Below are 72089 nucleotides of genomic sequence, written 5' to 3'. Positions count from 1 at the left end.
CCCTTCCCTTTGAGTTAATGTGTGATGCCAGTGATCTGGCTGTAGGAGCTTGTCTTGGGCAGAGGGTGGATAAACTTTTTCGCCCAATCTTCTATGCTAGCAAAACCTTGAATGATGCACAGCAAAATTATTCGATAACTGAAAAGGAATTGCTAGCCGTAGTCTTTGCCTTTGACAAATTTAGATCTTATTTGGTGCTATCTAAGGTAATTGTTTTTACTGACCATGCAGCTCTAAGATATTTGATGAGCAAGCAAGATGCAAAACCTAGGCTGATTCGGTGGATCTTACTACTCCAAGAGTTTGACATCGAGATCAGAGACAAGAAAGGGGTGGAAAACGTAATAGCAGACCACCTATCCAGCTTAGAGTCAGATCAACAAGCCTTAGAACATGAGGCAATCAAGGAGGTATTCCCGGACGAAACATTGTATTCGGTACGATCTCTCCCCTGGTTTGCAGACATCGCAAACTACAAAGTCGGTAACATTCTTCCCCCTGATTTAGATGCAAGCAAAAAACGTAAGTTTATGTTTGAAAACAAATAATATTTTTGGGAAGAACCATATCTGTTTCGATTCTGTACTGATGGCATGATTAGGAGATGTATACCCGAAGAGGAGGTAGATTCGGTGATTAATATGTGTCATTCTAGGGAACCAGGTGGCCACTTCGGGCCAGATAGGACAGTGGCAAAAATCCTCCAAAGTGGGTTTTGGTGGCCACAAATGCATAAGGATGTTAATAACTATGTTAAATATTGTGATGCATGTCAAAGAGTAGGGAATATCTCTAGGAGAAATGAGATGCCTCAACAGGGCATACTTGTGTGTGAGCTATTTGATGTTTGGGGCATAGATTTCATGGGACCCTTCCCCATGTCCCACAACAACCAATACATTCTTGTGGCGGTTGACTATGTTTCCAAATGGGTAGAAGCAGAAGCTCTACCCACAAATGACGCTCGAATGGTGATAAGATTTTTGAAAAAGAATATTTTTACCAGATTCGGCACCCCCCGGACCATTATCAGTGATGGGGGGGTCCCACTTCTGCAATAGACAATTTGACACGTTGCTTCAAAAGTATGGCGTAGCTCATAGGGTTGCAACGCCCTACCACCCTCAGACGAGCGGTCAGGTAGAAGTGTCAAATAGAGAGCTAAAACGTATTCTTGAGAAAACAGTAGGGAATGCTAGGAAAGACTGGAGCCTAAAGCTGGATGATGCCCTTTGGGCATATCGGACAGCTTTTAAGACTCCCATAGGAATGTCCCCTATCGTTTAGTTTTCGGTAAATCTTGTCACCTACCTGTTGAATTAGAACATAAGGCATACTGGGCATTGAAATATCTAAATTTTGACCCTAATCTTTCAGGTGAACTACGGTTAACCCAGCTGCACAAACTGGATGAGCTCCGGTACAATTCCTACGAGAATGCCAAACTGTACAAAGAACGGGCCAAAAGGGTGCATGATAGGAAAGTACAAAAGAAAACTTTTCAAATAGGCGATCAAGTACTTTTATACAACTCCCGATTGAGATTCTTCCCTGGCAAACTCAAGAGTAGATGGTACGGGCCATTCTCAGTCATCAACGCGCATCCCTCCGGAATGGTCGAAATCGAGGGGAAGAATGGGATCATCCAGAAAGTAAACGGGCACCGTCTGAAGATCTATCTTGGCAAAGATGATTCGGACGTACAAGTTCTGCGCCTACAGACAATCACATATCCCCCGGCCGATCAGTAAGTTGTCTTCTCCACCTAACTCTTTACACTCGTACTTTATGATTTGTGATGCAATGTTGGAACTTATTGCATATTTTTAGTGTGAGGAGGAAGGGTAGACAAACTTACAAAAATTGTATAATTTTTAAATTTTTATTGCGTCGTGTCTAATTTAGTTTTGCGTTTTCCGAGTTTTATTTATGTTTTGCATGTTTAGGACCTAAAACCGTGAACCTCCTTCGAATCTAAACTTCGTTATTTATCCTTGAGGACTGAGAACCGAATCTAATATTGCATGACAACTAGTTTAGGTGTAGGACACAATCCTTATATCTGTAAGAGCATGAGCTAAAGTTTGCATTTAGACCCTACTTTTGAAGAAATGCTAAAATCATTACTTAAGTAGATAACTTAAGAATTGAAGGCATGTGATGTTAAACTTGAGTTTGGGGAGAACTAGTAAACACAAAATTGAAACCCAAAGAATTGTGAGTTGAATTTGAGCCTAAGTGAGTTGCGCCTTTTGATCAGGAGTTAATTTTGATGATATGATGACCGGACTTCCGCTGGGTGGTTCAAGGAATGCATACTCGAGGTGTGCAGGCAATGGTTTCAATTCCGGTTTAGTCACCAGCACAGTTGGTATCTCTGGTGGTTCTTGATGAGTAGCAACAGTAGGATCGAAAGGAGGTGCCGGTAAGCTGGATTCAATGGAACAGCCTATTTCTTTGCATATGTTCACCTCTTCTCCCAACAAAGTTTCTAAAGTGTTCTGTTCCTGCAAAGTAGAAAGACTTTGAAAATCATCCAAGAAACAGCATGTGTCATCATTATTATTTGCACGTCTCATTGCCTCGTTCATCTTAAAGATGACTTCTTCCCCATTAATTCTTAAAAATAATTGTCCCTCACCTACGTCTATCAATGCCTTTCCTGTGGCTAAGAATGGTCTACCTAGGATGATAGGAACATGCAAGTCTTCATCTATGTCCATTATAATGAAATCAATGGGCAAAATAAATTTCCCTACTTTGACTAGCACATCTTCCACAACCCCCCTAGGATAGCATACTGAACGATCAACTAATTGAATAGACATTCGAGTAGGTTAGGGTTCTCATAGTCCAAGTTTTGCATATACAGAATATGGCATGAGATTTATGCTTGCCCCTAAATCATACAGTGCATTTTCAATATTTAGTTTTCCAATAGAACAAGGAATCGAAAAACTCCCTGGATCTTTTAGCTTCTTGGGCAGCTGCTGTTTGTTTTGGAGTATTGACGAACAGTCTCTGTTGAGTTGAATCATGGAAATGTTCTCCAGTTTCTTTTTGTTCGATAGGATGTCTTTGAGGAATTTGGCGTATGTCGGCATCTGTGCCAGTGCTTCCACAAAAGGAATGTTGATGTGTAACTTCCTTAAGGTATCCAACACCTTCGAATTCTGCTCTTCCAACTTCTTGTTGATTAGACGCGTAGGATACGGCACAGGTGGAACATACGGCGGTGGTTTATACGCTCTTTCCTCCTCCTCTTGACCTGGCTTACTTGCTTGGTTAGCCTTCCTTGTTTCTTCATTACTAGGAACAACCTGTTCCTGTTCCCCTTCAGCTTCTTTGGACGTTCCTGCACGCTCAGCATTCTTATCAGACAAAATAACTGGTTGAGTTTCCTTACCAGACCTTAGGGTGATTGCCATGACGTCGCCTTTAGGATTTGGCTCTGTGTTGCTTGGCATTATTCCCTTTCCTTTTGATGTGGATGTGGCTATCTGGTGAACTTGTGTCTCCAGATTCTTGATCGACGCATGCGTCTGTTTCATGAACTGCATCATCATTGTTTTCATATCTGGTTCGACATCTTCCTTTTGTGGCACATGTTGCTTGTATTGCTGCTGAGGTTATCTTTGGTAATGTCCTCCTTGCTATTGTTGATACCTCGGCTGATCTTGATACCGTGGTTGTCCCAGCTGATCCGGTTGGCCTGTCCATCCAAAATTTGGATGGTTCCTGGTTTCAGAGTTGTACGTGTTAGAATAACGGTTAGGCTGGTTCCTTTGATTATACCCTGCGTAGTCACATTCATCCTGTTTGCCCTTTCCTGACTTATCTCCGGGACAATTTATGTTGAAATGGGCTCCTCCGCAAAAATCACAAATGTCATTGAATGGTGGTTCATTGTGAATGGACGAGACATTTATCTTTCCCAGCTGTCGAGTAAGCTGTTCTACTTGGCTAGTCAATTTTGCCACAACATCTTCGTTTCCTGTCCTTTTCCCTTCACTTCTGTCGGAGTGCCAGTTGTAGCTTATGCTTACCACTTTCTCTATGAGGTCATATAAAGCCTGTGGCTCTAGATCTTCTGGATTACCATTCGCGATAGATTCAATCTGGATTTTGTAAATGTTGGTTGCGCCATTGTAAAAGTTCTGCATCTGCATCCACATAGGGATACCATGATTTGGCACTCTTCTGAGCAGCTCCTTGTACCTTTCCCATGCTTCTGCCAGCGACTCGTCTTCGTCTTGTATGAAGCGTGACACTTCATTTCTCAGTTTGATTGCTTGTCGAGGTGGGAAGTATTTCATAAGGAAAGCTCGTGCCATCTCTTCCCAACTCGTGATTGTTCCTGGCTGTAAATTTCGCAGCCAAGTTTTTGCTTTATCTCTCAGGGAAAAAGGAAACAGCTTCAGTCTGATTACGTGGTCAGAGACACCTCTGTTTGATCTAAATGTGTTGCACAACGTGATGAATTCTTCAATATGCCCATTTGGATCTTCAGATTGAAACCCATTAAATTGCACTGAGGCCTGGATCATCTAAATCATGGACCCCTTCACCTCGAACATGTTGTTCCCCTCGTTGGGTAACATGATACATGATGAATGTCCCTCGGTGGTTGGCCTCGAGTAGTCTCTGATTCTCATAACAGGAGGGTTATTATTTTCTCCTTCTTCTTCTTGGTTTGGTGGAACTGGCTGTTCTGGGCCTTCCCTTCCAGCCATTCTTCTCTCTCTTTGCCTTTCTCTCTGTCTAGCACGTCGAGCTCCCGCTCTATTTCGTCTACACGTCCTCTCTAATTCGAGATCGATAGGAAAAACAGGAGGTCCAACTCTGCTCATAAACAGGTTAATAGCTTCTTTGTTTCCTGCACGCCTAAGCAAACGGATTAAAAACAGCCTGTTTCACAGAAATTTCAGATAGATTTGTTGTTTTCAATCCCTGGCAACGGCGCCAAAAACTTGTTGTCCTCAAATTAGACTCTAGCAAGTGCACTAGATACAAGTAATAAAGTGATAAGTTAAGTATCGTCTCCATAGGGATTGAGATTCAAATGTATATCAGAAATTGTTGGTAAACAACGTGTGTGTGTCAAATAAGCTTTCTTCTTTTTAAGTTGATTGTGTGATGTTGGTTTAGTGAGATGTAAGAGGTCTGATGCAGTAAGAAATTTGATAGCTTTGTAATGATTTAGATAATAGAACAGGCTCGACACGGCCGAACAGGTAGTGCTTCGTCTTACAATATTCACATGAAATAGAAGATAATGCCAATGAAGCCAAAGTATCAGTTTTGAAGTAAGTTTGAGTCAACTTTCGTGTGTTCTCAAACTCCTAAGACTTACTAGCACCTCTAGCGTCCTAAAGATACGTTCTTTCTAGCATTAAGAACAAAACTGCATTTCTTGGTTAAGAAAACCCTTGACACAACCATCTAACTGGTCAGCTTCAAGGTTGTGTGATTAATAGAGATATCAGTGAAGATGAAAGCAGTGTCCTATCATCCATCTAACACATAAATAAATGCCTAGGCATGAAAGTTAAAGCCTCATTAATCACAACATTGGCGAAATACTAACTATTCATTAAGAACGATTGTAAAACTTACATAACCGGGTCGGCCTGGCCGTGCCCATTCAAAATGGACTACTCACTCATATCGAGCAGTGAGCAGTCGGTAGTTCTTGATACAGCTTGAGACTCCATGGGAGCTCTTCCTTCTTTCTTTCTACAACTAGTCTACTTGTCTAAAAACTACTGAAAATCCCCACCTCCCTATCTTTCCTTTGCTTAACCTACTTAAAGAGAAAGACAGGGGCAAAATCGGTACAACTTTCATACCCTTCCAGCAAAATAAGTCAACTAAACACTACAACCGAAATAAAATGAAATGATTAAAAATCCATTGACCCTTGAACACTCAAGGGGTTGATACTTCATGTCATCTTGCTACTTTAAGAAATCCCATCGCAACACACTTTCACCTGCCGCTCTGCCTCTGCCACTGCCACCACTGACCTGTCCCTGTCCGTCATTGGATAATCCGGCGTTTGACCGCTGGATACAAGAAAGGCTCCACTCCTGTTTGGCATTAGCAAAACAAGCTGTTTCCAGCGAGTTTAGCATTTATCTTTGCTTATCTGCATAAAGACAATAATCAGCCCTCATTCTTCACCAAATGATATAAAAATACCCAAACTCCCTTATAAATACTATGTTAAACTTAGTAAATTTCATGCCTAACACGCGTATTAGTACAAGTCGGTTTGGTATTAAGGATAGTTATATCTCAATTCAAAAAACTATATTAATGGTAGCCATTATTCACATTCTTTAAATACGGTGGGATAAAACGAGATTATGACAAAATGAAAACGAAGAACATTTCTGTTTTGAACAACCCCATTGTAACGTAAATAGTTTCATGAACGTGGCTCGTCCCTTCCGAATAAAGAAACGAGCTCTTACCTTACACCTTGCGTTGTTCTAAGGAGAAATGGACGTGTCCGCAAAAGTGACTAAGAAATAGAAGAAAATAAAAATGACCAAAGTCATTCCGTATCTATGATATACGTCAATCCCGAGAGTAGTTAAAGAAAATGAACCAATGTCGTTAAATACGTGCCTCGAACTGGTATATACGCCGCTCAAAATCATAAAGCCAAATTAAGCTAAACCGCATAATTGCACCATATGGACGAGACTGTGGGTTTGACTAATGGCTCGATCATTTCGACCATTACCAAAGCTACAAGAAATATGGCCTGATTTGCGTGTTTGCTTGATTCGTGTCTAAATGAAGAGAACTGTAATAGCCCTGCTTCGAATAAGCATGGGATTAAACGAAACGTTGATTTTCTATAACCACACTGAGATGATATATCCCGTAAACTGGAGTTGTTACTATCTAAAGATTATCGTGCGCTCGTAAAGAGTCACCGTCTTTTCACGTAGCCAAAATGAGCAAGCGGATTTTGACGCTAGAAACGAACACGTTACGTGATGATTCCGTTCCTTAAAATAAAATCCAAAAGTGATACCGTCACTAGATAAACACGTGGTTACGTCTCTCGATAGATCCAAAAGATCCCATTGTAATCCAAAAATCGAGACACGAACCCACGTGAATAAAAGGGGACGAATCATTGTCAATAACAAACGATTGAACCGAAAGAATAACTCGTACCACGCCTAAATCCGAGATACGCTCAAAGGGAGTCAAAACCCGAACTAATGCGTCTCGCGAAATTCCTCAGTTCTGCAAAGTTTGCTCTTCTATTGATCATTCGACGTATGACTGCAAAAAAAAATAAAAAACCACCGGAGAGTCGATCTTTTCAAAAACCGTCGACTAAGAAACCTTCTCCTCCTGAGGAGAATCGTGCAACTGTCCCGGTGGCAATCGCAGAATTGTAGCTGACCGTGCTGAGAAAATTGATGTTGAGAAGGTCAACCCTAACAAAGAACTTGTGTTTGTTGGGAGCCCCATGGGACAAATGGAGCAGGTTGATGATGTGGAGAGGCCTAACTCTCCTGGCAACAACAACATTTCTTCCACTCTTTCCTGGGTAGATCAGGCAGAGCAATAAGATGAAATGTGGCACACTGTGATGTCAATTAAAGCACGCAGAGGCGGAAAGCATGAGGCAGAGAAATCCCAGGCGAAACGGGCCATCAAACCCCCTATTCGTTTTGAATGACAGTTCTGTTTTGGAACTGTAGGGGGCTCCTCAACCCTAACACTCAGAGGTACCTTTCTGATTTATGTAGGCAACATAAACCTGATCTTCTTTGTTTAGCAGAACCAATGGTTGACTTTAAGGCAATTCATCCTTCGTTTTGGTCCAGCATTGGCATGAGACTGATTTCTGTTAATCTGCGTGATAAACCAACTCTTTGGATTCTTCAAAGGATTGCTATGACTGATGCAATCTCTATAACTCTTCAGCATGAACAGTTTGTGGTATTGCATCAGGATGTGGAGGGCATTAGACATTATTATGGAATTGTGTATGGCAGTATTTGGGCAAACAGACGTGTTGACCTCTTTTTGACTCTAAATGCTCTCAAATTGAATTTACAAGGTAGATGGTTGTTAATTGGAGACTTCAATGCAATCCTTGGGGCTCATGAGAAAACGGGACGACCTCCGGCTACGAGACCTTGTCGTGACTTCAGGAATTTTATGGATGATGGGGATTGGCTAGATATTCCCTCTACTGGTTGTAATGGGAGAACTAGTGAGGCGCGTGTCAATTCTCGGCTTGATAAGGCTTTAGTTTCGGCTGATTTTGCGGATGTTTGGAATTCGTGCTGTGTGGGACAAACGCGTCATCACTCGGACCACCACCCCATTCTGTTCAAATTTTTGACTACTTCTGGTAGGATTTCTCGGTTCAGATTTCAAAAAATGTGGGTTAGTAATCCTGAGCTTTATGGTATAATAAAAAATCTTTGGGATGGCCCCGCCCTTGCTCTTCTGCCGGCTCCCTTATTGTGTCATAAGTTGCGTGGTCTGAGGAATATTTTGAGAAATTGAAATGTTAATATTTTTGGTAACTTCAATGCTAACATTGATGAGGCGCGCAGTTCCCTTGCAGATATTCAGCAGACTATTCAATCTGTTGGATGGTCATTTAACCTTCAGGAACGTGAAATGGCCGCTCATGAGAAGTTGGATCTTCACTTGCTTCAGCATGAAATGTATTTGAAAGAAAAAAGTCGGGTGCGGTGGCTTGCTGAAGGAGACCGTAATACAAGCTACTTTCACCGTGTCTCTGCGATGCGCAAATCGCATATGGGAATTTATGCATTAACAATCGATGGGGTTTCTCACACTGACTCAAATATTATTTCTGATCATATTATCTCTTACTATTCTAACCTGTTCACTAGCACGAGTGGGAATCCGATGGATTTGTCTTTGGTTTCTGATATGGTTCCTCGGCTTGTAATGGATTTTGAGAACATTTCTCTAACCGCCTGCCTTGATGAGGATTGCATCAGACATACGGTTTTTTCCATGGATCCTTCTAGCTCTCCTAGTCCTGACGGCTACACCGGTCAATTCTTTTAGTCCTATTGGAGCATTGTGGGTAGTGATGTGTGTAAAATGGTTCAATGGTTCTTTCAGCATGGGGAAATCTCTGGTGGGCTGAACTCAAGCTTGATGGCACTTATCCCCAAAGTCCCTGGTGCCTCGACAATTGAGCAGTATAGGCCGATTGTTATGAGCAATTTCACATTCAAAATTATCTCAAAGATCTTAGCTGATAGGCTTGCCACTATTGCTAGTCAAATTGTTACAGAGAATCAATTTGGATTCATAAAAGGGCGCCAAATCCATCAGTGCATTGCAATCGCTTCTGAAGGTGTCAATCTCTTGAATAAAAAATGTTTTGGAGGTAACATGTGCCTGAAGGTGGACATTAGAAAAGCCTTTGATACGTTAAACTGGCAATTTCTGCTTGAAGTTCTAAAGTCGTTTGGTTTTTCCTCTCAATTCATTGGTTGGATTTATGTGATTCTCTCCTCGGCTCATATCTCGATTCTCACTGCTAATGGATCTGTTGGGTATTTCTCTTGTTCTTGAGGGGTAAGACAGGGAGATTCGCTTTCTCCTCTTCTATTTGGTTTAGCGGAGGATTTCCTTAGTCGTCTTATCAATGCTCATGCCTTCCGTGGATCGCTGTCTCCGATGGGTTATTCTACTTCTTCTGTAATGCCTTCTCACTTGTTATATGCAGATGATATTTTAGTTTTTTTGCAGGGCGAGCATTTCGAACATCCATGCTCTCATGGGTATTTTTTATTTATATGGCTCTTTATCTGGACAATTGGTGAATTGGCAAAAGTCTGAGATTTTCTTCGGAGACTCGGTCTTACTCAGACGTCGAGGCAGATTAGGGGGTCTAATTGGAATCAAAATTGGATCTCTCCCGTTTAATTACTTGGGCGTTCCTCTTTTTCAAGGGATCCCTAGAGCTAAATACCTTGCGGCAGTTGTGGATAGAATTATTCTCTCTTTCTCGCGTTGGGCGGGGACGTCTCTCTCTATGGCTGGTAGGCTGACACATGTTAATTCAATCATCACTAGCTCTCTGATCCACACCTTTATGGTCTACAAATGGCCTGTGAGTTTGCTAAATAGACTTAATAGACACATGAGGAATTTCATTTGGACGGGTTCAGTTTTGTCCAAAAAGCCGGTTACTGTTCCCTGGAAGGTTTGTTTGAAGTCCTTAAAGGAAGGAGGGTTGGGTATTAAACACCTCTCGACCCTTAACTTGGCTATGAGTGGTAAATTGGCGCGGGGCTTTCTTTCATCTAACTCCTTATGCTTTAATTTGTTGAAGACACGCTTTCTAAACAGGGCTGGTTTGCCAAGGATTCGGTTGCAGCGATCGTCTGTTTGGTGGTCTGTCAAGGCCGCCTATCTTAAGTTATGGGAGAATTGTTTTTGGTCTTTTGGATCATCTTCTGAGTTGTCATTCTGGAATTCGGAATGGATTTTGCCGCCCCTGGCTGAACAACTTGGGATTTCTATGTCTGACCGTTTGAAGCTCACTGATAGAATCTCAGATTTGTATGAAAATGGCAACTGGCGGGATCTTCCAATGCTGGCTAGTCCGTTGCACCAGCGCATCCGGAATATGCATGGAAATGGCTCTGAATATGATTTATGTTTTTGGAGACCTGCGAGCAATGGCCTCTTCACGATAAAGTTATTCTATCACTGGCTACGTGCTCCTTCGGCTTTGCATTTGGTTTTTCAGTCAATTTGGAAGCCTTTTATTCAGCCATCACACTCCATGATTTGCTGGCGTGCGTACTGGGATTCTTTACCAACTCATGCCACGCTCCGTGCTAGAGGTCTGCCTCTAATTTCTCGTTGTCCGATCTGTTTAATGGCTTATGAGACGAGTGACCATTTGCTTGTTCATTGCCCATTTTCTTCCCAAATCTGGTTCAGCATTTCGGCTTTATTTGGTAGAAGACTTGAACTTGATTCTTCTCTACAGACCCTCTTGCAACACGCCTTCTCACACAAGTTCAGTTCGCAAGTCCTTTCCCTCTGGCAGGTCGTGCTTGTCAACGCTGTTTGGATGATCTGGTTTGTAAGAAATGTTGCTATTTTTGAGAGCAAGTCTCCAAACATTCATGAGGCATTACGCTTTCTTTGGTCTGCTATTCGTAGCTCTGATAGATTCAGCAAAGGATATGTATGGAATTCTGTTGTGGAGTTATCAATTCTCCATAATCTTGGGTTAAATGCTCGTCGTCATAGGGCCCCTCGAATCATTAAAGTTAGATGGCAGTCCCCCCCCCCCATCTGATTGGATTAAAGCAAACACTGATGCCTCTGTGATATCGGGTAGAGCTGGTTGCGGTGTGGTTTTTCGAAATAGTCAGGGACGTCCTCTTGGGTCTTTTGCTTTTCCCCTTGATTGTACTTTAGTGCACATGGCGGAATTGCAAGCTGCTATTTTTGCAGTTTCGATTGCGAGGTCACGTGGATGGGCTCGTCTCTGGATTGAAAGTGACTCGACTTACGTTATTCAAATTTTTCGTACCCGTATGCAGATCATTCCTTGGACAATGCGAGTGGATTGGTTAAATTGTTTAGATTCAATGATGCATATACAGGTGGTTGTCTCCCATGTGTTCCGTGAAGGAAATCAAGTGGCGGACGCTCTTGCTAATTACGGACGCCTGGCCTCAGATTTACAAATGTGGAATACCCTTCCGAACTTCTGCTCCCTTTTAGCTAGAGATAATGCTCTTGGTAGGGATATGTTTAGATTTTCTTAAAGCATTCTTTGTACTGGATTCATGTTTTTTCTTCTCTTCTTTTATACATCTTGGGTCTTTGCCTTTTTGGGGGTGCTAACCTGGTTGGGATTTCCTTTAGGCTAAGTTCGTATTTCAATAAAAAATACATTTGAGAATGTAAAGAGATTCAGATAATAATATTTTTTTAATTAATGTTTTCCAACAACTTGTCCTATGATCATGTTTCATTTTCATCGGTTAAAAACTCTTGAAATACTAACAATTTTGTACAAACCATAATATAATAGTTAAAAACTATATAAGCCAATGTTACAAAAGCAATTATCTGAATATCTCATAATTAATGTACATTTTTAAGATTTTGAGCATCAATATTATTTATCTTCATTTTGAATTCATATTTAGCGTAATCCAAATTCTTCAAGAATAAACATCTTATCAAGTGTATTAGACGCTTACAATATCTTTATCTAGAGAACTGGAAAAAAAATAACTTCTTGATAATAATAATAATAAAACATAATTTATAATTGAAATAAACTTCATTGTAAGTTTAATATTTCAATACCTCTTTAATATTTTATTTAATATGCCTCAAACTTCAATGAACAACTATTGTGTAAAACTTTATATCTATTTGTACCAAAATGCATAAAAATAAAAAATACAATCCATATTAGTTATATAAACTCAAACTAAAAAAAAATGAGTGGATTTCAACAGGTTCCGAATTAGAAAAATTAATCTAACTTCAATTAAAGCTAAAAATTGAGTTAATATAAAGCCGAAAATCTAAATTTTATTTAGAGTTAACAATCAAAACGATAATACCTAACAACATATGCTAAAAAAGAATGCAAAAATACAAAATCTTTATTTTAGTCCTTAAAAAAAACAAATAAAAAAAGAAAACATAGATAAGGTAGCGAGAGGTATGAAACCTGGGTAACGACAGAAATGGAATTTCATCTCTAAAAGATGGAACTATAACAACTATTGTTTAATAAAAATAAAACAACAACACAATTGAGAACAAAAATAACTACAACATATGAAAAAAAAATCGAATAATTACTTTGAGAAACATAAGAATTTCTTGTAATTTTTGACACTTTTGTGTTTCCCGATTTTAGTTGTCCATGCATCTTCTATTTCTATCGGATTTCTTCAATTGAAGATATCAGTTTGAAAAAAAAGACAAATAAAAAAGAAAATATGGATAAGGTAGCGAGATGTATAGAACCAGATAAAACTATAACAACTATTGTTTAAAAAAACAACAACACAATTGAGAATAAAATAACTACAACATGTGAAAAAAATCGAATAAGTACCTTCAGAAATATAATATTATCTATCATGGGCAATGCATATAATAGTGGAATACTATCTATCATGTTTTATATACAAGTTTATTTGCAACTTTTGGATTTCCTTTGTTTCATGTTTTTTCATCTTCCTGTAACTCTTGCTTTCTTTTATTATTTTAATTAATGGGCAAGTAATTGTTTAATGTATTATAAATATAAATTTGTTATTTTTAATTAATTAAATCTTTTTAATTTTGATTTTTTACTACGTTGACAACTCATCAAAAAGGCCTTTAGAACACGTCTCCTCATTTCTCTCTGCTTCCGCTATTATATATAGTATAGATTGGTATATTATATGTTGTTCATGATAATGTTAAGTAAGAGCCAGTTTGTGTTCTGGATAATCAATTGTTGTGGTGAACAATTATTGTTTAGTGGTATGGTTTTGCCTAATTAAATTTTAGAAGGTGCATATTATTTTATCACATATTGAATCATTACCTTACAAGGAAATTGTATGTGGTTGAATGGAAATGCGTCTCATTTTAGAATTTCACTTAATTAGCTAGCTTAAGTGGATAGGTACAATAGTCTGGAGGTTTGTTGATACGGTGAACACATACACCTATCTTGAAAGAGGAGACGATATGGTGTTATTAAATTTCGGGTGGGTTTGGTACTGTGTCTTGCAAGATTAGACGATAGCAGTACCGTTATAAAAGTACTTATATCATGAAGTCTCAAGGTTGTGTGTCTTGCAAGAGTAGACGATAACACATATCTATTTTGATGCTAAAACATCATAAGACCATTAGACATATTTCACTTAGGTTTAGCTAGGGCCCTTAAAATAAATATAATAACTTTAGGATATTAGGTGTAGTAAAGAGTCTGGTTTATGATGTCACCTATTTAATTTTAATGATTTACTTGATTGATCAAATATAATATATATGAACTGTATGTGTATATGTATATATAAATATTTTCCATTATGCTTATTGAGTAGGCAACTCACCCCTTGCCATGTTGAAATTTTTAGGCTAGGTTCAGAAGTTATCCTATTTGCTAGATTTTCAGGTTTACCCTGCATTCAGGCTGGCCAGCACAACGGTCTCATTCCCATTAGCAATTTCATAGATATTCATTATATTTATTATATTATTGGATTTGATTGTTTGTTTAAATTTAAAAGAATATTATTGACGGGTTAAATTGGTTTGTTGGTTATTTAATTCTTTGGTTATAAGATTTTGATAGACGGTAATAAATGAGGAGCCTTTATGTAGTTATGTTGGTTTTTGTGCATAAATTATGATAATTGCTTGGTTTTCTATGTGACCCAGAACGGGGTTACAGTATACACCTAACTAAACTCAATTAAACCTCATACGATTTTTATAAGGGATAAGGTGCAAAAATATCTCTAACGTTTACAGCTAGAAGCAATTTTACCCCTAACATCTAAAATGGTGCAATTTTACTCCTAATGTTGGCAGCCAAGAGCAATTTTACCCCTAACGTTGAGCCAACTTGACAACGTTAGAGGTAAAATTGCCATTGGTTGTTAGTGTTAGGGGTAAACTTGCACCACTTTAGATATTAGGAGTAAAATTGCTTCTAGTTGTAAACGTTAGGGGTGTTTTTGCACCCTATTGCTTTTTATAATTATAATTAAGCTATACACCTGATTAATGACCTATCTAGACTCAATTGAATCTTATTAGAAATTTACTTATAACATTTGATGCATACATCGAACATTACCAATAAAGCGATCAGGTTCAAATCAGTAACAATTTCACCCATGAAGCTAATTAAGAAAAACCTCAGACCAACACTTAAAATGTCCAAATTTCTATAAATATAGAGTGCTCCCATACAAACCAATATAACACAACCACCTGATAAGGTGCAAAAATATATCTAATGTTTACAGCCAGAAGTAATTTTACCTCTAACGTCTAAAATTGTGCAATTTTACCCTTAACTTTGGCAGCCAAAAGCAATTTTACTCCTAACGTTGAGCCAAATTGACAACGTTAGGCGTAAAATTGCTCTTGGTTGTCAGTGTTAGTGGTAAAATTGTACCACTTTAGACGTTAATGGTAAAATTACTTCTAATTATAAACGTCTAAAATGGTGCAATTTTACTCCTAACGTCTAAAATTGTGCAATTTTACCCCTAACTTTGGCAGCCAAGAGCAATTTTACTTCTAACGTTGAGCCAACTTGACAACGTTAGGGGTAAACTTGCTCTTGGTTGTCAGTGATAGTGGTAAAATTGTACCACTTTAGACGTTAATGGTAAAATTACTTCTAATTGTAAATGTTAGGAGTGTTTTTGCACCTTATAGCTTTTTATAATTATAATTAAGCTATACACCTGATTAATGACCTATCTAGACTCAATTGAATCTCATTAGAAATTTACTTATAACATTTTTTGCATACATCAAACATTACCAATAAAGCAATCAGGTTCAAATCAGTAACAATTTCACCCATGAAGCTAATTAAAAAAACCCTCAGACCAACAAAAAAAACCCTCAGACCAACACTTAAACTGTCCAAATTTCTATAAATATAGAGTGCTCCCATACAAACCAATATAACACCATCACCTACTGTTAGGGTGTTTATTTTTTAAATTATTTAGTTTTTAATTTCTATAAATATAGAGTGCTCCCATACCGAACCGATCGTTGAACACCCGTGCATGCCGTTGAAATTGAATCTGATTCATTTTACTATAGGAAAAGGTTTAAGTTGATGGCATGGATTTTTTGGTGAGTCTCTTATATCAGTCTGGGTATAAGGATTCAATGTAAGTAAATTCCAAATCAGTGACATTTTCATTACAAAATAAAATTTATGGCTTATATATATATTTGTTAAATACTAAAAGTTAAAGGACAGTTCGGACATTAACTGTACCTTAACAACTATTATTTCACAAGGTAGTGGATTCTTTAATTTTAGATTTTAGTGTCACCATCTACACCTAACAAACTATAATTAAGGAATTAAAGAGAAAGGGTTGTTGAGAGATGCATATATCCTTGAAAACCAAACCTATGATTAGGCTTTCATAACCCATTCATGTCATAGTCTAACTTCACATGGATCAATAGTCAAGATCACTAGTCTACCAATTATCACAAAAACTACATCCATGTCATGGTTTGACTTCACATGGATGAATATGATTTTGTTAGAACTGTGTATGCTTACAAAATAAATCAGCAACCAACATTTTAGTTGAACATTCTGTCATTGAGGTTACTTCAACTCCATATTTCCTATCAATTTCGAAAAGGAAACAAAATAGTGCTAATTGGAAGACTTTTGATTCCATAGGTTTGAGCCTGGCCTCCCTAATCCTTGCCATCTCTTTTCTTTATCACCATGTTATACTAATCTTTTTCAGTTTATGTATATTGTCCCCACAAAAAAAGCCCTCTAATATTATTTAATCACTCCAAATGAAAATGAAATGATAATGTTGTGTTTCTTTTTCATATGCTATTATTAATTTTTCACAACTAAATCTAGGAAAATGTAAAAAATTTCATATTTGACTACTTGTAGGCACTCTCAAATTTATGTTATTCAACAGATGATACGGTTCACACTCTCTATGTGCCCATTCAATGGCTAAAGGTCTATTTTGTATATATTACTTTGACAGGACCCGACCCGAATAACATAAAATAGACCAACTGATAAAACTAAATTAGATGCTCATGGACATTGAAAAGAAATCATTCAAAACTCCTAGATTTATTCATTTATCTATTCTGTGCACTTGATAATAAAGGGTAAGCCTTCGACAGAACAATACTAATTTCTTAATCCACCACCAAAATCTCATAATTCTAAGAACTAAAGCCAACAAATTCAAGATAAAACAAAAACTCATTATCTCAATTACACTAACAGAAGAAAAAATCATGGTAGAGTAATTTTCAATCAGTTCAAAAATAACATTACACATAAAAAAAAGGTATGAGCTAATACCAACCATAAACAGGCATTTCACTTATAACCCACCATCAAAATCCAAATACGAAGATAACATGAATTTAGAAACCAAAAACTTGAACTATGATGTACTAAATAACCAAGATAACATGGTAATTGAAATAAAAATGGTAACTGCAATCTAAGGAATCAGTTTTTGATCAGTAATTCTTAGAATTTGAAAGAGTTAGGTTTTGGTTGAGAATTTCATTTAAGAATCCAGAGGATTTGGGAACTAGAATTAGAGATTTAGGGTTTGTGAGCTTACTTTAAAGCAAATCGGCCACACACAAAGTTGATTCTGAGCAGAAGAACAATGGTGATAGGACTAGGACTGCAATTTTCTAACTCAGACGGTGGCCTGTAGTCTAGAACCAAATGCCCAAAATATTTGCAAAAACAAAATGATATCAGATACCTAATTATAAAACGTGAAGCAATTAGTTAGCATAAGTTAACTAGAATCAATTTAGGGGAAACATAACCCAAATCGAAACATAATAGAGGAGAACCAAAATTGGTATTTTGTTCAAACTAACCTTGTATTCCCTGTAATGGTGAACGATGACAGAGTACCAGATGGCCAAAAGAGGAGATTAGAGAGAGAAAAATAGGAGAGAGGGGAGAAAGAAAAAAGGGCTAGAAGTCAAGCTAGAAGAGAGGGCCGACCATCATGGCTAGAAGAAAGAGCCGACCATCTGAGTAATTTCTAGGTAAAAGGTGCAAAAGGTGATGTTGGTTTTGATTTGTCGAAGTCGGATGAAGGAGAGGGAAGTTCTCACTATGGTGGAGGAGTACTCTCTGCAAATCCAGGGATATGAAAGGTTAGTGTTATTTTTTTTTCTTTTTTTATTGAAAAAAGTGTATAATTTTAAATTAATATATATTTTTAATGTTTGGCAATGACAACCAGTTGTAGCACAAAATTAAAATTTAAACGCAACAACAGGTCGTTGTTGCTATAAATATATTATTTTAGTGCAATAATATAGTTGTTGCAAAACTTCATTCCTTAATTCTACTTTCCCATCATGCAAAAAAATATGGAGGGAAAGTGTTTAGACTAATTATATTTGGTAACGATGCAAAAACTTTAGTTACTAAAAATATTATTTCCCAACGGCAAAACATATGTTGTTATATATATTAATAAATTTATTTTTAATTAATTTAATAAAAGTTTGCTACAACAACATAAGCTCGTTGGTGTAAATTCTTCCATTTACCACAACAACATTTAGTCGTTGCAGTAAATTTTTTATTTACTGCAACAGCCAACTTTCGTTGCAGTAAATATTCATGTTTATGACAATGGCAATTATTCACTGTTCTAAATGAAAAACATTATTACAACGAGCTGCTTTGGTGCAAAACATGTTATCTATTTTAGGAAATTTTTTCCCTCGTTAAATTTTTGGAGGGAGAATGTGGAAAAATTTACCGCAACAACCTTTGGTTACGACCAGCTTATTTTCGTTACCAAAGCTACTTCTCCGCAACGATTTTTTTTATCGTTGCCAAAACTTGTTGCCAAAAAACGATTTTCTTGTAGTGATAACAAAAGACGAGTTATTCAAAAGGGCAATCCAATTTGGTCGATATTTTAGTCACTGAACGTCGATACGTCAGAACGAATTGTATTGTTTGATGAATGATTTATTTTTCCGCAATAATCGACGGCATCATGCGTCCTATGGACCGCAATGTGATCCCATGCCAAAATCCTAGGGAAGAGACTTGGACCATCGAGTGTGTGGAGGAATAAGGATGGAAGAGAGATGTTGTGATACGTGTACTTAGACTAACGTTTGTTCTTCTTATCTTATATATCCGTAAATAATAAACGCACACACCATGACTCATGCATATAAAATCATGCATACATATTAATGGGTACCGCTCGCACATACGTCATCATTAAGAGGTCATGGTTCCGTGAGAGTAGTCGGCTAGTCAGACAGTTCGACCAGTTACAGATTGTCAGTTCCGAACCATCACAGTCGGCAGTTGTGGCTTCTGAATTATCTTCGTCCGAGTTTGCTCAGTCTTCGGTCAGTATGTCTGCGACCAATGAAAAGGTTGCCGAGTTGGAGAATTCTATGAACAATATTAACGATCAGTTGGCCGTAATTCTGGTCCAGCTAGCTGAGCTGGCATTGAAAGATAACAATAGTGGTAGTAAACGTGCTGAGAACGAGGTGAATGACGGTCCCCGCTTTGGGAATGAGGATGACTACCAGGATTACATTAGAAAACAGCTTGAGAAGGGGAAAGTTAGGGAAGAGGAATGGAAGCAGCACATCACTCAGGAAGTGCAGGATCTGTGTGGGGCAGGCTCCAGAGGTCAGGACTTTTATAATCTGAAGAACTGTTTGTCGGCAACGGCTTTGCCTTTGAAATTCCGACTCCCTGACATGAAGAAGTTTGATGGAACCGGGGATCCTACTGATCACATGAACCAATATGTAGCGGTGATAAAAACACACGATCTTGACTGAGGAGCAAGTCTTGGGGATGTTTAATACTTATCTGGAGGGGGCTGCCCTCGTGTGGTTTCATGCGTTGCCTCTGGTGACGAAGAGAGATTGGAAGGAGTTGGCGAAGTCATTCATCGCTCAATATAGCTTCAACACTATGCTTGAGGTTACTTTGAAGGAGCTAGAGAGCACTAAGCAACAGACCAGGGAGTCCTTGTCCGACTTTGTGCGTAGATGGAGAGGCAAAGCGACAGTTATGAAACAGAAACCGCTTGAGCAGGATCAGATCCGAATGGTAATCGGCAACATCTTGCCGTATATTAAGAATGAGCTGTGGTATATGCCTTTTACCGATTTTAATCAGATGTATAGCTGCGCCTTGACAGTCGAGGGGGATGGAGAGCCAAAGAAAGCTTATACCAAGTGGACAAAGTCTGGATATAGTGTCGGAGGGCCAAGTGCAAGTGCAGAACCTGCCGCAGTAAAAGTGCTTGAACTCAATGCTATCGAGAAGAGGCAGTTCGCCAAGTTCGATCAAACCTATGCAAAAGTTTTCGAACGATTGCAGAAAAAAGGATTGTTGAAAGCCCTCCCTCCTTATAGTAAAGCACCGCCTACTCCTCAGATGCAAGCCAGGGGGTACTGCGAGTTCCACAGCAATTACGGGCACACTATTAAGAACTGTGAGAGGTTGAAGCATGAGATTTCGGATTTGATTAAGGAGAAGAAGATAGCCGATCCATCGTCAGTGAACCCTTCCACTAGGCGCAATCCATTGCCTAACCATAGGGTAAGCATGATCGAATCGGGGCTAGAAGGAAGCTTGGTAGTAGAACTCTGCGAGGAGGATGAAGAGGAGTTATTGGACTCCGATGAGAAAATGATAATGGGAAGCGGAGTGTATGTGTCTTTTCTGGGAGAAGAACCAGTGGACGAGATGATGGATGAGGAATTAGGCGATGGAGCACCGTATGATGAAGACGACACCGAAGAGACCGAGCAGGGGTCATCTCGGAGGATTATTCCTGAGTTAAAGATATTCAGCAGGGTGGAAGACCTTGAGGTCCATCTGTATGAATATATGTGTGCTATGTTTGTTGAACTGTTTGGGATTAACGAGATCGCCCAGTGGTTCCACCACTCGTTGGTAGGCGAGCCTTTGAGGTGGTTCCAATCCTTGCTCGATTCCATCGAGGGTGATTGGTCGCAATTGGCAAGTTCATTCTTAGAGAAGTATAAGAAGGCTAAGGAGAGAGCGGCAGAAAGTAGCGCAATGCAAATTGGGCCCATCAAGCACCCGTTGCCAGTAGTTAGTAAGTATAACGGCAACAAAGACCCTATGGAGCATTTGCACTTCTACTTGTCGGTAATGGGGCCTTTGGGCTTTAACGAAGAAGAGATCACCATTTGTTTTGTAATTCACTAATGGGTGAACCGCTGATGTGGTATATGTCACTCCCGATGTACATCAAGGGCAATTGGGCCGCAATGAGGAAGAGGTTTATCAAAGAATACACGGTATGGATGCTTTCGGAGCAAACACCGGATACACCCTCCTATGAGACCCTTGAGGCGGTATTGGCTATGCCCCAGTATGATGGATATCGGAATCCCATTGAACATGCCAACTTATTCCGCACTCACATGTATAATGTCGTGTTTCCTCAAAATGAGTTACACGAGCATTTCCCGGAAACTTTTACGGGGCAAGCTCTGTTGTGGAACCAAGGGTTGTCAGAGGAGGAAATGGGTTATTGGATACCTCTTCGGGATGCATTCATGTTGAGATTTGAGATGTATATTCCATGGACCGGGTCCCTAGAAGATCTGGATAAGATTCGGCAATTCCCCGAGGAACCATTCATGGATTACGCTAGAAGGTGGAGGCACCACTACGAATCGTGCCAAGAGACTTTAAGAGATAAGGTGCAGCTTATGTACATACAAATGAAGGAAAATAGACAAGCCTAGGCGTAGCGGAATAATAAAATTTTATCTATTTTATCTATTTCCCTTTTCCAAGATCTGTTAATTGTTATTTCATATAAAGAATGATAGAAAGTAATATCTTTAGTGAAGAACTATCTACGGTTGCAAACGAAGTGCCCATAACTTCTTATTATCAACTCGTGAGCAACGAACGTTTTTGTTCAACACAGAAAAAAAAAACTAATCAGTAATCAACCTTTAAAGTATAGCAATCGCAATGATTGCCTCTAACAGAAATTGATACGAGATCAAAGAGGGAGTAAGAAATAAAGTAAATTAGCCGAGACGAAAGCCGGAACAATTCCTCTCCTCCTCTTCTTTAGTTGGCCGAAATTCCTAGGTTAGGGAGTCTATTTATAGACTTCTCGAAACCCTAGTCCTAGTTGTGTTAGGTAATTAATTAATTAGAATCTTATTCGGAATAGGATTACTAATTAGATAATTAAATAAACACTTTAATATTATCTAAATAATAACTAATTATATTTAGATAATTATTATTAATCAAGTTAATAATTCAATTATTGTTAGGGATAATTAATTAGAGTTTCAATCACATAAAAACTTCTAATTAATATTATCAGATAATCCTTTAGTTTAATTTATAACCATAATCTAATTATAATTATTAAATCAAACTAATATCCCTATTAATATACAAATTTCGGCCCATGCACTATGTTTCACTAATTTACATTTTTGTCCTCCGATTCCAAGTCCCATATGCGACCCATTAGGTTCTTTATTGCCACTAGTCGTATATATCCTTTGAAATTATTCATCATGATTAATTCCAACATATATATAACGGAATACCGTCGCGAGCTGTTACTAGCAGAACCTATGATATTCACCCAGAGCAATTAAGAAGTCAGGTTGATAACTGACGTTAACCTTTCTGCATTAGGTACAATATAATACGATCCTTCATCAACTATATCATGTTGGTCAATTCCTTGTAACCATGGAGCGTGTCAAGGTTACATATAACGAAGAGTCCGTTTTACTTGTATAGGTTGAATTCACTCTGAAAGATAAGTTAAGTGAAATGTCCATTTCTACTCTTAACTCTATCACCTTGCAAGGATTTCAGTTAATTCACCACAAACGGCCATTTGGATATATCTCCCATTTATCGGGAGTGACGAATGCTCAATCTGACATTAACTATTCTGCAATTACTTTGTGTGATACCCAACCCTGCTCTCACACACCCCAGGCTCTCACCTGTTGGATCGTGCTCGCACAGAATCAAAGTACCAGACTCCATAGTCCAGAATCACTAATTAACGAATGTTTGAGTCTGAGGATTAGTTATACCTACTAATACTAATGAGATGAACAGTTGACACTTTTAGATAAATTAATCCATAATGTTATCTCAAGTCGGGTCCCAATCCTAATGAACTCCTTCACCGGATCCATGTAACTGTCTAGATATCTGGATATCTAAAGCTTTCGAGATCAGCTTTCTGTCTCGACAGAAAACACTGTTACGTGCAAGTCTCAATAGCAATATGCCAACCCTTATAACATATTACTTGACTTGGGTCTACTTTAAGTCTATTGGTCTATTATAAAGTACAGTCTCACTTCATGCTTGTATGAACACTTTATAACTACTCAAATAAACTTAGGGTTACTTTCTTTTATGAAAGATTTGTGCCTTTATATATATAGTTACATTTCAATGCTATATATCTGATTAAACAAATGATCAAATAAACAATTTATTCATTAATATTAGTATCCTAAAAAAATTGTCTTTAGGACACTAAACTCCAACATTCTCCCACTTGGACTAAAGCCAATTGTTCCTGAAACTAATACCAGAAGAACTAAGATGTTTATCGTGAGCTCTTTGTGGTAATGGCTTGGTCAACGGATCTGCAACGTTGTCCTCAGTAGGCACTTTTTCGATTCTCACATCTCCCCTGGCTACAATCTCCCTAATGAGATGATATCGCTTGAGATAATGTTTGGATGCATTATGAGACCGTGGTTCTTTTGCTTTTGCAATGGCTCCATTGTTATCACAGTACAGAGTAATGGGATTCACAATGTCAGGCACCACTCCTAGTTCTGTTATGAACTTCCTAATCCAAACAGCCTCATTTGCCGCTTCTGCACCTGCGATGTACTCTGATTCAGTCGACAAGAAAGCAACACTTCCTTGCTTGGAACTCTTCCAACTAACTGAACCACCATTTAGGATAAACTGGTATCCTGATTGGGATCTATAATCATTTTCATCAGTCATATGACTAGCATCTGAATATCCTTCAATTTTCAATTCTCCGTGTCCATATACGAGGAACATGTCTTTGGTCCTTCTAAGGTACTTAAGAATGTTCTTGATAGCAATCCAGTGATCAAATCCTGGATTCCCTTGATAGAGGCTCATCATACTTAATGTGAACGCCACATCAGGTCTAGTGCAAAGCATGGCATACATGATCGAACCAACCGCACTGGAGTAAGGAATTACAGCCATGCGATCCTTATCACTGTCCGTTTTAGGACACTGATCATTTGATAACTTGACACCATGGACCATTGGTAAGTTACCCCTTTTCGATTCATGCATGTCAAAACTTTTTAGGACTTTGTCAATATATGTAGACTGGGATAGTCCAAGCAGCCTTTTCGATCTCTCCCCAAGATATAAGCTGCTTCTCCCAAGTCTTTCATGGAGAAATTACCTGATAACCAAACTTTTACTGTTTGCAACATTGCAACATAGTTTCCCATAAGTAGTATATCATCAACATATAGTACTAAGAAAACGACTGAGCTCACACTTATCTTCTTGTAAACACAAGCCTCTTCAGAGTTTTGTTCGAAACCAAATTGTTTTATGGTTTCATCAAAACGCTTGTTCCAGCTTCTAGATGCTTGCTTAAGTCCATAAATGGACCTTTGAAGTTTGCAAACCTTGGTTGCATCCTTCGACGTGAAACCTTCAGGTTGCATCATGTATACATCCTCAAGCAGGTTTCCATTTAGGAAAGCTGTTTTCACATCCATTTGCCAAATCTCATAGTCAAAATGAGCGGCAATTGCAAGCAATATTCTGATGGATTTGAACATGGCTACTGGAGAGAAAGTCTCATCATAGTCAACTCCTTGCTTTTGACGATATCCTTTCGCTACTAACCTAGCTTTGTAAGTACTAACCTTTCCATCTATGTCCGTCTTCTTCTTGAAGATCCACCTGCACCCAATGGGTTTTATCCCTTTGGGTGGATCAACCAAAGTCCACACTTGGTTAGTATACATGGAGTCCATTTCAGAATTCATGGCTTCAAGCCATGCTTTAGATTCTGGACTAGCAAGAGCTTCTTCGTAGGTTTCGGGTTCATCGTCTAACACAGGAACCAGTTCGTTATCTCCCACTAGAAAACCATATCTAATTGGGAGTTCACGAACTCTTTGAGATCTACGAGTGGGATAACACTTGTGTTTCATCTAGTGAAACAGGTTCGGGCTCGACTTCCTCTTCCGCGGTTTCAGCATGTGATTCCTCTTGAACTTCCTCAAGCTCAACTACGCTTCCATTTTGTGTTTCCTCTAGAAACTCTTTCTCTAGAAACACTGCGTGTTTGGATACAATTACTTTCTGTTCATCTGGATGATAAAAGTAATATCCCATGGTTTCTTTTGGGTATCCAATGAAGAAACACTTGTCAGATTTGGGATTTAATTTATCTGACACAATACACTTGATGTATGCTGAACATCCCCATATTCCCATGAAGGAGAAGATGGGTTTTCTACCAATGAACAGTTCGAATGGTGTGGAACTGGCGGATTTGGTTGGAACTCGGTTTAAGGTAAATAGGGCAGTTTCTAAGGCATAGCCCCAGAATGATTTTGGAAGAGAAGCGGTGCTCATTATGGATCGTACCATATCTAGTAAGGTCTGATTTATCCTTTCTGATACACCATTGTGTTGTGGTGTATACGGAGGCGTCCATTGTGAGCATATTCCACATTCATTTAGATAATTCATAAATTCTTCAGAAAGATATTCCCCGCCTCGATCAGATCGAAGTATCTTAATAGTCTTTCCTGTTTGATTTTCAACTTCATTCTTAAAGCATTTGAATTTCTCAAAGGCTTCTGATTTGTGCTTCATCAAATAGACATAGCCATATTTCGTATGGTCATCTATGAAGCTAATGAAGTATCTGAATCCTCCTCTTGCTTGGACTGACATAGGACCACATACATCCGAATGTATTAATCCTAGAGTTTCTGATACACGCTCACCTTTATTTCTAAAGGGTGTCTTTGTCATCTTTCCTTTTAAACATGACTCACATGTTCCCATTGATTCACAGTCAATCGAGTCTATAAGCCCATCTTGATTTAGCTTAAACATGCGTCTCTGGTTTATATGGCCTAAACGACAATGTCACATGTTGAATTATCTAGTCTAAGTCTTTTGGTATCAATTGTGAAAGCAGAAATCTTATCATTCAAAATATAAATCCCATTCAATGATATTCCTGAAAAATAGAAAATGTTGTTTCTATAAAATTCACAACTATTGTTCTTAATTGAAACATGAAAGCCATCATTAATTAGACAGTTAATAGAAATAATGTTACGAGACATCTCTGGAACATACAAACAGTTCCTTAATTCTATTACAAGTCTTGATGGTAGATGTAGATCATAATCTCCAATCGCGAGTGCGGCAACCCTTGCACCATTTCCAACTCGCAGATTCACGTCTCCTTTCTTCAATTCCCTAGTCTGCTTTAGTTCATGCATATTCATACAAATATGAGATCCACATCCGGTATCCAATACCCAAGATTCAGACTGCGAAATTGAGTTAATTTCAATATAGAACATACCAGAAGTTGAAGCACCGTTGTTTCCCTTCTTGAGAGAAGCTAGGTACTCTTTGCAATTTCTGCTCCAATGCCCATCTTTACCACAGAAGTGGCATTCCCCTTTGGGCTTCTTGACTTGCTTTCCTTTGGCCTGGGCTGGCTTGCCTCCCTTGTTCTTCTTGGGATGTTTCGGATTGGGAAAATTGCCTTTCCTCTTCTTTGATCCCTCAATCACCTGCCGCTTTAAGGGCCGCATATAAATATTTAATGTAATAAAAATGATAGTTTTAAAAGTTCTCAATCTATATACATATTATTCATTGAATTTTTAAATATAATAAAATTTATTAATATAAATGTATGAAATATTTAATAAGTATGCATTGAATTTCTACGTATCAAATAAATACACCTAATAAAATATATATTTAGGACTTCTAAAACAATCATCTTTATTGCATTAAATGTTTATATGCATGCACCCTTGTCTATATCAAAAGCCTACAAATTAAAGGGATAAAATATCAAAACAGGTCTATAGATTATAGGGAAATATCAATTTACGCTCCACGTACAAAATAACACCAATATGAGCCAAACGTTTTAAAAAAGGTACCGATTTAGATCTTGATAACGTAACGTGATACACTATTCATATTACTCTATTACGTTCTGCCAATTGTATGTGCAGAGAGAAATCACAACTTAACAAAGTGACATGAATGACATGTCATGTTTTGTTATCGAAGCCTAAATTGATACATTTTTTTAAACGTTGCGTCCATATTAGTGCTATTTTTTTTTATGTGAACCCTAAATTGATATACTTTCCTAAAAATTATAAACCTATTTTGTAACCTTATCCCAAAACTAAATCGATACGTCTGTGCTAAATTTATTTTAACCATCAAATTTTGATTTTTAATTCAATAAATAAATACATGTATGAGAAACGGATGAGCTGCTTCTTAAATGTTTTTTTTGAAGTAAGTTTTGTTTAGACAGTTAATCCCAGCCGTTAGATCTAATACAAAATTTTACACACACAAAAGCTTGTCTGGTTTACAGAACAAGAACTGAATAAAACCCTCTCTCTCTCTCTCTCTACTTTATACTAGTACTTTACAATTACAAACAGAAGCGCCAACCTAATTAGTAGTATTTGGTTGTTTACATCACTTGTTTCTGTCTGGTTTCACTTCCCACCAGGACTTCAAAAGGAGCTCCCTCTCCTCTCTCTCTCTACTTTCTCTCTCATCTCCATATGAGAGTTTTATGATTTTTGTAGATTGAGTAGCTGCAAAACGGAGATTCTATGGCTGTTATCCTCTACCTTTTCTTATTGGTAATATCTGCGGTTTCTGCTGATGAAGGTAAGCTTTTATGAATATATATTTCTAGTTGCTCTCTTCTTTTCTGGGTTTGGTCTGATTTCTAACTCAACTCAACTCACTTACTTTATCTTTATTATATCCAATCTGAAATTAGGATTCCTGTTTATGCAATTTATGGAATTTCTTGTTTGCTCTTCATTCCATTTTAACTCAATCCCTCTCCTCTGTCGTCTGCATCATATGGTTTTTTTTTTTTTTTTTAAGATTTTTTAGCTGTGTTTTCATCAATGCCGTTCATTTAATGGGCCATATTACCAATATAAAGTGTGTCTATATTTTGTCTTGCTAGTTTGTTTTAGTATCTTCTTTCCCCAATTTTTTAATATGGTTCGACACTGGCCTAATGAAGTAATGATTGAATAGGGTTTTTGGTAACACAGGAAGACCATTTATTTTGTTATTAATACTATTAGACCATTTTAATTACCTTATAATAAAAAGAAGTTTTGAGTTTAAAGTCACATTCTTGTTTGACGCTATTGCCTATTTTTCAGTACAAGGATGGAGATAGATTGAAAATTCTTTGTTCCATTGATTTATTCTACTTTTTCCTGCCACCAAAGTTGAAGCCCGTCCATAAAAACCTCTCCTTTTTGCTGAAAATTCCCCTTTTTAATGAGGAATCTCAATTATATTGCGTCCCAGCTCATTTACCTGCTTCTGCATTTCCATACTATATGTTGAAGGACCATAATACCCTAAGCTTCAGGATGTCAAAATGTCTTTTGTTACACAGAATTGGAATCCTGAAGGGTATTATTGTCAGTTTGTTGGATTGGATAATTTATATGATACAACCCCCATTACCTTACTCAGCTTTGTCATGTGGAGCTGTCTTTATATTCATATGCCTGATCACAGATCTGACTCAGGACATTCTACAGTGGAATCAGGATTGCTACTTATTTTCTCACATATTATATTTGATAATGGTGTCTGAATATATTAAATTAGGAGCCATTTGATACATTGATTACATACATTTGTTTATGTTATTAAGTGTGTAAATATTTGTTGGTTATTGGCATCTACCTCACTGCATTGTCTTCAACTTGCCTACTGAGGTTTTATTACTAAGTGCAACTTTATAGGGATCAATTGTATGTGAATTATGAACTGAAGTCATTGACATTTTTTTCTTTACCACCAAGATGACAATCCTTGAACTTTAATCACTTTTTGGTAGATGCTTTCATTGGTATAAATATTGGAACTGCCCTTTCGGACATGCCAAACCCGACTCAAGTGGTGGCCCTTCTTAAGGCTCAGAATATCCGACATGTTAGGATTTATGATGCAGACCGAGCCATGCTCCTTGCACTTGCTAATACAGGCATACGGGTGACAGTTTCTGTTCCCAATGAGCAGCTTCTTGGGATCGGTCAATCAAATGCCACTGCAGCGAACTGGGTTGCTCGTAATATAATAGCACATGTTCCTGCTACCAACATCACAACCATAGCAGTCGGATCAGAAATTTTTACAGCCCTCCCAAATGCTGCTCCAGTTCTGGTCTCTGCCTTGAAGTTCATTCACTCTGCCCTTGTTGCATCAAATCTTGACAGCCACATAAAAGTATCAACTCCACATTCTTCTTCCATCATCCTTGATTCCTTCCCCCCTTCCCAAGCTTTCTTTAACCGCTCGTGGGATCCCGTGATGGTTCCCTTGCTCAAGTTTTTGCAGTCAACCGGATCACACTTTATGCTAAATGTATATCCATATTATGATTACATCCAATCAAATGGTGTAATCCCTTTAGACTATGCACTTTTCCGTCCTCTCCCTCCGAATAAGGAGGCTGTGGATGCTAATACGCTTCTTCATTACACAAATGTCTTTGATGCTCTAGTTGATGCAGCATATTTTGCAATGTCCTATCTTAACTTCACTAATGTCCCAATTGTTGTGACTGAGTCGGGGTGGCCATCAAAAGGTGATTCAACTGAGCCATATGCTACAGTTGAAAATGCAAACACTTATAACAGTAACTTAATTAGGCATGTTCTTAATAACACTGGCACTCCCAAACATCCTGGCATTGCAGTTAGTACTTATATTTATGAGCTTTACAATGAGGATTTAAGACCCGGACTTATTTCTGAGAAGAACTGGGGACTTTTTGATGCTAATGGGATTCCGGTTTATACCTTGCACTTGACGGGTGCTGGTACTGTGTTGGCAAATGACACTACGAACCAGACCTTTTGTGTTGCGAAGGAAGGTTCTGACCCAAAGATGTTACAAGCGGCTCTAGATTGGGCTTGTGGGCCGGGAAAAGTTGATTGCACTGCTTTGTTGCAAGGTCAACCATGTTATCAGCCAGACAACGTGGTTTCACATTCAACATATGCTTTCAATGCATATTTCCAGCTTATGGGCAAGTCTCCCGGGACCTGTGATTTCAAAGGGGTGGCTAGCATAACTACCACTGACCCAAGTAAGAATCTATATTCCAAGCAACAAAAATATTGTCTTTTTTCGAGAAAAATCTGTATACATCTAAATGAAAGAAAGTGGGCAGAATGAAAATGATCTATACAGTTAGTGGTTTGTTGGCAATTGCCAGCCAAGCATTTAAAATTGTAGCTTTTTTTTCATTCTTGTTCCTAAACAGTTTGGTTTTTGATATTTACTTGCTGCCTCTAGACTCACTTGTAATGTCTCACTGGTGCAGGTCATGGTTCATGTATATATCCTGGAAGGTACGAATCAAAGCTTTTTAACAAGAACCTTTTCAAATTATTCCGTAAAAGGATTTTGTTGTCATCTTCTATTTTGTTATCTTTGTATTCCAGCGTTTCAAGCTATACTATACTTGAGAATAGTGATATCCAAGAATTCTTGCTAAAGTTTCTTCTCTGTTTAATATTTTGTCTGCAGTGCTGGAAGAAATGGCACCCTGACAAATACCACATCGCTTGCTCCATCTTCCAGCACGACAAGTTCTGACAGCATTCCGCTCAATCATTATAATGTTGTTTTGTTACAAACCTCTGTGATTATAGGTGCTCTGCTAATGACTGCAGTTTTCTTATAAAACTGTGAATTTACATTTTGTTCAATTCTTGGCTTTTAGTCAATCAGAAAATATGGTTTCAGTCCTCTTTGATGGACATTTAGAGGTTACCCATTTTTGGTCCTCCTGGAGAGGGAGTTGAGGGGTAGCAAGGTCAGTTGAGCATAGCTCTGAAGTAGTTCTGTGTTCTAACATGAGTCTTGGTCTTGGAAGTTTGATTCTGTACAAACTTTAGAAATCATTGGTTGGGATGGGAGCATTATTGTAACTATCTCATTAGGTTTATCTGATTGTATTCTTTGAGCTGTATTCTAGACATGTACATTCAGAAATATGATTGTTGTTAGGTTGCCCAAATTTTGATGAGTTATGTTATCTCTTCTGCAAGATTGCTACTTATTACTGTGCATAATTAAGATCTCTATAAATACAAAGGTGCTACTCCAGTTTGAGATTTGTAATAAAGATGGAAACATGACATATCCTCACTAATGATAACAGTGACAAAAAAATAATACCATTTTTTTCTATGTACACTGTGAATGTAGATGCATTACATTATTCAGCAGCATCAGAGCTAAAACTTGAGTTTGTGGTGGCTTGAAAATGACACGTTTCGCAAACGAAACCAGCACAATCCAATGAACTGTACTGCAGATTGGTATGATGCTTACAATATGGCTTGTTGCAGTGATTGCATTTGGGAAGAGAAAGCCAACAATCTCGACACAAAATGTCTGAACATACTGCCTCCTCTAGTTCTTCTTCACTGTCGATACATCCACCACACTCTTCACACCTAGGAATGCACAAATTGCATCCCCTGCAATCTGCAAGCACCTGGTCCTGGGCTCTCTTCTTCTGCCTGCATCCTTCTCTTGAGCATTCGAAAACCATTTTAATTTCCTGGCATCTTGGACACACATCAACATCAATCAAGCCATCACTTTCTGATGGAAAAGTTCTACGAAGATGATATAGGATAGGCTGTGACTTTTCTGGTGGTGTACTCGTCTGAAGATAGGAGGAAAGTGTTTGAAGGTGGTGTTTGTTTAAGTTGGGGATGCCATTTATTCGCAGGCTGTTTAAGCTAGTTTTGTTTTGGGACAGTGTCTCCACAGCTCTGATAATTCCTTCAGGAGTTAAGCTGGTGCATCCTGGTAGGTGGAGCTGAATGAATTTAAATGGAAAAAAGTTAGGAATTTTGTAGCACTAAACCATTTTGAACAACTCCAACATGAAAACCCCTTTTCCCTAATGAATTAATCCTGACCAAGCATATCTTATCTTAAAAAAACCATCCACGGATTAGTTATTCAAAGAAAGTGTTTACACTAGAAGATGCAGGAAAATGTTAACATAAAAATTAGAAGTCCAGAAGCATATATATTACCTTAGTGATAAGTGGATTATTGTGAATGACCCTGAGAAGACCATCATCTGAAATCCTTGCACAGTTTCTGAGAACCAAAGTCGTTAATCTAGAATTTGCTTTTGAAGTGAGTTTGATCAAAATTTGATCAGACAAGCGAGGGCTGAGAGGAATGTCGATAATGAGATGGAGCCATGGTAATATATCCTGGTTGAGTGCTTCCCTAAATGACTTGCAAACTTGACCAATGGTAAGAAGATGATAGAGAGGAAGATAAGGCAAGACAAGGAAGAAAGCATCGTGGGGTGCTCCTGACACCGATTCAATAACAGTCTCCATTCGCAAAATGGAATGGAGTATGATTTCTAGTTTAAGATAAGTTACAAAGCAAATATGACTTGATAAGGAATCAAAATGCAGAGATTGTGTTTATTAAGAGATTGTGTGTGTGAGAGAATGAATTACAAAATTGCAAGTCGGTTTAACCATAAAAGTCAAAGCTTTTACATTTCTTTTCAACAAATAGATTCTGGGGAACTTGGAGCTATCTGAGATCTTCCAACAAAATTTGGGACAAAAATAAATAAATAAATTATTTCAGGTTTTCTTTTTATCATTCATCGTTTGCTGGTGGCAGAAACAGAGCCGGAAATTTGAAGCAGCTCCACCATATAGAATATATGATTATAACACAAAATATATATATATATTCCAGTGCGACAAGGGGTCTAGGTGTGGCAATGATCTTATTGTGTGACTAGGTAGTTTTGATGATAATTGAAAAGGACAAGGTGACAAATTTGTAATTAAAAGAAAATAGAGGATAAAGAAAATTGTTTTATTTCTTTTCTTTAAAATACATTTTCTCGACATTTCTAACTTCATTTTTCGAAATTTTTTATACTATTAGACTTGTCTAAATTAGACGGTCATTTTAAGATCCCTGGAGCTCAAGTAAAAAAAATCCGGTGAATGGAATCCGGGTGGGCGTTTTCTGACGAGAAACAAAGTACCCAGAAAATTCTAAAAAAATGTAAAACATTATTATGAGAAACTTTAATTCTTGGGTCGAAGCGGGATTTCTTACGGTTTAGTCTCAATAAAACTTGTTCCTTAATTTTATCCATTTTACATGCTTCAACAAATTGTTGGGTCAAAACCGTAAGGAATCTCATTTTGAGCCAATAATTAAAGTTTCTTAAAATGATGTTTTACATGTTTTAAAATTTTTTGATAATTTTCTGGGCACGTTTTTTGTCCTACTTACATTGTTCCGACGGTGTACGAAATTGTTCCAAATCAGTGTACCATTTGTTCCAACATAATACTTATATTGTTCCAACAGAATAAATCAACGTACCAATTTTTCCAACAAAATAGTTATATTATTCCAGCATAATACTTATATTGTTCCAACATAATAAATCGGTTTACCAATTGTTCCAAATCAATTTTATTATCTGTCTTCAATTTCATTTTTGTTTTTTAGTATTTAATATAGTATTTTCAAATTTATATCAGTTATATTATTTAAAAAATAATTCTAATTCTTATATTCTTCTAACAGAATAAATCTATGTACTAATTGTTTCAAATCAGTCTACCAATTTTTCCAACAGAATTATATTGTTCCAACAGAATAGTTATATTGTTCCAACAAAATATTGCAACATTTACCGTTGCACCAAGACTCGCTCTCTCATATATATATATATATATAATCTTATAGTGAGACAATGACTAATTTTGTAATTTAGTAGGGGAAGGTGGTAAATTTGTAAATTAAAGGAAAGAGAAAATTGTATTATTTCTTTTCTTTAAAATGCATTTTTCCGACTTTTCCAACCTTGTTTTTCAAAAACTTTTATACCGTTGGACTCATCTTAATGAGACAGTCATTTTAAGATCCCAGAATCTCAAGTAAAAAAAATTTCGGTGAACAAAATCCGACGATTTATTTTTCTGTGAGAAAACAAATGCCCAAAAAATTTTCAAAAAATTTCACAAAATGTAAAACATCATTCTGAAAACTTTAATTCTTGACTCAAAGTAAGATTCTTTACGGTTTAGTCCCAAATCAACGGAATCCGTCGATTAGGTGAGCGTTTTTCGGCGGAAAAAAAAATGCCCAAAAAATTCTCAAAACATTTTAGAAGATGTAAAATATTATTCTGAGAAACCTTAATTCTTGGGTTGAAATGAGATTCCTTACGGTTTAATCCCAATAAATTATTGAAATATGTAAAATTGATAAAATTAAGGAAAAAGATTTATTGATTTTTAAGGATAATTTTTTATTTTCAATAATTTTTAGGGATTAAAATTATTTTCTAAATAATATAACTAATATAAATTTGAAGATACTATATTAAATACTAAAAAACAAAAATGAAATTGAAGACGATAGATAATAAAATTGATTTGAAACAATTGGTAAACTGATTTATTATGTTGAAATAATATAAGTATTATAATGGAACAACATAACTATTTTGTTGGAAAAATTGATACACTGATTTATTGTGTTGGAACAATATAGGTATTATTCTGGAACAAATGGTACACTAATTTGGAACAATTTCGTACACCGTCGGAACAATATAAGTATTCTGTTGGAACAATATAATTATTTTATTGGAACAATTAATACACTGATTTGAAACAATTTGTACATTGATTTAGAACAACGTGCTAACGTCCAACGGTATGTGCTGGTTTTTCCAACACATAGTGTTGAAAGGTAGAACAAAAAAATATATTCAGAATATTATTAAAAAATTTCAAAACATGTAAAATATTATTTTAAGAAACTTTAATTCTTGGCTCAAAGCGAGATTCCTTACGGTTTTGACCCAATAAATTATTGAAGCATGTAAAATGGATAAAATTAAGGAAAATTTTTTATTGGGACTAAACTTTAAGAAATCCCGCTTTGACCCAAAAATGAAAGTTTCTCAGAATAATGTTTTATATTTTTTGAAATTTTTTTGAGAATTTTCTGGGCACTTTTTTTTATCGCCGGAAAATGCCCACCTAATCGCCGGATTCCATTCACCGGAATTTTTTTTACCTGAGCTTCAGGGATCTCAAAATGACCGTCTAATTTATATGAGTCTAACAGTATAAAAATTTTCGAAAAACGAGTTTAAGAAGGTTGGAAAAATGTATTTTAAGGAAATAAAACAATTTTCCATTTCCTGTGTTTTCTTTTATTTACAAATTTGCCACATTGCCTTTTTCAATTACCATCAAAACTACGTAGTTTTATTCCGTCACACCATAAGCTCATTGCCACATCACGACACCCAGGAATGTTCACATGCATCTTAATGACTAAATGAATTTGGTCTTTCACCGTTGGATCTAGGCTTATTAAATCTAAGCTCTAGAATGCTTTGAATCTTCACATTAGGATTCTAATAAGCCTAGATCTAACGATGAATGACCAAATACTACATGGTCATTAAGGTCATTGTGATCAAAACCGACACAACACCTTGTCTTACTGGATCTCACCTATATATATATATATATATATAGGAGAGATCAGGTGTGACACATTGCTTATGGTGTGACAAAGCTTATTGTGTGACAACAGTGGCTTTTTAGTAATTGTGTAAAAAACGGAGGGGTATATTTGTAATTTTTCGCGCTTAGTATAAATAGTTATTATGTTAGGGGCAACTTTGTAATCTCATATATTTCTCTCGTTCTTTCTTCTCCGGTGATTCTCTGATATTTCTCTGGTTTTTGCGGTTGCGCCGTTACATTTCCGATCGTGTTTTGTTGAATTTTTGTTTGGATTTCTTTGTTCCGTCTCGCATTTTTGTGTTTGTTGGAATATATCGGTGAGTTCCTGTATATTTTTTTGTTTGTTTTGATCGTTTTTATGTTTTTATGTTTGTTCATTTCCCTTCGTTTTTTTAAATTGAATATTTATGGCTCTGATTTCCTATATTTTTTTCTTTATCGCTAGGTTCGGCTCTCTGTTTGTGTATTTTTGAAGTTATCGGTGAGTTCCTCTATGTTTTCTTTGTTCATTTTAGATTTTGTGTTATGCATGTACATTATGTTTTTTTGTTTATATGTTTTATTTCGGTTTTGTATTTTGTTTTTGTTTTGTTTGTTGTTTTTAGGTTTTCAACGGCATTTTATTGTGTTTTTTCATTTTTTGTGTCTATCATTTCTTAGTTTTGTGACATGTATATGTGTTTTTTTTTGTTGTTTTTCAGTATATATCAGAATGTCGAAAGCTTCTTCTTGTAGGGAAGATATTTTGCCTGATCATGTTATTGATCCTGCGTTACTTCGTGCTATAAACTCTAATTATATGGAGGTTGATGACGACATGTACTATTTTATGTTTTTATGGAACAATATATGCATTCTTAATGAACAATATATGTATTCGTCTGGAACAATTTATGTTTTTGTATGGAACTATTTATGTATTCGTTTTGAACAATATATGTATTCGTTTTGAACAATATATGTATTCGTTTGGAACATTTTTTAAGTTCGTTTGTAACTATATATGTATTTTGTTTATTTAGTATTGTTGTTAATTTTGTTATTTTTTATGTTTCAAGGGTCTCTGAAAAGAATAATGAAGGAGCAAGTAAACAGAAATTTGTCAAGAAATCTCATTCTTTAAAGAAGAAGTCATCAAATAGTTGTGTTCGTGTTGATGAAAGTTCTTCAGATGCTCTCAAGGATGTTGAAAGTTGTTCTGATGCTGATGAGTCTTCTTCTGATGATCGAGATAATATTAATGATCCTGATTTTGTTATCAGTGCAAGTACACCATCAGAACAAGCAAATGATGAATATACTGTTTCTGGTTCTGTTGCAAAGAGAAGAAGAGTTGGAGTTAGTTTGAAGGGTGATGTTTCTTCTAAGTTGAAGATGAAGAATGTTGAGTTTGTGAATGTATCTGGTGCTTCTAAATTGAGAAGGAATAAATTTGAGGTTGTGAAAGGAGTTGGTTCTCCTAGATATGTGAACAATGATTGTGGAAGAACGATAGAGCAAGGTTTATCTAGTGTAGTATTGAATCAAAGGGTTCATCCAACAGCCTTTATTAAATTTGTGAAAACTATACCAGAGACACATAAAGCTGCCATTAGGAGGATAGGTTTTGGTGCTTTTTTGTGTTTGGATATTGGGAAGCTTAATGTAATTTTTTGTGGGAAGGTTGTGGATTCTGTTGATCCTGATAGATGTTGTTTCATTCTTTCTGGTAATGACCGGATTGATTTGAGTGCAGAGGATTTTAATTGTGTTTATGGTCTGCCTTGTGGAGGAAAGGAAATTTTGGAAGCTGATAGTAAGAGTGGGGATGTTTGGTGTAATTTTTTAAACACTTGGAGGAAGTCTTATGGTTTAAGTACTGGCAGTCCGAAGGATAAGGATGTGCTTTGTAAGCTGAAAAGTCTGTTGGAAGTTGATGTATGTGATGAGTTCATCTGGAACTTTATCGTTATTGTGGTTAATTCTTGCATTCGTTCAAACAAGAACAGGGCATTGTACCATAAGTTTTTATTTAGTTGTATGAATGTCAATGAAATTTCAAAGTTAGATTGGTGTCGTTTCAGTTTTAAGCATCTTATTGATTCAGTTCGTTCTTTCAAGAACGATTCCAATCCGTATTTCTTCACAGGCCCTCTTCCATTTATTCTGGTAATTCTTTTAATATGTTTGAATTTATTTTGAATAATTTATGTATTAGCTTATAATTTGTTTTTCTCATTTTTTTTTATTGTAGATATGTTATTTTGATCGGTTGCAACGTGGGGTTGATTTGAGGCCACGTTCCTTTCCGCTAACTTCTGTTTGGAATAATGTTCTTATTTCTGAAAGAATTAAGTTGGAAAATGCCAGTGGTTTTGGCAAGGGCATTGTATTAAAGAGATTATCTACATCTGAAGCAGATGTAGAATGTGAAGTCCCGAATGTTGAAGGTAAGAAGAAGAAGAGGAGAGAAGAAGAGAAGAAGAAGAGAGAAGAAAAGAAGAAAAAGAAGCATGTAGAAGAAGGAGAAGAAGAAGATACTCAAGAAGGAGTTTCTGGCTGTCCCAGTCCCTTCATGGTATGCAACTGTGTTTTTCTTTTATATAGAAGTTTGTGTTTCGTTTTAATAGATTAGTAACTAGTGTTTTTATAAATGCAGGATTTCTCTGTCAGGTTTAAATCAGTGGCTAGAAAGTTAGCTAATACTGTAACTGAGATGTTTATGCTGGTGGATGAAGCTGAAAATATGTTTGATGAGGATGAGTTACCTGTACGGATGAATAGATTTGTTGAAAACATTTTTACGAAGTACAGAGTTAGTAAGGAAGAGAGGATGAGCCAGCGTTCTGAGCGAATGCCAGCAAGTGAGCATTCGGGAAGATTATCTAATGAATGTGATGAGGATAATGAATTTTTTAATCTGCCTGGCTTTTGGGAAGAATATGATGCTGTTAATGAAGAATATAACAAGCAGGTTCAGAGAAAGGTAGTTGAAGGTTTAGAAAAAGAGAGAGGAGGAGCAGAGAAGGAGAATGATAAGAAAAAGAAGAGAGGAGTAGTGAAGAAAGTTAGAGTGAAAGTAGGGTCATCTGAAAGTCTGAGGTTCAGAATAAAGATGAATTCTGCTCCTCAATTTGAGTTGTTAAGCCAGAGTGTGGCTGATCAATCTGTTTCATCTGAAATGTAATTTATTTATGCTTGAATAATTCCTGTTTTTTGTTTTGGATCATGTCATTTAATATTTTCGGCTTAATTGTTTTTTTATTTTTTTTGTTTGTAGGGCTGTTGATATAGTTTCTGGGGCTGGTCCTTTAGTTTGTGTAAATCAAGATGAAGGGGATGAGTTTGTTGATCCTGCTGATGAAATTGTGTAAGTTATTATTTTGTTGAACAAATGGTTCAGTTTTTTGGAACCTTTCTTGTATATGTATGGAACATTTTTATTTTTTTATTTTTTTATTTTTTTTATTTTTTTTGTTATATATTTAAGTTGTTTTATATTTTTGCCAGTGATATCGATGATGCGATTGAGTCAGAGAATTCTGATTCTGATTCTGATGATGATATAGACTTGGAGTGTTTGCCTGGAGATGTTCCAGATGAATTTGCTGACATGTGTAGATGGGCTAACAATTATTTATGTAATGGGAGGACAGTTTTTACTACATTTGAAGATTACATTTTTGGTCATTCTGTTAAAGCAGTTATATTGAGGAAGAATATTCGTGAATTGGCTGATCTAGATCCAATAGGCTGTGGCCCAATTTTGTATTACATGAGGTATTTTTTTGTTTATAATTGTATGTTTGTATTAGTGGTTATATTGTTTTATTTTTTTGAATGGCATGTTTAGTGTATATGTTTCGTGTGTGTTTTCTACAGGCACCTTTATGATGTGATTGTGGATAATGATAGATTGGATACCACCTTCTCTCTTGTTGATCCAAACATAACTAATAATTTTGAAAGAGTTGATAAGATTGGGGAGAAGATCAAGTTTTTGACCGAGAGATTTGAACAGTCTGACAACAAATGTTTGTATTTGATACCACGAAACAAAGGGTATGCATTATTTGTCTATATTGATGATTATTTTATTTGTTTAATAATGTATTATTATGTGTTTGTTTTCTTTAGTTATCATTGGACTTTGACTGTTGTTGATCTTGAGCGGAAACGTGTTTTTCTTTTGAATCCATTGAAAAGTCGTTTGGGCGTGGAAAATGATGAATGGAGAAATGTTGTTGATGAGTATGTTAATAATCAAATGCTCTTTTATAATGTATTTTATTTATTGAATGCAATAGCTTGATATATATATGATATTGTTTTGCAGATCTATTCTTTCTTTTTATCATGAGAAGTTTTTGGTAAATTGGATTATCCCTGTGGTACGTGTTTAATTTGTATGTATATTTGTGTAATTTTTTTTATTGTTTTTAAGTTGTTTGTATTTTATTTTGCAGAATATTCCAACTCAGAAAGATACAAAAAGCTGTGGGTATTATGTAATGAAGTATATGTATGATATAGTGTCTGAGAAAGTGTTGACAATTGACAAAATTGTAAGTGTTTATTTTTGGAACAATTGGTGTTTATTTTTGGAACAATTGGTTTTTATTTTTGGAACAATTGGTTTTTATTTTTGGAACAATTGGTTTTTATTTTTTGGAACAATTAGTTTTGATGGATTATGTTAATTGTGATTTGTTTTTTAGTGGGATAAGTATGCTAGGAGGTCATCTTACAATGTAGATGTGATGAATGAATTACGTCGAGATTTGGCAAATATTATTTTGAGATATGGTGTTGATAATGAAAGTTGTGGAGGAGATCGTTTAAGGAGGATTGTTAAGGAATCGAAGTACCTCCGTTCTCCTTTTATTTCTCGGCATCCAAAGTTGGTTGATAACATGGATAGTCGTAAAAGGAGGATTGTTGAATATGCTCCGAGTCCTGTTTTAAGCAAGTAAGAAGTTGAAGTTATGTTTGTTATATGAATTTATATGTTATTTTGGCATATACTGATAGTTTTTTTCCTTGTTTTGAAGTGATGTATTTTTCAATGATGGACAAACCTTTATTGATAAACATGAGATTTTATCAATGTCTTGTCATGATCATATTGTCAATAATATTGTGGATGCTTGGAGTTCAATTTTGAACACTGAAGAACTGAAAAAATATAGTGGAAAGCCGAAAAGATTTTTTTTCAGTACATATGCTTTTGTATGTTTCCTAATTGTAAGTTTGTTTTTTGTTTTCATTCTGTAAATAATTGTTTTGCTAAATGTTGTTTTGATTATTTTGTAGAATCTTCTGTTTTCTGGAGCTAGTAGAACAAGAGAACATAATTTTAATGAAAGGCTTCAGAATGAACTTAATTTTTTCAAATTTAAAAACTTGGCTAATGTTGAATTGGTAGGTTTTATGGTGGAACAGCAGTTGTTGAATACTGTTAAATGTATTGAGATACTAATGTTTTTTGCTGTTTATTAGGTGTTTTTCCCTGTTATTTCTCATGGACATTTTTATCTGATTGTTGTGAACAATCTTTCAAAGAGTGTTCAAATATTGGATAATATGACACTTCCTCAAAAAATCAGTCGTGCTGATAAGTATGATGATTGTCCAGAACAATTGGTATGTTGTAAATTGATTTACTTCATTCTTTGTTTTTCTTGTATATGTGATAACATATTTTCTGATTTGTTTGTTGTAGTTAAAATCCTATGCTCATTTTGTTTTAAAAAATGATGCTTCTTCATTAAAACAAATGTGTGCATACAAAGTGCAAATTCTGAGGATGAAGTGGAGAAGCAATAATAACCACAATGATTGTGGTGTTTTTCTTTTAAAGCATATGGAAACATACATTGGTCAGAGTGTGAAGGAGTGGAATATTGGATTGACAAAGAATTCTAAGGTATATGTTGTAAATTCTTTATGTAACAATTTGTATTACTATTATTCTATTTTATTATATCATTTTTTTTGCAGGGAAAAGAGTTTAGAAAGCTTAGAATTTTTTATTGCTGGAGCATTCTTTTGAATCCAATAAATCAACTTATTGAAGAAATTGATGAGAAGTCAAAAGAATGGGTTGTTGGTGCTGGATTAAATTTCGAATAGCATATTTTGTATGTTAAATTTGTAAATATATTTTAGAATATGTAAATATACTTTAGAATTTGTATATAAAATTTTACATTTATAAAGGTTTTTGAAATTATGTTTGTTTATTCCTAACAGATGTCAATATGTTTAATATTTAGGAGATATAATTCATTTGGAACAGATGTTACATTTTATTTGAACAAATGGTATATTAATTCGGAACAAACTATATAATTACATTGAACAAGTCGTACAATTTTGTAGAATTCATCCACAGCCTTTTTCAATTCTCCCAACCTCTTAATGGTACATTAAGTTTGAACAAATGTTACAGTTATATTAAACAATTTGTACAATTTATGTATAGTTTTGGCTCAATATAAGAGCATTTCCAATGGTTCATACTCACAATCACTTTATATATTTGTATGGGAAATGATTTTAGATCATATTAAAGTAAATAAATAGAATGTAACTATTTTTTATTGATCAATGTAATATTTATTCCGGAAAAACATATGTATTCCGATTGAACTATTCAGTTTAGGGAATGGAACAAATTGTTAATTATTTCGGAACAAATGATATAGTTACATTGAACAAGTGGTACAATTTTGTAGAATTCAGTATAGATCATTTTTCAATACTCATCATAAATGATATAGTTATATTGAAGAATTTGTACAATTTATGTACAAATTTATGTATAATTTGGATCAATATAAGAGCATATTCAATGGTTTGGACTCACAACCACCTTATATACATTAGCCATTTAAACAAATTGTGTTGGATCATAGTATTAATTATTTTGGAATGTTAAATGAGTTTAGATCTCATTAAAGTAAATAAAAAGAATGTAACTATTTCTGATGGAACAATGTAATATTTATTCCGGAACAACATATGTATTCAAACTGAACAATACAGCTCATGGAATGGAACATAGTATGTATACCGTTGGAAGAATGTAATATTAATACATAATATATGTTTCATTAAACTTTTAATTGTTAATAAAATGAATAAAGATTTATTTTAATCTGATTTTAATTCATACCCTTTTGCAATAATAAATAAATGAGTAAATAATTATTGATTCTGATACTAATAGTTTAAGAGACTGATTCACATATTTATATAGGAATAAATAGCAATAGCTTAAGAGACTGATTTACAGTTTTAATTTAGTTTGCATTTAATAAATATTTTCATATACGTAATAATCTTAATACTGTTGAGATTCTCAATAGATAATTATTTGAAGGAAAGAAAGCTGTCTTTAATTGCAATAACAGTAGAATTTGAAGAGTCTAAATTAATAAAAGCTTGCGAGTTTCCCAATAGATAATCATTTGAATGAAAGAAAGCGTGTTTGATAGTATGAAGTTGAAGAGACTAAATAAAATTCTATAAATAGTACTGTTCTATTTATTGATCGTATTTTTTTTAGTAGAAGTTGAATTTTAGCAAAGATGTCAGACAGCAGTTCGAGTTCGTCTAAAAGAAGCAGGTCCTCTTCTCCTGTTGAACCTTCACTACGTAATGAACGTAGTGACATTCCTGATGAGCTTTTTAAAGTTATTAAAGATATGGAAGAAACTTTCATGGAAGGGGATATTGACGATATCCTAAAGAAGCTGAAGGGCATGAAAGCTTTTATGTCTTTATTTTGTGACTCAATGATGTCTTTTATTGAGAAAGGAGTGGAGGAGAAGGAGGAGTTGAAGGAGGAGCTGCAGGAAGTGAAGATGAATCTGGAGAACCAGATTAAGAAATATAACAATGATGTTATGAGCCCTGATAATCATTATTTGTAATGTTTTATTTTTAATTGTGAGCATTTTGTTTTTATTTTTATGTTCATATGTTTTTTATTTTTATGTCTGTATTTTTTTTTTATTTAATGATATATTTTGTTTTTATGTTTTTTATAGTTCTATATATTGTTGATATTGCTGATGAACTTTTTAAGGTCATTGTTGATATGGAGATAGTGATATCAACAGGTAGTGAGAAAAGGAACTGGATTTCAGTTTACACTAAATTAACATACAGGTAGTGACATTGCTGATGAACTTTTTAAGATGTTGATTGAATCATGGTGAAGCTGAAGGGGTATAAACGTTTTTATATGGAACAAATCATATATTAATTATGAACAAATGATATATTTATATGGAACATGTTGTTCTACAGCATTCAGTAATTATTCTAAGTAATTATCAAGACTTATAATAACAAGTTGTTTCAAAAAAAATCACAGCTTTACAAGTCTGGTAATAACAAAAATATACTGTTAGAGGAAACAGAGTTTAGACATAGGATTTTTACCTTATCTCTTTGTTTTTTCAGGGCAGTTTCTAATGTCGTGGTTGCACAATTGGTGACATCTTTTGCACATCCTTTGTTTTTTCTGTGATTGTTCAATTGCTTTCTCTTTTTCTCCCTTCAATCTTTTCTCACTGTTTGTAAGCTGAATTCCAGTTCCTTTATTTTTAGAAATTTTCGGTTCTTTGATTAGAACTTCAGAGGGCCGACTTGTTCCAACCAACATCTCCATGTCTTGAATTTTAGTTGAATTGTTCATGTTCTTTCTTTTCTTTGCTTCCAGCTCTGTCCTCAATGATTGAATGTTTCTTGTGAGATTATTGAGTTCCTCTTCATCCCCTTCAGCCAAACACACAGTCATGTGAATCTCACTCCATAAGTTATTCAACATTATTTTCTTTCCCATTGTTCGGGCACATTCTTCTATAACATTATTTTGCAATGTTATCTCTTGTAATATTTTCCATCTGTTTAGCACATACTGGTCAGGAATTTTTTCCAGCATTTTATCCTTCCATACGAGAACCATATGTCTACAGGGAATTCCTGCTCTATTGAACATCTTGCATAAACATGTTGTGTCACTGTTTTCTGTATTATAAACAACCTGATATGTTGTTTTTTTACCTTTTTCCCTTACAGTGATTATGCATTTGTCAGGCTGTTTCTGTATATCATCAACGCCACATTTAAATGAAGCATCTATGACTTCTTTTTGAAATTCGTAGAATATTGTTTTTGTAAATACTTCTGATGCATGTTTTTCAATAGGAATTGGTGTTTGAGTCATAGGTATTGAGTGTTTAGAATAATTGTCATTTTTTCCTTGTGCATGTCTTTGTGCTTCCATTGCACCCTCAAACCGGAGGAGGAATTCAATTAGAGTTAAATGACTTTTTGTGAAAGAAGTGAAGAAGTGATTTTCACTTTCTAACCTTGATGTTGTTCTCATTAAGCCCGCTAGGAATGAGTCTCTGAAATAAGCAGGAATCCATGTTGATCTTATATCATACATGTGTTTCAGCCATCCATGTTCTTGTAAATTGAATTCCGAAATGATTTCCATCCATTTTTGTTCAAACTCTTCTGGTTCCAACTCTACACTCCATACGCAAGAATTTATCTTTGTGATAAAATCTATTTCTTGCATTATTTGTCTTCCTGTATTTGTCAGAAAATAGGGTAGAATAAAATTAATTTATGCGTATTGAACAACACATATAAAATTGTGGAACATTTTATGTATTCGTATGGAACAACACATGTATTATTTTGGAACATTGTATTTATTGAATTGGACAATTGAACATAAATAGCATAGAATTATTTTTCATACCTATTTTGTCTGACATCTTCTTCATAATGTGCCACATGCAAAATCTGTGTTCTGTTTTTTTGAAAACATTTTTTATTGCAACTATCATTGCTGGATCTTGGTCTGTTATCAAGCAAGTCGGCTCATTGTTGTCCATTGCTTTCAGAAATGTTTTAAAAACCCACTCAAATGATGCAATATCTTCGTTAGCCACGAAACAAGATGCAAATGTAATACATTTTTTGTGGTTGTCAACCCCAGTAAATGGTCCAAATATCATATTATACATGTACATTGTAACATAAAAATAAGTTTTCTGTTTGAAAAACATGACAGAATTTTTGTGTTTCATAATCAGTATATGAATGGCAGAAAGCAATAATTTTATGCCAAAGATTATTATGTAGTACCTGTTTGTGCTATATGTGGTGTCAAATGAGACCATATCACCATAAAGAGCGTAGTTTTTGATACATACAGGGTCTGCCCATAAAGCTCTACATAGTCTGCCTTCTTGATCTACTTCAAATTCAAAAAATAATGCACTCCATAACTCCTTTTTTTTTTGAAAATTATCTACAAACATTTGTGCATCTGAATCCTTAATATATGCTTTCAAGTCTCTCTGGAAGTTCTTAAAATCTATCTTCGATGCACCAATATTTTCATATCCTCCATAAAGTTCCTTTGCTTGTCTATAAGTTCTGAGAGGACCAACGTTCATCTGTTTAACCAAATCAGAATTTATTTATTTTAAGATGAAATGAGTAAAATTCTATAAATAAACAGAATACATTATTTATAATGCATAAGTATTATGAAGAAGATTTTTTACCTTTGCATTATTAACTACCATCTTTTTGTGTAGAAGGTTCATGTTCCTGCCCTCTTTTTGATATTGTACACATCCTGGAGTGTATAGAAGATGATTATGTTCTTCTTTAAACTGTGTCACTTCATAGTTTGCATTGTCGGAAAGTTTGATAATCATTTTAGCACTGCATCCTACGCGACTGAGTGTCATTTTTCTGGTTTTTATATCACTGGATGTTGCTTTTCTTTTGTGATATTTGTAACCTTCTTTATTGCATACAAAAAATTGTTCTTTTATAACACCTTGTTTCTTTCTTGAAGTTGATATCCTACTATTAAATCCACCAGCACATGCATATGATTTGTAGAATTCTTGTGCTTCATTATAATTCTCAAATATCATTCCAAGAGCAGGTTTTAACTCATTTGAACAATTAGGAATCCATATTTTTGTTCCATTAGGGCTGAGTCTTGTGATTACTTCTGGTGTGTAAGGTACAATTGCAGTAGAAGAGTAAGTAGGCGAAAGCAAATCTACAAAACAGGTAAGAGAGTTGAGATTAGGACAAATATGTACTTTGAACAAATGGTACATTAGTTCGGAACAATTAGCATATCTATTTTGAACAACTAATATATTATTATGGAACCAATAATATATTCACATGGAATAACAATTTCAATTTATTAGAATTTACAGTACAGTTTTTGTTAATAATTAGTATAAGAAATCTATTATCAAGTCTGAGAATAAGTTTAGATCAATTATTATCAAGAAATTATAAGGTACAATTGCAGTAGAAGAGTAAGTAGGCGAAAGCAAATCTACAAAACAGGTAAGAGAGTTGAGATTAGGACAAATATGTACTTTGAACAAATGGTACATTAGTTCGGAACAATTAGTATATCTATTTTGAACAACTAATATATTATTATGGAACCAATAATATATTTACATGGAGTAACAATTACAATTTGTTAGAATTTACAGTATAGTTTTTGTTAATAATTAGTATAAGAAATATATTATCAATTCTGAGAATAAGTTTAGATCAATTATTATCAAGAAATCCATATATATCGTCTAAATTTAATATAAATCTATTATAAAAAAAATGTAAAGTGTCAGATATTAGCAAAATACCTGGAGATGATGTTGTGTTGTCTTCCATATTGCACTGATTGTTGTCTTCAGATTCCATATTTTGGTGTTCGTATTCCATATTCAGATTGAATTATATGAATGCAGTTGAGAAATCGATCGATAATGTTGATGTGAAGAGAATCGATCAGTAATGTTCAGAGTGGAAAATCGAACGATAATTCATCGGAGAAGAAACTCAGAGTTTAATCTGAATACAGATTTGAAATCGATCGATGATTGTGAGAATAAAATCGCATTTTTCCTGTGAGGAACAGAGTAGAATTGAGATATTTGATTCGCGCGTTTTTCCTGTGAGGAACAGAGGAGAATTGACGCGTGTTTTTTTTTTGAATTTTATTGCCAAAACGACGTAGTTTTGTTATGTCACACAATAAGCTCATTGTCACAACTTAAGACCTTGTCACGCTTGATCTCACCCCTATATATATATATATATATATATATATATACAATACAATAAAGAATTTAGATGAAGAGAAAATCTAATATTTTAATATTGATATACGCTTTACGGATGAGAAAGATAAATTTTATTTATACTAGCAAGTTTATAAAAGGAATGATTTTGTAATTGCATACATCTTTAAACATAGTATGTGGCAACATTAATATATGTTTAGTTGTTAGTATATATTCATTTAATACGGTGGATATTCATTAAATAATTGGTTAAATAATTACATTTCTTAACACTCTTTTTTGATGTCTATCTTAAAAAACTTTTTCAAGTAAAATTCAATATGACAAAACCATTGGTTAAGAGAAAAAGAGTATAATATTTATTGAATATTTTGAAACGCTTCATTTTAATACCATAAACCAACTTCTTAAAAGTTGTAGAAGGTAATGCTTTTGTTAACAAATCTCCCAAATTGTCCCTTGCTCGAAATTGCTGAATATTGATTCCACCATTCTTTTGAAGACCACGAGTAAAGAATTTTTTTTGGTGAAATGTGCTTTATTCTGTTTCCTTTAATACAGTCTTCATTCAATTGAGCAATGCGAGATGCGTTATCTTCATATATTATTGTTGGGGTTCCTTGATTTGATGATTTACCGCATGATTCTCGTACATGCTTGGTTAATGATCGTAGCTAAACACATTATGATTTGCTTCCTGAATAACTACTAATTTAGCATGATTTGAAGAAGTAGTTATAATAGCTTGCTTCATAGAGTGCAAGATATATTTGTACTTTCATATGTAAACTAATAGTTCATTTATGATCGAGCTTTATGTGGATCAGATAAGTAACTTGCATCCGTATAGCTAATTGATTTAGGTTTAGATTCATATGCATAAAATAAACCCAAATTAACGGTTCCTTGAAGATGACGGAATATATGTTTAATTCATTTTCAATGCCTCCATGTAGGTGGAGAGCTACTTCAGGATAACAAACTGACAGAAAATGTAATATTGAGCTTTGTATTGCTAGCAAGATGCTTAGTGCACCTATTGAACACACACATAATACTTTAGGACCAATAATATCTTCACTATCTTTTCAAGGCGGAAGTGATCTTTATTTAAATCAAGTCATCGAAAAACCTTTGAACTACTCAATTGATGTGCTTTCTCAATGTAAAGTCTTCTAAGGATATTTTTTTTGTGTAAATCGATTGATGTGCAAAAATTCCATTTTCTAGGTGAACAATTTGCAAGCCAACAATTTTCTTATTGTCTTTTCACGATTTTTCATCTCAAATTCATTTTTTTAAAGAATTTACTGTTTTTGGAATCCCTCCAGGAATTCCAATAACATTCAAATCATCAATACAGATAGAATTGATGGAAATTTTTTCTTTATGAAAACACATTGACAAATTTTATCATTATTATAGCCCTCTTCAACAAATATTCACTAAAATGATTATACCACATGCGCCTATACTGTATCAATCGATACAAGGTAACTTTATCGAATAACGTTCTTGTTTCTGATATTTTTCTAGCAATTTGAATCCTCTAAGGGATTTCCATATAAATATCATTATCAAGTGAGCCATATAGATAAGTTATGACTACATCCATTAGGCGCATATTCAATCTTTCTTGTACTTCCGAAAACTAATGAGTTATCAGAAAATTATTTTGTCCTCTATAAGAGAATATGTCTCCTCATAATCAATCCAAGATCTTTAGGAAAAATCTTGTACAACAAATCTTGTTTTATATCTAATGACTTCATTTTTCTAGTTTCTCATTCTCACAAACACCCTTTTGTATCCGAGTGGTCCAAAAACATCACGTTTGTTGAGAGAATTCAATTCTGCTTGGATTACATCTTTCCATTTTTTCCAATCATCTATATTTTTGACATTCTTGAACAAATTATGGCTCATGATCCATATTTTCATCCATAATGTTCATTTCCACATCATATGCAAAAAAATGATCCGTAAATTATTTCCTCTCGATTATGTTGAGAGTAGTACCCGAGTTAATTCTCGAGTACACTAAACTAAGGGATAAGTGTAACCCATTGTTAATCAAGTAATAAATCTGGTTAAGTACAAGTATCGAATCTATGAGATTTGTACACACAAGTATCAAACTACTCGGTTTTACAATGTTATCCAGACGATGAATACTTTGGTTTGGCGTGTGTAACAATTATGAATTACTTCTAAGCTACATGTGAGACAAATTTTAGTGTACAAGCCCTTATGGGATGATAAATATTGCGTTAGGTTACAATACATAATAAACAATATTTCAGATTATACACAAGTACTAATTTACTCTTGCAAATACGATTATATGTAAACCGACCAATTCCGTTAAGTACTTAGATTGTGATTCCCTCTTAAGGTTATGCCAATTCTAATAGATTGAGAAACTAGGGCCCATAAGTATCATAGCTTGTCAATTCCTATAGTTTCCGGGTTGTCAATCTCGGTGAGGCAATACCTATATGAATCCTAATGGATTTCAGAGTTTGTAATCAACCTACACAATAATCAATTATGAGAATAAAAAGGAATAAATATCAACAAGTATAGTGAAACTGAAAATCGTAAATCATATATTGCAACTGTGGAAAGCATTAAAGTGAAATACAATCGAATCTAGCACATAGAAAGAGTACAAACTAGTTAAAAAGATAAAAGGGAAGAAGAATAAATCCTTAGAACTAGCTAATCAGATTCGAAGTCGTCGCTTCGGATTCAGAGGTGGAACTTTCGATCTTGAGGAAAGAGAATGGAAGCGTAACTTCATCGGGATTATGGAGGAAGTTTGCTACAACAAGCTCTGAAGGTGTAAGGTGCTTTTATTGCATAAAAACTGAATTCCTAATTGGGTGCCAAACACCCCTATTTATACAAAAATAAAGCTCGAGGCATAACGGTAAATTATGGGATCAGTTCAATAGTTCACATTTGGCTGAAGACTTTAGTCCACACGACGTGTGGCGGTATGACACACCATGTGGATTGATTTTTTTCGTGGGAGAAGCTTTCACACACATGATTTGAGTTGACTGTTTCATCTATTTTGGTCCACACGATGTGTGGACCAGTAACGTGCCGTGTGGGTCTGCTCCTAGCCAGAGGTATTGTCTTATGCGCATGATTGGCCTTTTGTGAATGCATTTCACGTGGCATGTGGAACATGTCAAACACAGTGTGACTTGTCTTTGATTGGGGGAAAATCCGCCGATTTCAGAGTCAATGGTCTTCGTTTGTCAAATCTAGGCCCCACGTCGCGTGGACTATGTCACATGCCATGTGGCATGAATTATTGCCTTTGGATTTGTTCTTTCATTGCCTCTTGCGTGCCTTCAGTTGGCCTGTAAAACACGAACATAAAATCTGAGATTACTTGATTTATTTTATTTATGACGAAAGGAATTAAAAATGACAAAAATTAACTAAAAGTGCATAATTTATTATTTTTGTTGTTTTTATTGAAATATGCATAAAATTAAGTATTAAACATAATTATTTTCTCAAGAATGCACCGTAAACTATCCCAATAAACGTCCTGATCAGATTACATATCTTTTCAGAACGAACATAATTTATGAAAATCTCTTCATTTTTAACAACTCCAGGTGCTTGCACTTCTTCAGGAAGTGTATTTATGTTAGTATCTATATTCTCAATAGAATAATTCTTATTATTGACCAATTTTTTTCTAGAATTTTTATCCTTAAAACTAATAGTTCTTCTACGCTTCAAATGTGATTCAGAATAATCGTCATGTTTTTTTTTTCAAGAATTTAAGTGTGGATGAATGTTTATTCAATGATTAGATGGTAAACATGAGCAATTTTAATTTTTAAATGGAGTATGAATTTTTTTTAATGCTTTAATGTATTTTATAGTACTCATGTTTCTATGAAAAATGCAGACATTCGCCACAAAGTTAAAGAAAAATGCATTACATTAATATGAAATGTTACAATATTAATCAAAATAAAAACTCCTAACAATACTCTAAAGGATTCAAATTCTCATCATTCTCTATCTTTTTGTTGTCCATTAAGAAAAGCTCTCGCCACATTAAATATTTTCAAATCGCACGTAATGTTAATCTCCAATTTTCCATTTCTAATCAACTTGTCTTTGTTCATATGAGGAATTTTATAGTCGATTCCACCAAAATTTTGCATCACTTTAACCATACATGATTGTAATGTCAAAAATACATTATTTAAACTTTGAACTGGAAATATGTTGTAAGCATCTTCCACAACCGAAACAAATTCATCAATGGTGTTTGAGCTTCTTGATGTTGAAGTGAATCAATGGCTTTAAAAAAACCAAGATCTAATACATTCATATAAGGACTGTTTGGAGGCTGACAATATAAGAAAATATCCAATCCATCTTTTCTTGCAGCTTCCATAAATTCAAGATCATCAACATTCAAATGTGGTATTGCATTATCTTGTTGAATAAATATAGTTTAACTTCTAGAATATGGCCATTTTTCTTGAATTGCAGGCAATAACTGTTGAAACACCTTTCCAGGTAATTTTGATTTGACAAAATTGTTTAAGTGTAATTAAAAAATATTCTAAACACACTAAGTTTAAATGCTTTGATTTATTCTACTAATGTGTTTGTTCAATGTTGAGTTAAAATTGTTTATAAGACACAAAGATTAAAAGGCCCAAAGCCCAATACGGAAGTCAAAGCCCAAGTCAAACAGTTTAAGGCAACTCGGCCCGCGTATGTCAAAACGCTGTCGTTATGTACAAAACGCAGTTCAGCGGAAGAAGGATCTAGAAGACCTTCGTGGAACAACTTCGGGACGAAGCTGCTGAGTTGATTCGACAAAGAGTACAGGACAACAGCTGAGCAAAAACAACTTCCAGACAAAGTGTTTCCACTTTGGGTAAAGTTCAGAAGACACAGAATGCTGTCTAGTTGACCTTACCATAAATGGAGAGACATTCTGCCGAACTGACCAAAAGCTGACCGAGGATAGAAGATACTCAAATCTGATTGGCCGAGAGCTCTGAGCAAGACTGGGTGACAACGACAGGAAGCCGTTTCCCTCCAACGGTTATTTCAAAATTCGAAATGACCGATGCCTCAGACGTCTCTATAAATAGAGCCCTTCAGTTGCTTCATTCGACACAGAACTTGATCAAGCCATTACGCTGACCAAAATTCTACTCAAAGTTCTGCAAGAAAAAGCAAAGCAATCTTACACTAAATTTCATATCTTTTGTGTAAAAGTCTAGAGTGATTATTCAATCATCTAAGGTGTCTTAGCAATCGTTGTTTAGGACAAACACTTATCATTTCTAGAGATTAGAAAGGAGAGGCTGAGTACTCGGTTATAGTACTCAGCGAGAGATTAGGATTGAGTAGAGGTATAGAGGAAGGTACTCTTGTTATACTCAGTTTTTAAGATTGTAAAAGGTTTGATGCTCTACTGTTAAAGAGCTCAGTAGAGAATTCGAAATCTCGGAACGTGTTCCGGGGACAGGACGTAGGCTTGGAGGCCGAACCTGGATAAATCTGCTGAGTAATATCTTTCTAACCTTAAACTCCTTTATTTATATATTGCTTGCTTAAACAAAACTGACCAAGTAAAGAGGTCACGCTGAGTTGTATACATTGAGTATCTAAGTTCAGGAATAGACTCAAGTGATATCTCCTGACTTAACGAAAGAAGCTGACTTAGTCACCAGTTGACTAAGCTGTGTCTTAATATACTCAGCGCGCTGTGTAATCCTTTTTCAAAGAAAAAGAAGTAAGCCTTAACGTACTAAAATTTTAAATAGTTCCTATCCCCCCCTTGGAACTAACTTGTTACGTTATAAGGGACCAACAAGTGGTATCAGAGCTCTAAAAGCTCACTGTTAAAGGTTTAACTACCTTGAGCTGATCCCCACTATGGCTGAAAATAGCACTCGGTTTCTCCCAGGAAACCAAACAACTCAGATCTTACCTAAGGGGCTGTCCATTACTCGGCCTCCCCTATTCTTCGGGTCTAACTATACCTTTTGGAAGAATAGGATGAAAAACTTTATTCAGGCAACAAACATGAGTGCATGGCTTTCAATAGTCCAAGGCCCGTTTGTTCCTGTTGAAGTTGTGGCTGGCCAAACAGTTGTCAAAGCTGAGGCCAAATGGACAGAGGATGATCTCAAGAAGCTACAAAATCACGCTTCGGCTATAAATATGCTTCACTGTGCACTTGATGCTGCAGAATATAATAAGATATCAGGTTGTGAGTCGGCGCAAGAGATCTGGAAGAAGCTGGAAGTCACCTACGAAGGAACTAACAAAGTGAAGGAGTCCAAGGTGAACCAGCAGATGAGATTATACGAGCTGTTCGAAATGAACGATGATGAAGGTATATCTGACATGAATGCAAGGTTTACAAACATCATCAACGAGCTCAAGAGACTTGGTAAGATCTTCACCGAGGAAGAACAAGTCAAGAAGATTCTTAGGAGTCTTCCTAAAAACTGGCAAGCAAAGAAGACAGCTGTTGAGGAAGCTCAAGACTTAACCACCTATAAATATGATGAACTCATCGGCTCACTGCTGACCCATGAGATCTCGATGAAGAATTTCGAGGTGAAGGAAAAGTCTGAAGACAAGAAGCAAAAATCTCTTGTCATGAAAGCTGACTCCACTGATGGGAGCACAACAGATGATGAGGAGATGGCTATGTTCACCAGGAAGATGAAAAGGCTGTTAAAAAAGAATGACAAATATTCTAAGAAGCCTTACAGAAAGTTTGATAAGTATAAAGCTGAGTCCAGCGACAGCAAATACAAGAAGGACAACTCAAAGCCCATTACATGCTTTGAATGTCATCAAACTGGCCATATTAAGTCAAGCTTCCCCACGCTGAGGAAAGAAAAGAAGAACAACAAAAAGGCAATGGTGGCAACATGGAGCGACAGTGATGAGTCTTCATCATCAGAAGCTAATGCCACTGAGTCAGCAAAGATCTGTTTTATAGATGACGAACTTGCTGAGCCGTGCATTTCTGAGCATGCTGACCCCTCCATTACATCTGACGATGAGGAGCAATCAAATAAGGTAAGCCTGAGATGTGCCGAGAAGTCAAAGATGTGGTATATTGACAGCGCATGCTCAAGGTATATGACTGGTGATGAAACTCAATTCATCACATTCGAGCGTAAACGAGGAGGAAGTGTAAGTTTTGGAGACAACAAAAAGGGTAAGATAGTAGGGTCAGGAACCATTGGAGGTAATCCTACTATTAAGTCAGTCTCCCTAGTCAGCGGACTCAAATATAACTTACTCAGCGTAGCTCAGTGATAGGGCTCAAAAACCCCTATCTTTGGGTACGGTTTTAGGACGGGTTTCAGCATTATTTAGTTAATAAGCGAGCATTTCTCGCATTTAAATGCTTTTGTTTGAGTTAGTTAGGAATTGGAAACGTTTTATTTATTTTTCGTTGTTTAGGCTCGTTTTATGACCAATTTAGGCAATTACGGCCAAAATAGCATGCATAGTATAATTCCGTTATCTTTTGAAGCTAATTGGTCCGTCAAAAGTCGCACCAAACGAAGCGTTTGCTCAAAATAAGCGATTGGCGGGTCAATTTAGCCTTTGGACTAATGTTATCTGGAGTTTCTGTACATGCGCAGGTATAAGTTCGGACGAAAAAGGCATCGACGGCAGTCGGCAAGCACACGGGGGCATACCGGGCAAGAATGCTCGACGAGCGGGCCTCCGTAGGCCATGCCTGCTCGCCGAGCAGGCCACCAGAGTCCTGCTCGGGCGAGCAGGATGCCTGCTCGCCGAGCAGGGCGCTGCTCGTCGCGAGTAGCGCCTGCTCGCCGAGCAGCTCGCCCTGCTCGGCGAGCAGACCTGCAGGAATTGGTCAAAAAGACCAATTCCGCCCCCACAATGCCACGACAGACCCCACGACTTCCTACCTGCATAAGGACACGAAAATAGGTCAAAAAGAGGGCCGAGCCACGCCTATAAATAGAGTTTTTCCAATGTAAATTAATATCTTTCATTTTTGTAAATTATCTTAGCTTTCCCCTTGTAATTCCTCTCCATCTCCTCCATCTTCTTCAAACCTCCATTGAAGCTCCTTCAAAGCTTTTCTCGAGGAATTATCAAGGTTCGTCCTTAAGATTAAGTCGCCGGCTGCAGAGTAAACAGGTTCCCTGAAAGGGATTTTTGTATCTCCTTTTATCTTTCCTTGTTTGTACTCTTTGATACAGTTGCCGAACTTAGCTTATTGTATCTTGTGACATTTATCTTAGCCTTTAATAATAATTTAGCTCTTGTTTTGTTCTATGATTATTTGTCTAATCTCTGTCTTACGCTTTATTCAATTGGTTTAACTTATTCAAAAGCCCCAAAATCTAGTAGGCACATATTGCGAGCTGAATCTGACCTAGTCAGAGCCTAGGAGATTGACGACCTCTTAGTTGATTAAGCGCCAATTTACTGAGCCTTAGACCTAGTTTCGGCCTTAGGGAATCACGCGCTAGGAACTTCAGGAGGGTAAGTAGGGTTAATCGCCTTGAATACAAGTGACTCACATTAGGTTTTTAATCAATAGACCTAATAATCTATCTTCATTATTATCGTTCATACCATGTTCCTTCGGATAATTGCATTAGTGAAAGATCAATTAGGAGTAGTTTAACTTAATTAGGGGTAGAGTAACTTAATTAGGCGTAGAATAACTTAGTTAGAATCAGATAACTTAGCTAGGAATAGTATAATTCAACCTAGGAGTAGATTAACTTAGAAAAACCAACTCAAAACCCCCTAAGCCTAGATAACACCTGAAACCGAGTAGCTCGATACTTGCAGAAATAAATCCTGTGGACGATAACCTGGACTTAACCAGAAATTTATTACTTGATAACGACGGGGTACACTTATCCCTTAGTGAGTCTTCATCCCAACTTAGGTGAGGGCGCATCACTCAGCTATGTGATAATGGAAGAAAAGTTATATTTGATGACAGTGGATGTAAAATATTCGAGGGTAAAACTAATGAGTTAATTTTAACTGCCCCTCGCATTGATAATGTCTTCATGCTGAGCTTGGAGAAAAAGTTTTCAAAAACTGTATGCTTAGTTTCAAAGGAATAAAATTCCTGGCTATGGCACAGGAGACTTGGTCATGTAAGCATGGACCTCCTGGCCAAATTAGCAAGAAAGCAATTGGTTGAGGGACTGCCAGAACTTAAATTTGAAAAAGATCAACTATGCCACGCTTGCCAAGCTGGAAAACAAACTAAACAATATTTTCATAGTAAAAATATTGTCTCAACTAAGCGTCCGTTAGAGTTACTACACTTAGATCTCTTCGGTCCAGTCCAGCCACTGAGTCTGGGTGGAAGAAGATTTTCCTTGGTCATTGTAGATGACTTCTCTCGGTACACTTGGGTCATCTTGCTGAGTAGCAAGGATGAGACCTTTGAGACATTTTCAAATTTGGTTAGAAAACTTGAAAATGACAAAGACCTAAAATTGGCTCATATCCGAAGTGATAATGGTGGAGAATTCAAAAACCAACAGTTTGTTGAATTTTGTGAAGCCAGCGGCATTGACCATAATTTTTCTGCTCCTAGGACGCCTCAACAAAATGGGGTTGTTGAAAGGAAGAACAGAACCTTGGTTGAAATAGCCAGGACAATGCTGAGTGAGCATAGGCTTCCAAAGTACTTTTGGGGAGAAGCTGTTAACACAGCGTGCTATATTCTTAATAGGGCTCTTGTTAGACCTATACTAAAGAAAACCCCCTACGAGCTTTGGAAAGGACGAAAGCCCAACATTGGATACTTTCGTGCCTTTGGCTGTAAATGTTTTATTTTAAACACCAAAGATAGCCTAGCTAAATTTGACTCAAAAGCTGATGAAGCTATCTTTTTAGGCTACTCAACAAACAGCAAAGCATACAGAGTTTTCAATAAACGAACTCAAGTTTTAGAAGAGTCAGTACATGTTGAGTTCGACGAAACTAACCCTGCAGGAAGATATCTGCCGCTGACCGAGGATGATCCACACTCAGCACCCGCTGATCAAGATACAGCCGCTGAGTCATTCCCTCAAGGGCTGACCAAAGGTAAGAGTGAACCAAACATTGTTTTCACTGACCAATCTTCACCTGCAGAGATTGTTGAAACACAAATAGCACAAGACATAAATCTACCAAAAGAGATAAGGATACCAAGAGGACACTCAGAGAGTGCTATTCTTAATGCCGCTGAGAATACCCTGATGACAAGAAACCAACTCAGGAGGTACCTCAACAATGTAGCCTTCGTCTCAGTTCAGGAACCTAAGAACTTCGCTGATGCTGAGGAAGATGAATTCTGGATGAGCGCAATGCAAGAGGAACTTGACCAATTCAGAAGAAACGATGTATGGGAGCTGGTGCCACATCCAAGGAGTCAGAAGACCATTGGAACAAGATGGGTCTTCCGCAACAAGCTGGATGAGCAAGGAAATGTAGTCAGGAACAAAGCAAGGCTTGTAGCTCAGGGCTACAGTCAGCAAGAAGGTATTGACTACGGTGAGACCTTTGCCCCAGTGGCAAGGCTAGAGGCTATTAGGATTTTATGCGCTTATGCAAGCTATATGAACTTTAAACTGTTTCAAATGGATGTTAAGAGTGCATTCCTTAATGGAGTTATAAACGAGGAAGTTTATGTTAATCAACCTCCAGGGTTTGAAGATCCTAAATTCCCAAACCACGTTTATAAACTCAAAAAGGCTCTGTACGGCCTCAAGCAAGCACCACGTGCTTGGTATGAGAGGCTGACCAGTTTCCTGCTGACTAGAAACTATGTCAGGGGCAAAGCTGATACAACCTTATTCATTAAGAGAAAGGGTAAAGATACCCTGCTGGCTCAAATATATGTTGATGATATTATTTTCGGTGCTACTAATGAGTCAATGTGCAAGGAATTTAGCAAGCAAATGCAGACTGAGTTTGAAATGTCGATGATGGGAGAACTCAACTTCTTCCTTAGACTTCAAATCAAACATGGGAAAAATGGCATCTTCATCAGTCAAGCTAAATATGCCAAGGAGATATTGAAGAAATATGATCTTGAAAATTGCAAGCCAATATCCACTCCTATGGGCACTGACACTGTCCTCTGCGCTGACGAGAATGGTAAGTCGGTAGACAGCAAATTGTATCGAGGTATGATAGGCTCTCTACTTTACTTAACAACAAGTAGACCGGACATTCAGTTCTCAGTATGCTACTGTGCTAGATATCAATCTAACCCTAAGGAATCTCATTACATAGCTGTAAAAAGAATCCTTAGATATTTGCAAAGCTCAGTGAACGCAGGTTTATGGTATCCCAACACTCATGGCTTTACACTCGTTGGATACACTGACGCTGACTATGGACGAGACAAGCTAGAACGGAAAAGCACCTCTGGAAGATGTCATTTCTTAGGAAGCTGTCTTGTATCCTGGTTCAGCAAGAAGCAGGCGTCAGTAGCCTTATCTACCACTGAAGCTGAGTACATTGCTGCTGGACACTGTGTTGCTCACGTCCAATGGATTAAGCAACAGCTTGAAGATTATGGTGTTCAAACAAAGACAATTGAGGTCAAATGCGACAACAAAAGTGCAATTGATCTATCAAAGAACCCAATTCAACACAGCAGAATAAAGCATGTCAGCATAAGATATCACTTCATTAGAGACCATGTACTCAAGGGTGAGATAAAGCTGACCTACGTCCCAACGGATGAGCAGCTTGCGGATATCTTCACAAAGCCACTGGCTCGTGAACAATTCAGCATACTGAGAGAAGCCATTGGTATGTTTAATCCTCTTCAGTAAATTCCAGCTCTTAATATAGACTCATGCTGAGTGAATTAACATGCTGAATGATCTATTGTTTGCTGAGTAAATAAATGCATGCTGAGTGTTTAACGTTAAATGAATGAATGTCACATACTAAGCAAACATTGGCACCAAGTAGTTACCTCAAACTGAGAAATCATCCGTATGTATAAAACTGACCACTCAGAATTTAAAAGGCTTAGTATTCTAAACGCTGAGTATAAGATCCGTTGCATTTAATGCTAGAGCACGCGAATAGCCACCTAGGATGACGTATGCGCCGAATGTGTCATAAAAGCCAGGATTATTGTCGGTTCACAATCCCAAGGCAAAACTGACACATGGATTCGATAAGATCCACTTTTCACCGCTATAAATAATGGGCAAATCCCCATTGTTATCTCTTTACACTTACCAAATTCTCTTGCAAATCATTCTCTCTCTAAAATTCTCAAAGCTTCCCAATTTTTTTTTCTGAAACTATGACTAGAGTTTCCGTTAACATCTCCGGTGCCGGTCACCCTAAGACTAGTTCCGATGAACCCTCCAGGCAAACTACTTCGCCTGAAACCACAAAGGTCACTACGCCGAGCAAAGGCAAAGCTGGCCAAGCTACCTCATCTAAAGGAAAGCCGACCAAGGTCAGAACCTATACCAAGGTATTCGAAGACGTTAGGGAATGCAAAATAGACTTCTCACGATGGTTTTCTGAGGCCTTCGTGACATCCGAGCAACCCTTCTGCGAATGGATATCGAAGAATGGCTGGACCGAGCTGTTCTCCATTAGAGATCACACCTACCCTGACCTAGTAAGGGAGTTCTACCACAATCTCCGAGTTGCTGATGATAACCAGGACTATCTGGTAACTGTGGTAAAGGAAAAGACCATTTTTATAAACCCTACCTATCTTGCTAACTTGCCGAAGTTAAAGAATGAGGGAACAAAACTGAGGCGGTCTGGGGATCATGAAGGAACTGGGTACAATACCACCTTCTGTAAGCCCGCTGGCCACTCTGGAGAAATCTTAAGCACCTCAATGGGTCAGCACCAAAAGATGGCCCACTATCTGCTGACCTACTACATTTATCCCAAGATCAACTGCACCACCTCAGCAACGAATTTTGAGCAATGCTTCATATGGCATATGCTGACATACAAGCCGATCAACATGCCAGTATTCTTGATTGCTGGTTTCCAAAGGAGCACTGGAACTCTCAGGCTGGGCTCGCTCATCACCAGAATCCTCTTAAATCATCAAATTGATCTATATGAGGAAACTAAGGCTAGAGGATCTGAGATAACCGCTGCTTCGCTGAGGGCTTTAAAGTTCAATCAGCCAGTAAAGAAAGGAAAAGATGTTGCTGAACAACAAGCTGAGGAAACAGCTCCAAAGCAAAGCAAAAGGACAAAGGCTCCAGCTGCCCGCAAAAGGAAAGCTGTTGGGAGTCCTTCGAAGAAGGCTGAGCCTATGACTAAGAAGCAGAAGTCAGCTACTCATCAAGGTCAGGAAAGACCTAAGTCAGCTGAAAAGAGGAGCAGGCAAGATGAGCCTGAAACATAAGAGCATCCCCTGAAGAAGAATAAGTCTTCTACGCTGACCCCTATTGATGTTATCCCTATTGACATCATTGTTCATGGTGATTCTCACTACACACAGTGTCAAGGAACTGAAGCTGAACATCAAGAAGATGATGTGCAACTGGATGATCAGTTCATTGCATAAGTTGAGGAAGAGTTAGATGGCAATGATGAAGAAGATTATGAACAAGGAGAAGAACACAGTGATGATACTGACTCCGAGGAGACAGCTAGTGAGGTTGAAGCTGAGCCAACCAATACTGAGTTGGCTGCTGGAGAAGAACAAGAACCTGACCAACCCAATGTTGATCAAGAACAAGAACAAGCTGACCAGCTTAATGCTGATCAAGAAGAAACTTCCCCCTCTCACTCCATAGAGTCCATCCAAGCTGACACTCCTCCTCATCGCAGAAGAAGACTGGTCAAGGCAATTCAACCAACTGTCCCTGACCTTGTTATCCAGAAGCCGACCAAGGACCCTTCTACACTCAAGCTGAAATTTTTTAGAAAACAAACATCTTCTACTCCATCGGCTTCTCTTGAATAGCAAGCCTCTGTTTCTTCACCAAAGGAACACGCCGACTTGAATGCTTCCGCTAACTCTACAAGCCAAATGGAGCAAATTCCCGTCAATGTTGTTACTACAAGCATTGTGCTGACTCAGGACATTCCTGCTCCAGTCAGCATAGACATCATTCGGATTACTTCTTCTCCAATCAACACTTCTGCCGATCAATCAGCTCTACCCGAGACTCAAGTGCAGATTGAAAACACACTTCCAGTCACTGACCATGTTATTCCTCTGACTCCTCTTCCAACCGGTCATACTGAGGAAACTAGGCAAGTTAATGAAGGCTCTCTCAGCTACTTGCATGCCACCGAGTCTGGTAAAAAAATCATCGACTCGGTGCAAACATTAATTAAAGACCTTCATCAAACCACTCCACCTGCTGCTGGGTCTTCTACTGTTGAGATAACTCAGCTCTCCCACGTAACTCAGCTTCTCAATGAAGTTAAGGGATTCAAGGATTTGCTGAGTGTCATAGTCTCCATTCAAGCACAGCAACCTAAGCAGGATTCCATCACAAAGCTGGCTGAGCTCCAGCTGACAATAGTTCAACATCTTAACACTCTTCAAGGTCAAGTTCAGACCTTGTCAGCTGCGAACACGCGATATGCAACTTCTGATGAAGTCAAAATGCTCTTTGCTCAGCTTCACACTGAGCAAATCAAGACCAACGAGCAAATGGTCTCCTATTCTCAATGCTCAGTGGACCAAATTGGAGAGGCTGTTCGATTGATGAACTTGAACAAACAAGAGATGGACACTGATGCCATGAAGCAAAATGAGATATTGTCTGTCACCAAACAAACCTTCAACCATGTACGTCACAGCAACATTGAGCGTCAATACTACGACTCAGCCTTGCTGAAGACATTTCATCAAGTCGTTGCTGGTCTGTCAGATGCAATTACCTGGGTAGGTAAATCTCAAGCTTTCATAGTAAGCATGATCAGCGCTGCTGAACTCAATATACCCAAAGAGGTCTCAGATGATGGAGTTGCTGCCTTTGACGGCATCAATGAAAGCACCGATAGACTTAAGGAGCTGTCCACGGAACTGACCAGAGCCGTCTTAACCGACGCCTTTAGGATTCCTCCTCCCGATGCTGACAAAACGGGGGAGAAAGAACAAGCTAGAACACAGCATGAGCTTAGTCAGTCTAAGAAAAAGAAAAAGAAATAGATATATGCTAATTGTGTAGTCTCTATGTTTTTCTTTTATCTTTTGTTGTATACGCTGACTACCTCTATTAATATCAATACTTGCATCTTTTTATCCAAAACCTGAGTTATGAGTTATTATATACGATGCTGAGTATTAAGTTATTATGTATCTTCAATTACATCAACTATGTTTAATGCTTATAAAACTTATTGATTGTACCCAATGCTGATAATATGTTTGACATTGACTTGTATGTTTATAAAACATTGTCTTATAAGAATCATTGAACAACAAATTACTCAGCGCCCTCTGAATGTTAAAACTTCCGCTTAAACACTGAGTAAAATAGAATATGTTCCATGAGCTGACCTTTATCTGAAAACTGACCTTAGACTTACTCGAGTAAACCTTTAAATGTTTAAGAGTAAAACTAAGTCAGTAGCTCAACCCTGACGGGGGAGTTTGCTAAGTTATATTAGGTCAACTATCATGGGGGAGCTCAATACTGAGTTCTTCGCTGAATAGTTTTGCCAACATCAAAATGGGGGAGTTTGTTGAAACACCTTTCCACGTAATTTTGATTTGACAAAATTGTTTAAGTGTAATTAAAAAATATTCTAAACACACTAAGTTTAAATGCTTTGATTTATTCTACTAATGTGTTTGTTCAATGTTGAGTTAAAATTGTTTATAAGACACAAAGATTAAAAGGCCCAAAGCCCAATACGGAAGTCAAAGCCCAAGTCAAACAGTTTAAGGCAACTCGGCCCGCGTATGTCAAAACGCTGTCGTTATGTACAAAACGCAGCTCAGCGGAAGAAGGATCTAGAAGACCTTCGTGGAACAACTTCGGGACGAAGCTGCTGAGTTGATTCGACAAAGAGTACAGGACAACAGCTGAGCAAGAACAACTTCCAGACAAAGTGTTTCCACTTTGGGTAAAGTTCAGAAGACACAGAATGCTGTCTAGTTGACCTTACCATAAATGGAGAGACATTCTGCCGAACTGACCAAAAGCTGACCGAGGACAGAAGATACTCAAATCTGATTGGCCGAGAGCTCTGAGCAAGACTGGGTGACAACGACAGGAAGCCGTTTCCCTCCAACGGTTATTTCAAAATTCGAAATGACCGATGCCTCATACGTCTCTATAAATAGAGCCCTTCAGTTGCTTCATTCGACACAGAACTTGATCAAGCCATTACGCTGACCAAAATTCTACTCAAAGTTCTGCAAGAAAAAGCAACGCAATCTTACACTAAATTTCATATCTTTTGTGTAAAAGTCTAGAGTGATTATTCAATCATCTAAGGTGTCTTAGCAATCGTTGTTTAGGACAAACACTTATCATTTCTAGAGATTAGAAAGGAGAGGCTGAGTACTCGGTTATAGTACTCAGCGAGAGATTAGGATTGAGTAGAGGTATAGAGGAAGGTACTCTTGTTATACTCAGTTTCTAAGATTGTAAAAGGTTTGGTGCTCTACCATTAAAGAGCTCAGTAGAGAATTCGAAATCTCGGAACGTGTTCCGGGGACAGGACGTAGGCTTGGAGGCCGAACCTGGATAAACAAAACTGACCAAGTAAAGAGGTCACGCTGAGTTGTATACATTAAGTATCTAAGTTCAGGAATAGACTCAAGTGCTATCTCTTGACTTAACGAAAGAAGCTGACTTAGTCACTAGTTGACTAAGATAGTGTCTTAATATACTCAGCGCGCTGTGTAATCCTTTTTCAAAGAAAAAGAAGTAAGCCTTAACGTACTAAAATTTTAAATAGTTCTCATCCCCCCCTTGGAACTAACTTGTTACGTTATAAGGGACCAACAAGTGGTATCAGAGCTCTAAAAGCTCACTGTTAAAGGTTTAACTACCTTGAGCTGATCCCCACTATGGCTGAAAACAGCACTCGGTTTCTCCCAGGAAACCAAACAACTCAGATCTTACCTAAGGGGCTGTCCATTACTCGGCCTCCCCTATTCTTCAGGTCTAACTATACCTTCTGGAAGAATAGGATGAAAAACTTTATTCAGGCAACAAACATGAGTGCATGGCTTTCAATAGTCCAAGGCCCGTTTGTTCCTGTTGAAGTTGTGGCTGGCCAAACAGTTGTCAAAGCTGAGGCCAAATGGACAGAGGATGATCTCAAGAAGCTACAAAATCACGCTTCGGCTATAAATATGCTTCACTGTGCTCTTGATGCTGCAGAATATAATAAGATATCAGGTTGTGAGTCGGCGCAAGAGATCTGGAAGAAGATGGAAGTCACCTACGAAGGAACCAACAAAGTGAAGGAGTCCAAGGTGAACCAGCAGATGAGATTATACGAGCTGTTCGAAATGAATGATGATGAAGGTATATCTGACATGAATGCAAGGTTTACAAACATCATCAACGAGCTCAAGAGACTTGGTAAGATCTTCACCGAGGAAGAACAAGTCAAGAAGATTCTTAGGAGTCTTCCTAAAAACTGGCAAGCAAAGAAGACAGCAGGCAGTGCCTGCTCGCCGAGCAGGCAGTGCCTGCTCACAACGAGCAATGCCTGCTCGCGACGAGCAGTGCCTGCTCGCGACGAGCAGTGCCTGCTCGCCGAGCAGCTCGCCCTGCTCGGCGAGCAGACCTGCGGGAATTGGTCAAAAAGACCAATTTCGCCCCCACGATGCCACGATGGACCCCACGACTTCCTACCTGCATAAGGACACGAAATAGGTCAAGAAAAGGGCCCGAGCCGCACCTATAAATAGGATTTTTCGAATGTAAATTAGGCATCTTTTATCTTTTGTAATTTTCTTAGCTTTTCATCTTGAGAAATCCTCTCCACCTCCTCCATATCCTTCAAACCTCCATTGAAGACACCTCCGAAGCTCCGTTCACCGAGGATTACTCAAGCTCCATCCTGAAGTCCTAGGAAGACGCCTGCATTGGTAGACAGGTTCCCTGAAAGGGATTTTTCTTCTTTTACATTCTGTCTAGCCTCTGATACATGTTATGAATCCTAGGCTCATTGTAACTTCGTGACAATACTTTCATCTTTGATATATATTATGGTTTTTGTTCATTCAATTGTTTTAATGCTTTAACCTTTGTCTTACGCTTTGTCTGATTGGTTTAACTCATTCGATAATCCCAAAATCAAGTTGGCACATATTGCGAGCTGAATCTGACCTAGTCAGTGCCTATAGGATTGACGACCCTATAGAAGATTAAGCCCAAATTGCTGAGCCTTAGAGCTAGTTTCGACCTTACAAGGGAATCACGAACTAGGGACTTTAGGAGGATAGGTCGGGTTAATCGCCTCGGACACAAGTGACTTAGGTTTTAATTCAATTGCTTAAACAATCTATTTTCATTATCATCGTATCCCTTCATGTTCATTCGGATAATTGCATTGGTAAAAGATCACTTAGGAGTAGTTTAACTTAATTAAGGGTAGAGTAACTTAATTAGGCGTAGAATAACTTAGTTAGAATCGGATAACTTAGCTAGGAGTAGTATAATCCAACCTAGGAGTAGATTAACTTAAGAAAAACCAACTCAAAACCCCCTAAGCCTAGATAACATCTGAAACTAAGTAACTTGATACTTGCAGAAATAAATCCTGTGGACGATACCTAGACTTTCCAGAATTTTATTACTTGATAACGACGGGGTACACTTATCCCTTAGTGAGTCTCGCGGTGTGAACGCCGTGAGGCGCATCAAGTTTTTGGCGCCGTTGCCGGGGATTTATTTCTTCTGCAATATCGAACCAAAGGTTGATTTGTTAGTTTAGGCATTCATTGTAAATATCCTTTGTTTATAATACATATACTTGTTCATATACTCGTTTATATTCATACCTACGTATACAAATACTTGTAAATATATTACTTCATTTCTCTAGCATTACTTGTACTTATAAAAAATCGTTTTACCAGCAATTATGGACAACAGAACTCCAAAACCGTCCATGAACGATCTCAACGCGAAAATGGATTTCCTTATGGCCTCGTACAGTCGTGATAACCAAACAAGGACACCATTTTGCGCAAGATGTGGCCAGAATCACCCTGGTGAGGTATGCCACGTCAACTACTACGTACCTAGAGGTGAGAATGTAAGTTACTTGGGTAATCATCAAAGGTATAATTCTGAACCCCCCAACTTACAACTTTTACTATTAAGAGCATACACGATATCCACCGGCGCCCTACATGGCACCCATGGATACCCTTCCATGTCCCCCTTCTAATTCCGATCTTTATGGCAGGCAAACAGAGTGTTCAGAAGGAATAATGACCCTCTTAAGAGAGATATCCGTCCGACTAACAGCCAACGAGGAGGCATGTAGGACCCTGAGCAACCAACTCGCCGCAATCAGACAGGAAGAAAGGGAATACCAAGAGGCTTTCCTCTTACAAGAGGAAACGGTTCAAGCCATCGCCCTAAGGAGCGGCAAGGAAGTGGACACACTCGTGGCACCTCAATCGCAAACACAACCATCACCGCAGGTAAGTAGGGAACCGGGAGTGGTAAGCAACCCTGGTCCCGTATCTGAAACTCCAGCTCCTGAAGTAGCTGTAGAAAAAGTAGTTAGGCCTTATGTACCAAAACTGCCATTCCCTCAGAAATAGAAAAAGGCCAACTTAGATAAGAAATTTGCTCGGTTTTCGGAAATCCTTAGTAGATTAGAAATCAATATTCCATTAATGGAAGCACTAGAGGAAATGCCGAACTATGCAAAGTTTCTCAAAGACATGTTGTCGAAAAAGAAAAAGTTTTGGGAAAATGAGATAGTGGCTTTAACAGAGCAATGCTCGGCTATAATCACTCATAAATTGCCCCCCAAGCTTAAAGATCAAGGGAGCTTTACCATCCCGTGTAGGATAGGCAACATGCACATAGATAGGGCATTATGTGATTTAGGAGCAAGTATTAATCTTATGCCTTTATCAATTTTCAGGAAATTGGGACTCGGAGAGCCTAAACCAACAAACATGACACTGCAGCTAGCGGACAGGTCAATCGCACGTCCTAGAGGCATAGTTGAAGATGTATTGGTGAAGGTGGACAAACTGATTTTCCCGGTCGATTTTGTGGTACTCGACATGGAAGAAGATGACTCCGTCCCCATCCTTCTTGGGAGACCGTTCCTTGCAACCGGTAGGATGTTGATAGACGTCCATGAAGGTAAACTGGTCCTAAGGGTGCAGGACGAAGAGGTAACATTTAATGTTTACGAGTCTATGAAATTTCCTCAAGAGCGTTCCAAAAGTTGTAATTTTGTGGATGCACTAATAGATGAATGTGTAGAGGAAGTTGACCTTAACATGAGAAATGCCTCTTTAGAACTCGGTCTAGGTGGTGAGGAATGTGAAAACTCGAATGAACCTTTTGAAGACCTCCCACCTGAAAAATGTTATTGGGTCAAGGGTCGAAAAGAGGACCTTGATCGTGAGATCAAACCTAAACCCAAAACCTCGCTAGAGGAGCCTCCAGAATTGGAGCTTAAGCCCTTGCCCAACAACCTGAAATATGTTTTTCTTCAACCTCCCACAGATTTACCCGTTATTATTTCTTCTTTGTTGACAGTTGAACAGGAAGAAAGATTGGTGGAGGTGCTGAAGCAACATAAATGGGCCTTTGGATGGTCAATCCACGACATCAAAGGCATTGACCCCAAAATCTGCACGCATAGGATTTTCCTTGAGGAAGAAATTAAGCCATCTGCCCAACCTCAACGACGGCTCAACCCTAACATGAAAGAGGTGGTAAAAGCCGAGGTTATAAAACTCCTCGACGCAGGTATCATCTTTCCAATTTCTGATAGCCAATGGGTAAGCCCGGTTCAATGCGTGCCCAAAAAAGGGGGAACAACGGTAATGGAAAATGAAAAAGGGGAATTAATCCCAACTAGAAAGGTTACGGGTTGGCGTGTATGCATCGATTATAGAAAACTAAACGAGGCCACCCGTCAAGACCACTTCCCTTTACCATTTATTGATCAAATGTTGGAACGGTTGGCAGGGCACGAATTTTTCTGTACTTTAGATGGATTATCCGGTTATATGCAAATTCCTGTGGACCCTTTGGACCAAGAGAAAACCACATTCACTTGTCCCTACGGAACTTTTGCATATAGGCGGATGCCCTTCGGACTGTGTAATGCCCCTGCCACATTCCAACGCTGTATGATGGCTATGTTTTCTGACATGGTCGAAGAGTTCCTAGAAATTTTCATGGATGATTTTAATGGTGTGGGACCTACTTTCGATCAATGTCTTGAAAACTTGGACCGAGTCTTAGAACGTTGTGATGATAAAAACTTGGCACTCAATTGGGAAAAGTGCCAGGTTATGGTCCAAAACTGCATAGTGTTAGGACACAAGGTGTCAGGAAAGGGGATCGAGGTCGATCCGGCAAAAATTGAGGTGATTGAGAAACTGCCACCTCCTACCAGTGTAAAATTGGTTAGGAGCTTTTTAGGACATGCGGGGTTTTATAGACGGTTCATAAAAGACTTTTCAAAAATCACTAAACCCCTCACTCAATTATTACTAAAAGATGCTGATTTTAATTTCAATGAAGAATGTATGTCTGCATTTAAATTACTGAAAAAGAAATTAATCGAAGCACCTATTATGGTAAGCCCGGATTGGTCCCTTCCCTTTGAGTTAATGTGCGATGCCAGTGATCTGGCTGTAGGAGCCTGTCTTGGGCAGAGGGTGGATAAACTCTTTCGCCCAATCTTCTATGCTAGCAAAACCTTAAATGATGCACATCAGAATTATTCAATAACTGAAAAGGAATTGCTAGCCGTAGTTTTTGCCTTTGACAAATTTAGATCTTATTTGGTACTGTCTAAGGTAATTGTTTTTACTGACCATGCAGCTCTAAGGTATTTGATGAGCAAGCAAGATGCAAAACCTAGGCTGATTCGTTGGATCTTACTACTCCAAGAATTTGACATCGAGATCAGAGACAAGAAAGGAGTAGAAAACGTGATAGCGGATCACCTATCCAGGTTAGAGTCAGATCAGCAATCCTTAGAGCATGAGGCAATCAAGGAGGTATTTCCGGACGAAACGTTGTATTCGGTAAAAACTCTCCCCTAGTTTGTAGACATCGCGAACTACAAAGTCGGTAACATTCTTCCTCTTGATTTAGATGCAAACAAAAGACGTAAGTTTCTGTTTGAAAGCAAACAATACTTTTGGGAATAACCTTATTTATTTCGATTCTGCACCGATGGCATGATTAGGAGATGTATACCTGAGGAGGAGGTAGAATCAGTAATTAACATGTGTCACTCTAGGGAACCAGGCGGCCACTTTGGGCCAGATAGGACAGTGGCAAAAATCCTCCAGAGTGGATTTTGGTGGCCACAAATGCATAGTGATGTCAATAGTTATATTAAATACTGCGATGCATGTCAGAGAGTAGGGAATATCTCTAGAAGGAATGAGATGCTTCAGCAAGGCATACTCGTCTGTGAGCTATTTGATGTTTGGGGCATAGACTTTATGGGACCTTTCCCTATGTCACACAACAACCAATACATTCTTGTAGCGGTTGATTATGTCTCTAAATGGGTAGAGGCTGAAGCCCTACCCACAAACGATGCTCGAGTAGTGATAAAATTCCTGAGAAAGAATATCTTTACTAGATTTGGAACCCCCCGGACTATCATTAGTGATGGGGGATCCCATTTTTGCAATAAACAGTTTGACACATTGCTCCAGAAGTATGGCGTATCCCATAGGGTCGCAACACCTTACCATCCTCAGACGAGTGGTCAGGTAGAAGTGTCAAACAGAGAGCTGAAACGTATTCTTGAGAAAACAGTGGGGAATGCTAGAAAGGATTGGAGTCTTAAACTGGACGATGCCCTTTGGGCATATCGACAGCATTTAAGACTCCCATAGGAATGTCCCCCTAGCGTTTAGTTTTCGGGAAATCTTGTCATTTGCCTGTTGAACTAGAGCACAAAGCTTACTGGGCGCTAAAATTTCTAAACATTGACCCTAAACTTTCAGGTGACCCACGGCTAACACAACTACATGAACTGGATGAGCTCTGATATAACTCTTACGAGAATGCCAAGCTGTACAAAGAACGAACCAAGAGGGTGCACGATAAAAAAATACAGCGGAAAACCTTCCACAAAGGCGACCAAGTACTGCTTTATAACTCCCGATTGAGATTCTTCCCTGGCAAGCTCAAGAGTAGATGGTATGGACCGTTCTCAGTTCTTGACGCACATCCCTCCGGTATGATTGAGATTATGTTGAAAGATGGAACCACCCAGAAAGTAAATGGACATCGACTCAAACTTTATCTCGGTAAAGACAATTCGGGTGTCCAAATTCTCCGTCTTCAGGATGATCAGTAAGTTGTCTTCTCCACCCTAACTTTTTGCACTTGTTCTTTATGATTTGTGATGCAATGTTGGAACTTATTGCATATTTTTAGTGTGAGGAGGAGGGGTAGACAAACTTACAAAACTTGTAAATTTTTTAAAATTTTTGTTGCGTCGTGTCTAGTTGAGTTTTTCGTTTTTCGGGTTTTATTTATGTTTTGCATGTTTAGGACCTAAAACCGTGAACCTCCTTCGAATCTAAACTTCGTTATTTGTACTTGAGGGCTGAGAACCGAATCTAAGATTGCATGACAACTAGTTTAGGTGTAGGACACAATCCTTGTATCTGTAAAAGCATGAGCTAAAGTTTACATTTAGACCCTACTTTTGAAGAAATGCTAAAGTCATTACTTAGGTAGATAACTTAAGAATTGAAGGCATGTGATGTTAAACTTGAGTTTGGGGAAAACTAGTAAACACAAAATTGAAACCCAAAGAATTGTGAGTTGAATTTGAGCCCAAGAGCGAACATCAAAAAGCTCTTTTTCTTGACATTTTTGTGTGAATGCTTTGACTTGTGGAAAGATTACAGATTTTGCACCTAATACTGTGTTGAACCTACATGCAATGATTTGAGATGATAAACGATGAATCAGCCTCATTAGAATTAACCAT

General features: G+C 37.1%; 2 protein-coding genes across 2 annotated transcripts; one reads left to right on the top strand and one right to left on the bottom strand.

The window, feature by feature from the left end:
- The first annotated feature begins 27497 nt into the window (after positions 1–27497).
- On the top strand, positions 27498–31248 carry LOC136209000 (glucan endo-1,3-beta-glucosidase 3). The gene is made up of 4 exons (XM_066000330.1): positions 27498–27820; positions 29028–30281; positions 30519–30546; positions 30725–31248. The coding sequence occupies exons 1-4, from the start codon at positions 27763–27765 to the stop codon at positions 30879–30881; spliced, it is 1497 nt and encodes a 498-aa protein (XP_065856402.1). The 5' UTR covers positions 27498–27762; the 3' UTR covers positions 30882–31248.
- A 24-nt stretch (positions 31249–31272) lies between these two features.
- Positions 31273–32743, bottom strand: LOC136209001 (F-box protein SKIP28). The gene is made up of 2 exons (XM_066000331.1): positions 32254–32743; positions 31273–32030 (listed from the first exon to the last, which is right to left on the bottom strand). The coding sequence occupies exons 1-2, from the start codon at positions 32569–32571 to the stop codon at positions 31419–31421; spliced, it is 930 nt and encodes a 309-aa protein (XP_065856403.1). The 5' UTR covers positions 32572–32743; the 3' UTR covers positions 31273–31418.
- Positions 32744–72089: the final 39346 nt, after the last annotated feature.

The sequence above is a fragment of the Euphorbia lathyris genome, chromosome 10, assembly GCF_963576675.1.
Source record: "Euphorbia lathyris chromosome 10, ddEupLath1.1, whole genome shotgun sequence".
In the NCBI taxonomy this organism is placed as follows: domain Eukaryota; kingdom Viridiplantae; phylum Streptophyta; class Magnoliopsida; order Malpighiales; family Euphorbiaceae; genus Euphorbia; species Euphorbia lathyris.
The sequence above is the reverse complement of the archived record's forward strand: the minus strand, read 5'-3'. Positions and strand labels throughout refer to the sequence as shown.

Bases quoted from the DNA above. Each gene is read 5' to 3' on its own strand.
- LOC136209000 (XM_066000330.1), top strand. From the start codon at position 27,763: ATGGCTGTTATCCTCTACCTTTTCTTATTGGTAATATCTGCGGTTTCT. The intron at 27,821-29,027 runs GTAAGCTTTTAT...ACTTTTTGGTAG, and splicing joins TGCGGTTTCTGCTGATGAAG to ATGCTTTCATTGGTATAAAT. The intron at 30,282-30,518 runs GTAAGAATCTAT...TCACTGGTGCAG, and splicing joins CATAACTACCACTGACCCAA to GTCATGGTTCATGTATATAT.
- LOC136209001 (XM_066000331.1), bottom strand. From the start codon at position 32,571: ATGGAGACTGTTATTGAATCGGTGTCAGGAGCACCCCACGATGCTTTC. The intron at 32,031-32,253 runs GTAATATATATG...AAATTCATTCAG, and splicing joins ATAATCCACTTATCACTAAG to CTCCACCTACCAGGATGCAC.